Source organism: Erythrolamprus reginae, chromosome 2 (genome assembly GCF_031021105.1).
Source record: "Erythrolamprus reginae isolate rEryReg1 chromosome 2, rEryReg1.hap1, whole genome shotgun sequence".
NCBI classification, from domain to species: domain Eukaryota; kingdom Metazoa; phylum Chordata; class Lepidosauria; order Squamata; family Dipsadidae; genus Erythrolamprus; species Erythrolamprus reginae.
In genome coordinates this window covers 9,464,597-9,517,552 of record NC_091951.1, presented here as the reverse complement: position 1 = coordinate 9,517,552, position 52,956 = coordinate 9,464,597, and the positions used below count along the sequence as shown (strand labels likewise).

Sequence of the window (52,956 nt, the reverse complement as noted above, 5' to 3'; positions counted from 1 at the left end):
TAAAAGAAGATGAGAGGACATCATAAATTCTTTCAAAATAGTGTTTGTACATGCTGGAGAGGTCAAAACGTTTCTCTCTTCCTCTGATTTAAAAAAAACACAACAGGTTCTGTTTTAAGTGTCTAACATAGCTAGAAGAATATCAATATCAAGAATATAGAAACATAGAAACATAGAATACTGACGGCAGAAAAAGACCTCATGATCCATCTAGTCTGCCCTTATACTATTTCCTGTATTTTATCTTACAATGGATATATGTTTATCCCAGGCATGTTTAAATTCAGTTACTGTGGATTTACCAACCACGTCTGCTGGAAGTTTGTTCCAAGGATCTACTACTCTTTCAGTAAAATAATATTTTCTCATGTTGCCTTTGATCATTCCCCCAAAATAGGAATAATAATTTTGACCAAATATATCTGGACTTGTAGGAGATAGCTGCAACTTGAGGAGCCAAGCATGATGAAATAAAGTTGATAACTAAGCCTTTACCCTGAAATTGAGAGACAGTCTAACCACTAAGAGCACTAATAAGAATAAATAAATGTATTTTTCTTTAGACTGATTTGTTAAGAATGTGTTTCTAAGTAACATATATAGCTACTATAAGTATTATATATAAATAATTTTGAATAGGTAAATACAACAAAACAGTAACCATATCAAGTTAATAACCCAAATAAAAAAATATTGATAGAATTAAATAAATAAATACTTTACTGTCATTGTCACAGTATATCCATACAACAAAATTCACATAACATCTAAAGACCAGTCCCAATATACATAACAATCCCAAAAAAACATGCCCTGGCCACAAATTCCCCACCCTGAACCACCCAAACATCTACACAACAGACCAAGTAGTACTGTCCAACAGCTCACTGATGGTGACCCCTTAGTTCATTGTTAAGTGTGAGCATAGTTCTGGGATAAAAACTATTTATAAAATGTGTGGTCTGAGTTAATTGTTCTGTATCTTCAAAATGAGAAGAGTCTGAGAATGTTGTGCACCTTCCTAGAACAGCGAGATGCGAAGATATCATCTAGGGCTGGTAGCTGGAGCTCAATGATATTCTGGACATTAATTAATGATAGGCACAGTTCCTTTATGAAGAAAATTTTGTAATAAGATAACGATTGTTAATATATGAATATTTGAATTGCTGTTTGTAGAATTGGTAACAAGGAGAGAGTTGGGGTTATTGAATAGAAATACTTCTGTCATTCTATGTAATTTTATTTAATTTTACCACTAATTAATTTTAGAGCAATTAGATAGAAAAATTAGAAACCTCATATTTATACTATACATACTTGACTTATTAATTTGAGAAAAATTAGAATCAATTTGAATAACATACAGCACCTTCTTTTGGAAAAATAGCTATATTATTATATCCATAGAAATAACTCAAAATAAGTTAAGAGTATAAATTAAATTAAGTTAAGCTAAGAGACCTGAAATTAGAACATTAAAACATAAGAGAAAATACAGGAATCTAGTGTGGGGAATGGTAGAACTGAGAGACCTTGTTAAACTACTTAAGATGTCTACAACATCCGCCATTCAAAAGTTAGCAACCCACCCACATCAAATCTTACTTTGCCAGTGGCATCTCCTTAACCCAAAGATCCATTGAGAGCAAAAAGACCAGCAACCAGACACAAACAATGAAAATATCATACAAGAGACAATGCTAAAGATGCAACAAAAAATTGATAGAAATTATGAGAATATGAGAGAAGATATACAAAAGGTCAACAATAGATGGGCACCATCCAACAAATACTAGGGGGAAAATGAACAATGAATAACATTAGTTGAAAAATGAACAGGTCAAACAGAAAAAGGTTGAAACAGTTGACCAAAAACTAGTGATCATTAATAGGAAATTAGAGGAATAGATAATAAATTTGGAAATTGATAGAGCCACCTTCTATTTACGCTTTCAAAATGTAACAGCAAATAAGGATGAAAACTTCAGAGAGACAATAATAGAAATAATCTCAGGTATTTTACAAAAAGATAAAGAAGAAGTAGTGAATGGGTTGGATGATATCTATAGAGTGCATATTAATTATGCAAGGCAAAATAAATTGCCTAAAGAAGTGCATATTAGATGCACCAGGAAAGAGTTTAGAAGTGGAATACTTAAGGCAAAAAAGAGGAAACTATAATCCAGATTTTAAAGCAAATTCCAAAATGACTAAGAGACCATAGAAGTGGATACTGCACCTTGGCACTCTAGAAAATGTCCAGAGATATTTTACTAGAAGACCCCTCCACTCCTCTATTCGAAACAGAATAACCTAAACAACTAGACATACAATCCTAGGTTTAGAAAGCTTAGAACTATGTCACCTTAAACACGACCCAAGCAAAGCCCATAAAATCAGCTTCAACCACAACAGATACAAACTTAAAGTAAACCGCTCTAAACTCGACAGCAGGAAATATGATTTTAGTAACCAAGTGGTTGGTGCATGGAACTCACTATCAGGCTCTAGCATCATCACCTAACCCCCAAAACTTTACCCTTAGACCAGTGATGGGCTACCAAAATTTTTACTACTACACTGTGGGTTTGGCTTATGCATTTTGTTTCAACATCTTTCAGTGCAAATTGAGTGCTCTGAGATGGAGCTCCAAATTTTGCTACCAGAACTGTATTCCTGACCGTTCCCATAGGATCCCATCACTGCCTTAGACTATCCACTATTGACCCCTCACAATTTCTAAGAGGTCAGTAAGGGGCATGCATAAGTGCACTAGAATGCCTTCCATCCCCTGCCCTAATGTTTCTCTTTTACAAGTATCATGTATAGAAATGTTATTATATCTTTGTATACCGCCAATACGTACTTGACAAAACAAATAAATAAAATAAAAATAAATAGGGTTGCTCAACAAACAGAGGGTGCTTTTTAGATGGTTAGTCCTTGAGGGAAGTTTGATTTCCTGACAGGGAAAGATATTCAAAATAGAAAATGAAGACATGGCCCAAGAGTTTTATGAACAATTTATCGTGGAGGAAGGAGAAGATTTGAATGGTAGAAGCAAGAAGAACAGATTTCAGAAGAAACTGTGATAGAAAAAGAAAGAATCCCCAAAGAAAAAGAACAATAGAAGGAATAAGAATGACAGTGCAGAAGGAAAATAGAACGTATTATTATTATTATTATTATTATTATTATTATTATTATTATTTATCACAACAATGATAAAAACAACATGTAACAATCCAATACTAAAACAACTAAAAAACCCTTATTATAAAACCAAACATACATGCAAACTTATCATGCATAAATTGTAAGGCCTAGGGGGAAGGAATATCTCAGTTCCCCCATGCCTGACTGCAGAGGTGGGTTTTAAGGAGCTTACGAAAGGCGAGGAGGGTGGGGGCAATTCTAATCTCTGGGGAGAGCTGGTTCCAAAGGGCCGGGGCCACCACAGAAAAGGCTCTTCCCCTGGGTCCTGCCAAACAACATTGTTTAGTCGACGGGACCCGGAGAAGGCCCACTCTGTGGGACCTAACTGGTCGCTGGGATTCGTGCGGCAGAAGGCGGTCCCAGAGATAATCTGGTCCGGTGCCATGAAGGGCTTTATAGGTCATAATCTATAATAGGAGACAGACACACAAATAAAGAATGGAAAAACCCATAAATGGTTTGGTAAAAATATTTTCACCAAACTCCAAAAACAGAATATTACTATTGATATCATTTGTTTACAGGAAGTTCACATTCCCCAACAAAATGAAAAAGAGTTACAACAAGAAAAACTAGGTCAATTATTTACAGCACTAACTAAAAAGAAAAAGAAAGAAATGTATAGCTACCTATATTAAGAAAGAGTTAGAATCAAAAAAGATTTATTCAGATGAGAAAGGAAGGATATTAATGATATCAATAAGGATATACTATACACAGACACTATTAGTAATGTTGCTGTCCATCCCACATTTTTCTACTTTATCTAGTAGTAGGTTATGGTCCACTTTGTCAAATGCTTTACTGAAGTCCAAGTAAAACACATTGACAACATTCCCCTGGTCCACTAACTTTGTCAATTTGTCAAAGAATGCTATAAGATTAGTCTGGCATGATCCGTTTTTGACAAACCCATGTTAGCTTTTGGTTATTACTTTGTTTGCTTCTAGGTGTTTGTTTGTTGCTTGATTATCTTTTCCAAGTAACATCCAAACTAAATCAAAGTCCAAGTCAAACTACTTCTCAAAGTTCTAATTTATTTCTGGAGCCTTCCTGGCACCTACACTGTGAAACCTGAATCTGAGTTTCCCATTCAGTAGAAAGTTCACATTATTATTATTAGTATTATTATTATTATTGTTGTTGTTGTTGTTATTTAGATTTGTATGCCGCCCCTCTCCATAGACCCGGAGCGGCTCACAACAACAAAACACAGTACAAATCCAATGATTAAAAAACAGTTTAAAACCCTTAATATAAAAACAGTCAAACATCCCAGACAAACCATATATAAAACAGAAATGGCCTTGGGGAATCAATTGCCCCATGCCTGATGGCAGAGTTGGGTTTTAAGGAATTTGCAAAAGGCAAGGAGGGTGGGGGCAGTCCTGATCTCCGGGGGGAGTGTAATAAAAACAGCATATAACAATCCAATATTAAAACAGTTAAAACCCTTATTATAAAACCAAACATACATACAGACATACCATGCATAAAATTGTAAAGGCCTAGGGGGAAAGAGTATCTCAATTCCCCCATGCCTGGCGGCAGAGGTGGGTTTTAAGAAGCTTACAAAAGGCAAGGATGGTGGGGGAAATTCTAATCTCTGGGGGGAGTTGGTTCCAGAGGGCCGGGCAGCCACAGAGAAGGCTCTTCCCCTGGGTCCTGCCAAGCGACATTGTTTAGTTGACGGGACCCGGAGAAGACCCACTCTGTGGGACCTAACTGGTCGCTGGGATTCGTGCAGCAGAAGGCTGAGATAATAATTTATGCCCCAAATAAAAAAGAGGATTTTTTTTTACTAATTTGCGTTAAAAAATAACCAAGGCAGGCCTTGAAAATATATGTCTAGTGGGAGATTTTAATGGTATTGTCAACAATGATAGAGACTATAAAACTGATAATTAAAAAAAATACAAAAGAAGAGAAAAAATTTGCCAAAATCATTTCACGAAATGTGTTCTGATCTCAAGAGATTGCTGTAGACTAGAGAATGCAATTGTGAAGTGAGAGACTATACATTCTATTTGTACCCAAACAGATCGTGGCCTAGAATAGACATGGTCTGGCCATATAAAAAGATGGAAAATTTGACGAATTCAATAGAAATAGGGGTAAATGAAAGAGCTGACCACAATCCCCTAAAATAACTTGGAAAGATGAAAAAAAATAGGAGATGGATGTTAAATACAGAAATCGTAAAGGAACAGGAATATATAAAACATAAAAAAAGAAATGGAAATTTTTATCGAACACAACAAGAACCATGATACAACACTACAAAACCTATGGGACATGGCAAAAGCCTACCAAAGAGGGGTGACAATTGCTCATTTGGCCAGAAGAAATAAAGAGAAAGGGATACAGCAAAAGCAACTGTTTGATAATCTGAAACAATTCGAAAGAGATTAACAACAAGATCCTCAAAATTCAAAAATTGTAAAAGAAAAAACACTGATTATATACAAATTTCCAGGATCAAGAAGAGGTAGTAAGGAAAATTAAATTACTGAAACAAGGTCACTTTGAAAATGCCAATAAACCAGGCAGGTGGCTATCCTGTAGACTGAAAAAAGAAAGATAGAAAAAAAATGATACAACAATTAAAAGGCAAAGATGAAAAGATACAACACCAGCTAGAAAAGAAAAAAAGAAATAGCTCTAGATTACTTTAAAAGAACTTTCTGCAAAAGATAGAACAAAGAGATAGAAGCGATGGAAGAAGAGTAGGTCTGAATCTGATCGAACACTTGTAAGAGCTTTTATTAAGACTTACAAAGTGGTGCTCAAGGTGGCAAGATGCGCATACCATGCCGCCTTGATTGCATCAGCGGAATCCCGCCCGGCCGCTCTGTTTAGGGTGACCCACTCCCTTCTCAACCAGGGGGGAGTTGGGGAGCCCTTGCAGAGCAGTGCCGAAGATTTTAACACGTTTTTCGCTGATAAAATCGCTCAGATCCGGGCCGACCTCGACTCCAATTGGAAAACAGAGTTGACTGACAATGAATCAGTCGAGGTGACTGGGGCATGTACTTGTCCACCTGTCTGGGAAGAGTTTGATCTGGTGACACCTGATGAAGTGGACAAGGCCATTGGAGCTGTGAGTTCCGCCACCTGTTTACTGGATCCGTGTCCCTCCTGGCTGGTCTTGGCCAACAGGGAGGTGACAACTCTTCCTTGGGGACGGGAGTTTTTCCAACACTCTATAAAGAGGCGCTCGTGCGCCCCCTCCTCAAGAAGCCTTCCCTGGACCCAGCCGTACTTAATAACTATCGTCCAGTCTCCAACCTTCCCTTTATGGGGAAGGTTGTTGAGAAGGTGGTGGCACTCCAGCTCCAATGGTCCTTGGAAGAAGCCGATTATCTAGGTCCCCAGCAGTCGGGTTTCAGGCCCGGTTACAGCACGGAAACTGCTTTGGTCGCGTTGATGGATGATCTCTGGCTGGCCCGGGACAGGGGTTTATCCTCTGTCCTGGTGCTTCTTGACCTCCCAGCGGCTTTCGATACCATCGACCATGGTATCCTTCTGCACCGGCTGGAGGGGTTGGGGGTGGGAGGCACTGTTTTTCAGTGGTTCTCCTCCTACCTCTCCGGTCGGTTGCAGTCGGTGTTAGTGGGGGGTCAAAGGTCGACTCCGAGGTCTCTCCCTTGTGGGGTGCCTCAGGGGCCGGTCCTCTCCCCCCTGCTATTTAATATCTACATGAAACCGCTGGGTGAGATCATCCAAGGGCATGGGGTGAGGTATCATCAGTACGCTGATGATACCCAGCTTTACATCTCCACCCCATGTCCAGTCAACGAAGCAGTGGAAGTGATGTGCCGGTGTCTGGAGGCTGTTGGGGCCTGGATGGATGTCAACAGACTCAAACTCAACCCGGATAAGACGGAGTGGCTGTGGGTTTTGCCTCCCAAGGACAATCCCATCTGTCCGTCCATTACCCTGGGGGGGGATCATTGACCCCCTCGGAGAGGGTCCGCAACTTGGGCGTCCTCCTTGATCCACAGCTCACATTAGAGAAACATCTTTCAGCTGTGGCGAGGGGGGCGTTTGCCCAGGTTCGCCTGGTGCACCACTTGCGGCCCTATCTGGACCGGGACTCATTGCTCACAGTCACTCATGCCCTCATCACCTCGAGGTTCGACTACTGCAATGCTCTCTACATGGGGCTACCTTTGAAAAGTGTTCGGAAACTTCAGATCGTGCAGAATGCAGCTGCGAGAGTGGTCATGGGCTTACCTAGGTATGCCCATGTTTCACCATCACTCCGCAGTCTGCATTGGCTGCCGATCAATTTCCGGTTACAATTCAAAGTGTTGGTTATGACCTTTAAAGCCCTTCATGGCACTGGACCAGAATATCTCCGAGACCGCCTTCTGCCGCATGAATCCCAGCGACCGATTAGGTCCCACAGAGTGGGCCTTCTCCGGGTCCCGTCAACTAAACAATGTCGGTTGGCGGGCCCCAGGGGAAGAGCCTTCTCTGTGGCAGCCCCGACTCTCTGGAACCAACTCCCCCCAGAGATTAGAACTGCCCCTACTCTCCCTGCCTTCCGTAAACTCCTTAAAACCCACCTTTGTCGTCAGGCATGGGGGAACTGAAACACCTCCCCCGGGCATGTACAATTTATGTATGGTATGTTTGTGTGTGTGTTTGTTAGCAAAATGGGGTTCTTTTTTAAATATTTTAAATTATATTTGGATTTGTTATTAATTGTTGTGTCGTGCTGTGAGCCGCCCCGAGTCTGCGGAGAGGGGCGGCATACAAATCTAAATAATAAATAAATAAAAGAAAGAAAGAAAGAATGATGAAATAATAAACTTGGAAGGAAAAGACTTAAATTTAATAGACGAGGAAGACAATGAAATGGTAAATAGAAAGATAACTAAAGAAGAATTAAAACAAATTTGCTTGCTTCAAAAAATACAAATAAAAAAGGAAAACATTGCCCAAAGAAAGGGGGGGGATGAAAATGGAGGAAATGAAAGTTTGGAATTAACTTGAATTTTAGTTCCAGGATACTTTAATTTTTCAGAATAAGTAACCAAGGTACAAAACTGATTTCCATCTGCAGGAGAAACATGACTAATGGAAAAGAAATACCTGCCAAGCCTTCAATCTTGAAGCTTCTGCCTTTGTGCCCCTATTTCTCCCTGGTCCTTTGGATGTGGATATGTAAGCTGAATGTAAGACCCTTCCCACAGCCCAGATCGTGTTGTAAATGAGATAGCTGTCCAGAGTCAAGATCCGATCAATATCCTCCTTCCTCAGAGGCACTAGACCTTCTCTCTGTTTGCACTGTCTCCAGACTTTTACCGAAAAGGCATCCTTAGTGGATGAGCATGTAAAGATTTCCTTCCAAAATTTAAATATAGATTTGAGAAAGAGATTAAAAGCATCATAGTTTGCCCATTTCCTTTTCTGTATCGAAAAGGAAAAAATAGCACCACAGTATTTAAAGGAAAGGCTAGAAAACATTAAGTCAACAGTGAGATCCCAGTGAGCTGTGGTGATCCAGACCTTTTCCACAAATTGTTGCTGAACACCTTGAAGAATTTGTTCTACAATCAGCAGTCCTATCCTGAATGAACTAGTCTCCGAACCATAAACAAAGACATTGGCTTCATTCCATTTGTAATGTTCTTTAAAATGTAAAGCTATTTGATGCACATTTAGTGGAAAGCTTTGGTGTATAACTGCACAAATGCCATTCCTTAACATCAAAGAAGACATCGTCCTCATGAACCTCTCCCCCTGGTCAGTTTCTGGAGCAAGGAGACCAACCAAGGTCCATTGGAAGTAGAGGAGAAGCTGGACTATTCCTGGGTACTGGATTCCTTCAGCAGGGAGCATCGGGTAGAAGAAAGGAAACTGAGTTTTATCCCACAGGATCTGGGAAGCAAGACTGTAACTGATCTGAAAGGCAGAGGAGATGGTGGTATTTTACATTTAACAAGTAAATGCAATTTCATTCATTTCCATAAACAAACTCTATTTTTCATTTACAGGAGAGGATCTCTGATGGAAAGCTGCATGATTTAAAAGTGTCTCCTGAGAAAGACACACCTGAGGGGTCTTGTAGGTGCCCAACATGGTTGAAATCTGAATGGATATGCCAGTCTCAGACCCTTCCAGAACAGCCACCATGTTTCTCTGCCTTCCACACCTGTAGTTTGGTACATTGGCCTCCCCATCTGAAAGCAGCTCCATCAAAGGATCTGTAGTCATCTCTACCTTGAAGAAGTTCTCATAGATATTATAACCTAGGGTGATGTTAGATAAGAGGTGGCCCTTCTGGTTGATGTCCTCAATAGCAAAAAGGAAGGGCAGGATTTTCCAAACAAATTTGGATGATTTGCTGTGGGTATGAACATATCAATAAAAATGATACTTAATTTTTTTTCACAATAATATTTTAGTCAACACAATCACAATTATTTTTCCAGGTAGTTTCTAACATTCCAAAATATTACCATAGAAAAAAGAATAAGAACAATAGAAATGTTTAAATCATAAGGTACTTCAACATCATTCTCCTACCTGGAAATACTAACACTATTTCAATTTCATTTCAAACTTTTAATACCCTATTTGATTGTTTGTTTCCTTTCTGTTAATAACATTGAGATGGTTCAAAGAAACTATTGACTATTACTTCTTTTAAATTATATACATTTTTGGAGTTAGAATTCAGAACAACTGAAAAGGTATGCCACTCAGATGACAATCAGAAAAAGTTAAGTCTTTTGAGTGAAGACTTTGAGTGAAGGTTCCACAACTGTTGGATGGACCTTCGTTGGATGGTTTGTTCTTTCTTGGTTGTTTTCTTGCTTTCTTTTTTCTTTTAACTTGTTCTATACATTTAATGCATGGCAAATACATGGACTCAAGTGCCAATGTCCAGTCCAAGGACAGGGTGGTTCATGCTGAAAAAAACAGACATTGATCCGATGTTTCCAAATGTAAAATAATGCACTTGTGGAAAAGGAATCCTCAGTCTGAGTATTGTATTGGCAGTTCTGTGTTAGCAAAAACTTCAGAAGAGAAGGATTTAGGGGTAGTGATTTCTGACAGTCTCAAAATGGGTGAGCAGTGCAGTCAGGCGGTAGGGAAAGCAAGTAGGATGCTTGGCTGCATAGCTAGAGGTATAACAAGCAGGAAGAGGGAGATTATGATCCCGCTATGTAGAGTGCTGGTGAGACCACATTTGGAATACTGTGTTCAGTTCTGGAGACCTCACCTACAAAAAGATATTGACAAAATTGAACGGGTCCAAAGACGGGCTACAAGAATGGTGGAAGGTCTTAAGCATAAAACGTATCAGGAAAGACTTAATGAACTCAATCTGTATAGTCTGGAAGACAGAAGGAAAAGGGGGAACATGATCGAAACATTTAAATATGTTAAATGGTTAAATAAGGTCCAGGAGGGAAGTGTTTTTAATAGGAAAGTGAACACAAGAACAAGGGGACACAATCTGAAGTTAGTTGGGGGAAAGATCAAAAGCAACGTGAGAAAATATTATTTTACTGAAAGAGTAGTAGATCCTTGGAACAAACTTCCAGCAGACGTGGTTGGTAAATCCACAGTAACTGAATTTAAACATGCCTGGGATAAGCATATATCCATCCTAAGATAAAATACAGAAAGTAGTATAAGGGCAGACTAGATGGATCATTAGGTCTTTTTCTGCTGTCAGTCTTCTATGTTTCTATGTTTCTATGTCAGCTCTTGATGTTGTTTATCCGCTGCCATGTATTTAGAGAGCTAGGAATTCTACAAAGATGTCTGACTGCCAACTGTCATTAACTGCCAATTCTTCAATGTAGTCCAGCTGCCATTTGTTGCTAGTCATTTGGTTCATATTTCCATGCTACTGCAAGGTGCACCACAAAGAGGTAAACTAGCATCACACCTTATTTTTATTTGCAATTGAAAGGCAGTGTCACAAAGACAAGTTATACAAATGAATAAACTGTGAGGCAGCATGAAGATTTATTTATTTATTATTTTGTCAAGCATATACCATATATGATTGGTGACAAAATATAAACATGATTGTGAATATATAAAATGTGTAAGCATAGTTATGAGCACATGGGATGGTTACGTATACATTAGGACAGGGACAGTAGGCATTCTTTCGTAATTATGGACACTCCTTACAGTTCTCTTAGGAATGGAATGAGATCAATGGCAGACAGTCTACGGGTAAAGTTTCAGGGTTTGGGGGAAGAAACTACAGAGTCAGGTAAAGTGCCTTTTGGATGAACTTTTTCTATTGGGCTGTTTTTTAAAGAAAATCTTTACGTACTTCTGTTATTGTTTTTTATGTGTAATTGAAAAACATACAGTGTTATAAAACCAATGAATTGTACAAATAAATAAGTAAACCAAACAACTATTCTACCAATATAGTAAATATAATATTTTATTTTAAAAAAACAACAACAATATTTTTTAGCTCCATGGCATAAACGTGTGAATAAAAGCCAGAGAAAATTTCAAACTCCATGAATGCCTATACTCTCAACTGGGGCTCTTTCATCCTGGCAATAGTTTTTGGTGTGGTGAAAAAAAAATATGGTAGAATTATCTCATCTCCAATGCAGAAAGAAAATACAGCATCCCTCTTTGCTTGGACCAGGAGTTCATCCAGATCAGGAGTGAGGTGCAAGGAAGAGGTTTTTTATTTGTTTGTTTGTTTGTTTGTTTGTTTGTTTGTTTGTTTGTTTGTTTGTTTGTTTGTTTGTTTGTTTGTTTATTTATTTATTTATTTATTTATTTATTTATTTATTTATTTATTTATTGTTAGAGTTGGAAGGGACCATGCGGGTCATCAAGTCCAACCCCCTCCTAAGCAGGAACCCTATAGCCTCCCAGCCAAATGGCAGTCCAATTTCCTCTTTAAAATGTCCAGAGTATTGGAGTTCACAACGTCCGCTGGAAGATTGTTCCACTGGTTGATCGTTCTGACCATCAGGAAGTTCTTCCTTATTTCCAGGTTGAATCTCTCCTTGGTCAGCTTCCAGCCGTTGTTCCTCATCCGGCCCTCTGGTGCCCTGGAGAATAAAGTGATCCCCTCCTCTCTGTGACAATCCCTCTTATACCTGTAGGCTGCTATCATGTCTGCTCTGGCCCTCCTTTTCTCTAGGCTATCCATGCCCAGTTCCCACAGTCTCTCTTCGTAAGTCTTAGTTTCTAGACCCCTGATCATTTTGGTTGCTCTTTTCTGCACCTTCTCCAGAGTTTCAATGTCTTTTTTGAAGTGTGGTGACCAGAACTGAGCACAGTACTCCAGGTGTTGTCTGACCAGGGCATAGTAGAGTGGTATTAAGACTTCCCTGGTCTTGGAGTGTATTCCCCTGTTGATGCAGCTAGCTCTGCTCATTGAATAGGAAGGGAAGTGAACAGAGAAAGATATTTTGGTTTGGTTTTATACTTTAGAGTCCAAAATGAAATTTGTCATCTATGAGTGGGTAGCTAGGGGACCACAAGACAGATTTATACCTCCCAGAGACCAACAAGATCACACAGGGTTGGCCTTCTCTGTCTCCCATCAACTAAGCAATGCAGGTGGGGGAGGGCCTTCTCTGTGGCTGCCCCGGCTCTGTGGAACCAACTCCCCCCCATGTCTGTACTGCTCCCACCCTACTGGCCTTCCGAAAGGCTGTGAAGACCTGGCTTTGCCAGCAGACCTGGGGGTCATGAATATTTCCATCTGTCACAGCTGAATTGTAGTAGTATAATTGTAGCCGAAAGAGTAGTAGATCCTTGGAACAAACTTCCAGCAGACATGGTTGTTAAATCCACAGTAACTGAATTTAAACATGCCTGGGATAAACATAGATCCATCCTAAGATAAAATACAGGAAATAGTATAAGGGCACACTAGATGGACCATAAGGTCTTTTTCTGCCGTCAATCTTCTGTGTTTCTGTGTTTCTGTTTCTGAATTGTGTTGAGTGGTATATTCATACCACTCAACGCAATGCAATCAACCAATGTGTGTTAATTGGATTGTTTGTGCTGTGGGTTTTATATTGGGGTTTTATTGTCTTAATATTTATATTTGACTTCTGTTATCATTTTATTTATTTTATTTTATTTTTTATTTATTCATTTGTCCAATACACAAGTACATAGGGAGAAAAATAGACATGTAGTAATATATATATGGGTAAAGTGAACTTAGAGGAGAGGATATATGAAAGGTAGAAAATATATATGATAAGTGAGATAAAGGAAAGACAATTGGACAGGGAACGAAAGGCACACCATTGCACTTATGTACGCCCCTTACTGGCCTCTTAGGGACCTGGAGAGGTCAATCGTGGAGAGTCTAATGGAGAAATGTTGGGGGTTAGGGGCCGACACAATTGAGTCTGGTAATGAGTTCCACACTTTGATAACTCGATTGTTGAAATCATATTTTGTACAGTCAAGTTTGGAGCGGTTCGTATTAAGTTTGAATCTGTTGCGTGCTCTTGTGTTGTTGCAGTTGAATCTGAAGTAGTCATTGACCAGTAGGATGTTGCAGCATATGATCTTGTGGGCAATATTCAAATCGTGTTTTAGGCGCCGTAGTTCTAGGCTTTCTAGGCCCAGGATTGTTAGTCTATTTTCATAGGATATTCTGTTTCGAGTGGAGGAGTGAAGGGCTCTTCTGGTGAAATATCTTTGGACATTTTCAAGGGTGTTGATGTCTGAGATGTAGTATGGGCTCTAGACAGATGAGCAGTAGTCTAGGATGGGTCTGGCAAAAGTTTTGTAGGCTCTTGTGAGTAGTGTGAGATTGTCTGAGCAGAAGCTGCGTAGGATCAGGTTAACAACTCTAGAAGCTTTTTTGGCGACATTGTTGCAGTGGGCTTTAACACTTAGGTCATTTGAGCACTTAGGTCATTGTAATTTGTATTATATTGTTGTAAGCTACCCTGAGTCCCATTGGGATTGGGTGGCATTGAAGTCAAATAAATAAATCAATAAATAAATTTAGGTAGTAAATTTGCAAAAGGATTAGATTAAAAGGACAGCACCCTGATTTTTCAGAGGTCTGAAACCGTAAACATTAAAAATTAATTAATTAATTAAAATTAAGCAATTAAAATTAATTAATTTAATTAAAACTAATTTTGTGAAGCTTCGTCTCTGCTTATAGTGTACTTCTAACTAGGGCATACAAAACCTTTGGCAGAACAATCCTCAAATACAGCTCATCTGCATGGAATCTACAGTGTATATCGGACTTGAATACAATTGAGTGGATAAAAAAGTATTTCACAAGAAGAGTACTCCACTCCTCTGCTCACAATAGAATACCTTATGTCACCAGGCTTGAAATTTTGGGCTTGGACAACCTTGAACCTATCACCTATGGTCTGACTTTAGCATAGTACACAAAATTATCTGCTACAATGTCCTACTTGTTAACAATAACTTCAGCTTCAAATGCAATAATGTACAGGCAAACAATAGATGCAAACTCAAGGTAAATTGCTCCAAACTCAATTGCAAAAAATACAACTTCAGCAATAGAGTGGTCAATGCCTGGAATGCTCTACCTGACTCCATTGCTACTTCCTCAAACCCCCATAACTTATTTATTTTTTATTTATTTATTTATTTATTTATTTATTTTGTCCAATACACAATGAGGGTTTTAGTGGGTATATATCTATATACACATAGTAAAATACATGATGAAGGTTATAGAGGAGATACTCATAGTAAAATATATCTAAGAAAGAATAAAAAAGAAGGTATAGTAATAGAACATATCAGTGAAAGAATAGAAGAAGAGATATAGGAATAGAAGAAAGGTATAGGAGATATAGGAGAACAATAGGACAGGGGACGGAAGGCACTCTAGGTCACTTGTACTCACCCCTTACTGACCTCTTAGGAATCTGGATAGGTCAACCATAGATAATCTAAGGGTAAATTGTTGGAGGTTTGGGGATGACACTATGGAGCCCGGTAATGAGTTCTACGCTTCGACAACTCGGTTACTGAAGTCATATTTTTTACAGTCAAGTCTGGAGAAGTTAATATTAAGTTTAAATCTGTTGTGTGCTCTTGTGTTGTTGTGGTTGAAGCTGAAGTAGTCACCGACAGGCAGGACATTGCAGCATATGATCTTGTGGGCAATACTTAGATCTTGTTTAAGGCGTCTTAGTTCTAAACTTTCTAGGCCCAGGATTGAAAGTCTAGTCTCATAGGGTATTCTATTTCGAGTGGAGGAGTGAAGGGCTCTTCTGGTGAAGTATCTTTGGACATTTTCAAGGGTGTTAATGTCTGAGATGCGATATGGGTTCCAAACAGATGAGCTGTATTCGAGGATGGGTCTGGCAAAAGTTTTGTAAGCTTTGGTAAGTAGTGTGAGAAAACTTCACCCATAAACTGTCTACTGTGTAATTCACCCCATTCCTAAGAGGTCTGTAGTGGACGTGCATAAGCACACTAGCGTGCCTACCATCCCTGACCTCATTTATTCATACTCATTTCATGTGCTCATGTTTATACTTAAACCTGTTATCTAGTACATGTTTGACAAACTAACTAAATAAAAATAAATTAGAAATTCAGTGACTCTAATAAAGTACAGGAGGATTGACTTACGTGAAAAATTTTGTTGAAGGACTTCTGTTGAAGTTCAGTGATTGAAACCTAGCATCCTTTGCAGATACAATGCCACTAATGAAATAATATCCTGACTTGTAATGATGCTCTGGGTCTACTTCACTTTGCTCCAGAGTCAGAAGACATTTGGCTTTGCACATCCCACAAGCTTCTGGTAGCCACACAATCAGCACAAATAGAAGCATCAGCACCATGATTTGAGTTGCTGATTGAGCCTTCTCTGTGGCACCTTCATTTTAATGAAGAATGAAAAGATGATGTTGGTAGAAACCAAAGCCTCTTCCAGGACACAAGCAGGACAGAAATAATATCCCTGAAACCACTCCCAAATTTTCTTTCTACCTCCAGAGCCATCGATATATCCAGAATCTTCACTCAACTTTGCTTTTAAGTCTATATCAAATCATTTTCTTACATATTTCTATAACATCCTCAGAAAGGTTGCAAAAAGTTCTGCAGTAAACTAAAGTCAGCAAATAAATCAGTATGATTTAGATAATTGAAAGGAAGAGAAAAACATCAACTCCCTGAATCCCTTACCATGTCTTCAGGCTGGCGCCCGAAGGGAGAACTCACAGATGTGGTCCCAAGTTTTGAAGATAGGCCAGTGATAGAAAGTGGAGAATTTGGTACATTTCCCCCCAATAAAACACTTTTAGAGAACTGGAGATCAACCCATGATCAAGAAGGATCTAGCCATGAAAAGTTACATATTTAGTTAGGATTTTTTTTTCTAGTAGAACCTGTTCATTGGTCTGTAAGTAGTTGTTGATCTCATTCAGACAGGAAATTAGTCCCTGTTTAAAAACAGACAAATGGTGGGGCACCAGCAGTGTGGTGGGCTACTGCCTGGATGGGGGGGGGGGGATGCAGTGGGGTAGCAAAAATGGAACTCCACCCCAGAACATCCAATTTGCACTGAAAAATGTTGCTTCCTGCATAAGCCACACCCACAGTGTGGTAGTAAAAATTTTGGTAGTCCTTCACTGGGTACCAGTCAGTACAACACAACAAGACAGGCTGAGGTTTGGTGCTGATAAATGTTTAATAATAATAATAATAATAATAATAATAATAATAATAATAATACCATTTGAAAACCATCGGAATTGACAAAATCTCCATCTGTCAATTGCAAAAGGCGGCTTTACTGGGATTGGCAAGCATAATTCGCCGCTACATCACGCAGTCCTAGGTGCTTGGGAAGCGCCCGACGGGTGATGAAATACGAAATCCAGCATAGCGATCTCGTTTGCTGTGTTGTATTGACATAATAATAATAATAAGAATGATAATAATAATAATAATAATAAGAAGAAGAAGAAGAAGAAGAAGAAGAGGAAGAAGAAGAAGAAGAAGAACAACAACAACAACTATGATGATGATGATGTATTGGTAATGCATTTTTAAATGTACAGTTGGCTGAGTTTCATATTTAATAAATAAAAGAGATAACAACAACAATAACAACAACAGCAATAGCAATAGCAGCAGCAGCAGCAGCAGCAACAACAACAACTTCAATACTAAAAACATACAATTTAATTTCTAAAACCCCAATATATTTAAAAACCAATCATCCACATTCATCCTATCATTCACTTCATAGGCTGGGGTCAATGTTCCCTCTAATTTTTTTTCGGTGTTGGCGGAAAAGTATAGTGTCTGAGTGACAGTCCCTTTGGGATTGGGCGGCATAGAAGTATAAACAAATAAAAAAATAAACAAACAAACAAACAAATAAATAAATTTTAAAAATGCCCTTCTTTTTTATTAAAAGAAATTAATAATAAAATAAAACCAAAATCTATTACTATTATTACTATTTTCTTCTCTTTTTCCATCCCTGTCTCCTCCCCCCTTGTGTGTGTGTGTATGAACTCTTGAACCATTTCGAATAACAGGTGAGCTATTGGAAATGGTTCAAGAGTTCACACACACACACACACACACACACACACAAACAGCTGGGGTTTTTTTCTCTGTTATTATTTGGGTACTTTTTACCATATGCTTTAAATCAAGAGTCATTTCTCTCTCTTTCTCTCTCCCCCTCTTGCTCTCTCTCTCTCTTGCTTTCTTTCTCTCTCACTCTTTCTTTCTATCTCTCTTTCTTTCTTTCTCTTCTCTCTCTTGCTATCTCTCTCCACCCCTTTCGCTCGCTCTCTCTTTCTCACTTACTTTCTCTCCCCCTCTCTCTCTCTGTCAGCGAGGGGGCTGTGAGAGTGCTTTCTCCAAGTGCTTTGGGAACACCTGCCTTGACTTTACTGCAGCCCCCTTGCTGAAAAGTCCAGGACAAAAGAGCTTCCAGTGAAGGGGCTGTGAGAGGGGCGGGGCGGACATTCCCAAAGCCCGTGGAGAAAACCCTCTCTCGCAGCCCCCTGGCTGGGAGCGCAGATGAGGAGAAGAAGCCGCAGCCACTGGCCACAGGAGAAGTTGCGCCCCAAGGCAGGAGACGGCGGAGGAGCAGAGGGGGTGGATCGGGCAGGCGGGGGCAGGGCCGAGAGGCCAGGGGCGCGAGGGGGCCGGAGGCACCGTGGTGAGGCAGGGGTGGCCACGGCTCCTTTTCTTTCTACTGCCGGCGCCTCCCCGCCCCCGCCCCCCCATGGGCTGGCAGGGGGATGGGGAGCACGCGCCCGTGGAAAAGGGTCTGCGGAGGAGTATTTTGGGGCGCGCGCATGCGCACACGTGCAGCTTACAGGGGACGCTGGCCGGGGTAGATGTTAAAATTTCAATGGCCCCAAGCCTGCTGGCAGAGATGTCTATTTAAGGCCTTAAGAAACACTGGGAGGGTGGGGGCAGTACAAATCTCTGGGGGGGGAGTTGATTCCAAAGGGCCGGGGCTGCCACAGAGAAGGCTCTTCCCCTAGACCCCGCCAGACAGCATTGCCTGGTTGACAGGACATGGAGAAGGCCAACTCTGTGGGACCTGACTGGCCACTTGGGATACATGAGGCAGAAGACAGTTTGCTGACCAGATGCCCTTCCTGTTGCCAGTGCAGAGGGTTTTTTCAGCAGCTATATTCTCAATGTGCCCAAAGAGAGAAATATCTACCTCTACCAAGGATTGAACTCACAGCCTCCTAATTGTGAGGTGAGAGCTCCACCTCTAGGCCACCGCACCACTCTGTATAACTCTCCTATGTGGGGAGGCAAAACCTATTCAGTTTGGTCTAGTGGTTAAGACACCAGGCTAGAAAGTGGGAGACTTTCAATTCCTGTCTTAGCCATTGAAAGACAGCTGGGTGACTGTTCTGTTGAGCTCTCTGGTAGAATCCTCCCAGATACAATTTCAGACACACACACGTTTGAAAATTCAAAACAATGTTCTTTATACCGAAAATGCAAATAAACAGAGCACTCTTTTGGTATAGCAAAGAGCCCTTGTCTCCAAACAAATTGGTAATTTGTACAAGTCCCTTATCAGTTCTGTGATACTTAGCTTGCAGCTGTGAGGCAATTCACAGTCCTTCTTCTTTCACAAAGTGAAACACACTTTGCTCTGGGTTAGTTTCACAGCGGGGAAAAAGCAACACACAAAGATCAAAGTCAGCAAAGCAGTCATGAAACACAACGGTCAGATAATCCTCCACAATGGCCAAACCCACAGGCTGCTCTTTATAGCAGCCTCACTAATTACCACAGCCCCACCCAACCACAGGTGGCCTCATTTTCTTTGATAATAATCTCTCAGATGTTGTTGCCTATGCATCGCTCTCCACATGCGTGGCTGTATCATTAACTCTTGTTCTGAATCCAAGGAGGAGCTAGATAATTGATCTCCTTCTGAGCTGTCTGCCACACTCTCCTCCTCCCTGTCACTCATGTCTTCTTGGTCAGAGGAGCCTTCATCAGCAGATTCCACCGGGGGCAAAACAGGCCTGCAGCATGTGGATGTCTCCCCCACATCCACAGTCCTTGGGGCAGGAGCTGGGCCAGAGCTAACCACAACAGTGACAATGGGCTATTTTCTCTCAGCCCAACCCATCTTGCAAGGCTGCTTGCCATTTTGAGTTCTATATAAAAATAATAAGGGTGGATTGGAAATAAATAAATAAAAAGTAATTGCCCCATCCCCAGTGACTGAAGGGCCCAGTAGGACTCCAAAGAGAAATATGGGGTGTTCCTGGAGCACTGGTGCATGTTCCTGCTAAGGTCTTGGCCACTGCTTGGAATGAAGAGGTTGAAGGACAGTGATGGCGAACTTTTTTTTCTTCGGGTGCCGAAAGAGCATACATGCATGCTATCACATAATGCGTGAGTGCCCACACCCACACTCATGGCATTGGAGCAGAATACCTCCGGAACCGCCTTCTACCGCATGAATCCCAGCAGCCGATATGGTCCCACAGAGTTGGCCTTCTCCAGGTCCCGTTGACCAAACAATGTCATTTGGCAGGCCCCAGGGGAAGAGCCTTTTCTGTGGTGGCCCCGGCCCTCTTGATACTATTGTCAACTCCCCCCCGGAGATTAGAACGGCCCCCACCCTCCTTGTCTTTTGCAAGTTACTCAAGACCCACCTTTATCGCCAGGCATGGGGGAACTAAGACATCTCCCCACAGGCTTTCTTATATTTTATGTTTGGTATGTATGTGTTGTATGGTTTTTAATTGTTGGGGGGTTTTATGTAATTTTATTATTAGATTTGTTTCATTATTATACTGGGTTTTTTATTGCTGTTGTGAGCCGCCCAGAGTCTTCTGAGAGGGGCAGCATACAAATCTAAATAATAATAATAATAATAATAATAATAATAATAATAATAATAATAATAATAATTCAATGCCTGGGGAGGGCAAAAACAGCATTCCCCACTCCCTGGAGGTCCTCTGGAAGCCAGAAACGGCCTGTTTCCCAACTTCTGGTGGGCCCAGTAGGCTCATGTTTTGCCCGCCCCAAGCTCCAAAGGCTTCCCTGGAGCCGGAGGCGGGTAAAACGCCTTCCCCCACCCCCTATAGGATCCATGGGTGCCAAAAAAAATGCCCTCCCAGAGCAGCTGTGTGTATCATGCACAAACATGCATGTTGGAGCTGAGGTAGGGCAATGGCTCATGCCATAGGTTTGCCATCATTGTTGTAAGAGCTTGCCCTCAAAAGTTGTGGGAACTATATCACTTGAGACTTTCAAGAAGAAATTGGACTACCATTTACCATAAATGCTGTAGGGACTCCTGCTTAAGCAGGGAGTTGCACTTAATGACCTACAAGGTCCATTCCAATTCTGTTAATCTGTACATGATCGTGTCTGTCTATTGGCCTATCATTCCTGGCACTCCCATGGTTTGTGGAGATGTTCAGAAAGCTAAAAAGGAACAAGGGGTTTCTTGACCTTAGCAACTTTAAGATGTCTGGCTGGGGAATTCTGGGAATTAAAGTCCAGACATCTTTAAGTTGCCAAGGTTGAGAAACACTGGTTGCATGAGGATGCAAAGGAGCGACATACAGGAAGATTCAGCACCTTTATTTCTCCAAAGCTGAGTGCAGTACGAACTGTGGCAGGCTGCAGGGAAGCTGCCTTTAAGAGCTTCCCTGTTTACACTGGGTTTGACAGTGAAAGCTATAGACAGTGTTGGAGACACTTGGGTGTATCAAGGGGTGGGCAGCAGGCAGGATGTGGTGGAATGCAGTTCCATTGGCAGAAATGAAGCTGCATGCACCGCTCCAGCTGACCAACCACAGTCACTTCCGGGATTACAGGTCTCGGCCGGGCTCCACTTTTTCCCCCTGCTGCTGCTGCTATACGCTCCTCGCTGTTTTCCTCTTTCCTCCTTCCTGGCCTCAGACGAGCCACACTGTGCTGAAGCAGTCTGGGCCGTGGTCTTTTTCCACTCACGAAGCCGTCACTCTGCCCACAGATGAGATTTATTTGTTTGTTTGTTTGTTTGTTTGTTTGTTTGTTTGTTCGTTCGTTCGTTCGTTCGTTCGTTCGTTCGTTCATTCATTCATTCATTCATTCATTCATTCATTCATTCATTTATTTATTTATTTATTTAGACTTTTATGCCACCCAACCCTGAAGGACTCAGGGCAGCTTACAACAGCAATAAAAAGAAGTCAAGAAAGAAAACAATCAAAGTACTAACTGTGAATGACATAGGGGAAGGTTTGGTAGGGAAGGTTTGCCTATTTACCGATGACTCTAAAGTGTGCAATAGGGTTGATATTCCTGGAGGCATCTGTAGTATGGTAAATGATTTAGCTTTACTAGATAAATGGTCAAAGCAATGGAAACTGCAGCTTAATGTTTCCAAATGTAAAATAATGCACTTGGGGAAAAGGAATCCTCAATCTGAGTGTTGCATTGGCAGTTCCATGTTAGCAAAAACTTCAGAAGAGAAGGATTTAGGGGTAGTGATTTCTGACAGTCTCAAAATGGGTGAACAGTGCAGTCAGGTGGTAGGGAAAGCAAGTAGGATGCTTGGCTGCATAGCTAGAGGTATAACAAGCAGGAAGAGAGAGATTATGATCCCACTATATAGAGCGCTGGTGGGACCACATTTGGAATACTGTGTTCAGTTCTGGAGACCTCACCTACAAAAAGATATTGACTAAATTGAACGGGTCCAAAGACGGGCTACAAGAATGGTGGAAGGTCTTCAGCATAAAACGTATCAGGAAAGACTTCATGAACTCAATCTGTATAGTCTGGAGGCCAGAAGGGAAAGGGGAGACATGATCAAAACATTTAAATATGTTAAAGGATTAACTAAGGTCCAGGAGGGAAGTGTTTTTAATAGGAAAGTGAACACAAGAATAAGGGGACACAATCTGAAGTTAGTTGGGGGAAAGATCAAAAGCAACATGAGAAAATATTATTTGACTGAAAGAGTAGTAGATCCTTGGAACAAACTTCCAGCAGACGTGGTAGATAAATCCACAGTAACTGAATTTAAACATGCCTGGGATAAACATATATCCATCCTAAGATAAAATACAGAAAATAGTATAAGGGCAGACTAGATGGATCATGAGGTCTTTTCTGCCGTCAGTCTTCTATGTTTCTAAAACCTTAATTAAAACTTGTAGTAAAACAACTCAACAACACTCAAACATACCATTCATACAGATTCCTTCCTGTGGTCAAGGTAGTTGTTGGTTTAGGGCCCCCAGGCTTGCCGGCATAGCCAGGTCTTCGTAGCCTTATGAAAAGACAACAAGGTGGGGGCAAAATGGACATCAAGGGGGAGTTGATTCCATAGAACCAGGGCGGCAACAGAGAAGGCCCTCCCCCACAGTCCTGCCAATCTGCATTGCTTAGCTGACGTGACGTGTGTGGGGGGGAACTCTGTGTGCTCCAATTGGTCTCTGGGAGGTATGTGGCAAGAGATGGTCTCAAAAATAATCTGGCCCTAAGCCATATAGGGCTTTATAGGTAATAACCAATGCCTTGACTTGTACCTGGAGACTAATAAGAAGCCAATGCAGCTCACGGAGTATAGGTGCTATATGGATATACTGAGGTATACCCATGACAACTCACGCGGGTACATTCTGGACAATTTGGAGTCTCCAAACACTCCCCATGTAGAGCGTGTTGCAATAATCAAGGTGATGAGGGCCTGAGAGACTATGCATAGAGCCTCTTGGTCCAAATAGGGCCGCATAAATGCATACACAAATAAATGTACAGTGATACCTTGCCTTACAAACTTAATTGGTTCCGGGATGAGGTTCTTAAGGTGAAACATTTGTAAGACGAAACAATGTTTCCCGTAGGAATCAATGGAAAAGCGATTAATGCGTGCAAGCCCAAAATTCACCCCTTTTGCCAGTCGAAGTGTCCAATTTTTTGTGCTGCTGGGATTACCCTGAGGCTCCCCTCCATGGGAAACCCCACCTCCGGACTTCCATTGCCAGCGAAGCACCCATTTTGCACTGCTGGAATTCCCCTGCTGGGATTCCCCTGCAGCACCACAAAAACATGGAAGTCCAGAGGTGGGGTTTCCCATGGAGGTGAGCCTTAGGAGAATCCCAGCAGCGCAAAAACAGGTGCTTCACTAGCAACAGAAGTCCGGAGGCAGGGCATCCAAATGGCGGCGGTGAGTTTGCAAGGTGAAAATAGTTTGTAAGAAGAGGCAAAAAAATCTTAAACTCCGGGTTTGTATCTCGAAAAGTTTGCATCACAAGGTGTTTGTAAGACAAGGTATCACTGTATTATATTAGTTGCTTTTACAGCATGTTGTATGAATCGACTATGCTACATTGTAAACCATGGCTAAGAATATAGCCTGGTAGATAAAATCAGCCAATTGTGGCTCATGTAATGATGGTTCAATGGGACCATCCATTATGGGTATTTCATTGGATTTGTTATATGCTTAGTTGTGGTTCAGGTCACAGAACAGTGGCACCCTTTTGTGGGGGGAGGGACTGTGCAAGAACCAGACACCAATTTTGAATGTGCTTCAACATACATTTTCAAAGGAGGGTGGGCTTGTATCCTACTACTCTCTTAAAATCTTGTCCATTTGTATTTTCTTGTGAAAATCACTGACATAGAATATAGCAACTAATATTCTGGCTGGCTAAATTTTCATTGGATTAAGGGAACTCTGCTTAATATGATTACTTTATGGTTCAAGGCCCAAATGAAACATTCAAGAAGTACTGCAACATTTCCAAAATAGTTTTTCAGGGGATATTCTTATTTAGTACATAGAAAAGCATTCTTTAAAAGTCCCACAAAAGTCTGAATCTGGCAAGCTTCCAAGAAAGAGTAGAGAAACTATGTATTTGGAAATTAATATCTAGGTTCCTTCATAGCAGCAAAACCCATGGGGCATCTGACACATTAAAATGAACATTAAATCTCCCTTTAGAATGCTGCAAAACTTTTTAATTGTTCCTTTGACTTCTCTATCTTCTCCTATCAAAAAAGGCAGGCAAAACTCAACTTTTGCTGACCTTTTGCTGCTAAGCTATTAAATCCCTTTAGAGAATTACCATAAACATGTTTTTCTTAAGCTCTGCTCCTGTCCACCTGCGCCTTGCAGGTACTTCACCTCTCCTCCTTATAATTATCCAATTAAAACATTTGCTTTCCTTGTTTCCAAAGGTCAAACTGATTTCTACTGCTGACCCAGGAGGGCTGTAATTGAGGCCCTTAAACATTAGGAAGTCACAGCTGCATGTTCAAAATATTTTGAATGAAACTTGAAGAAGTTGGTGCAAAGTTATTACCAAAGTGACTTCTGAGCCTCTAAGGCCCAGAGCTGGGACTTAAAGCAACTGGGGAGCTGAGCAGAGAGTGAAGCTTTGCCAACTTCTCAAAGTTTACCTACAAGTGTAACTTCAGAGTCTATAGACTGAAGTTGATTCATATTACACATTCCCAGAGCCATATTTTTGGGAGATTTCAGAAGCTAGTAGCCCTGTGCAGCTTTGGCTAACCTTGTAAGTTCATCCCTACTGCCTCCTTATGGTTACACAGTTACTAATCACACAGTCAAGATCTACCTAAATGGTTTATACTGTTTATCTTCACATAAGATGTCAGACCAGAAAGAAATGCACATCACATTACATGATGCCCCCATGCACAAGACCTTTCAGCATCTACCTTCCTTTAACCTCTTAGAACGGAGAGGTTGCAGTGTATTATGCCCCTGTATATGGGATTTTACATTCTGATAGATCAATGATGGCAAACTTTTTTTGGTTCGTGTGCCAAAAAGAGGGTATATGCATGTGTTAGCAGGCATGCATTTGCACATACCCATTCCCTCCCCCCTGTGTATGCACCCCTCCCACTCTGCCCCTGTGTATGAGCGCAATCCTCATCCTCATCCCCGTGCATGTCCATAGGCCCAACATGCAAGCTAGAAGTTCAGAAAAACAGACTTCCGGTTTGTCCATTGTGCTGTTTTTCACACTCCAGAGCCTTCAGGGGAAACTTCCTGAAGTCCCAGAATGTGAAAAACAGCACAACCAGAAGTCTGTTTTCCTTTTTTAAAAAAATATTTTTTTATTTTACAAATCTGACATACAAGACAAAAGAAAAAACATACATAAAAACATATATATACAACATTTGGGAAATGAAAGTTTCCCCACTTTTTTTTTTGATATTTGATCAGAGAATTACACTTCTTTTACATAATATTAATTTTTGAATTCTTTTATTTGACGTGTTGCTTTGCATAAATTTTTATTTATTTATTTCTTTTAGCCAATCATAAAATTTTGCCCATATTTTATAGTAATCTGATTCTTCTTTTCCCTCTAATCTTTTGGATAGCCTGTCCATCTCCACACAGTCTAGTATTTTTTTAATTATGTTTTCTTCCGGTATTTTATCTGTTTTCCACTGTTGGGCATATACTATTCTGGCAGCTGTTAGTATATGTATAACTAGGTTTCTTACTTCTTTTTCTATTTTTTTTATTAAAAATACCCAATAAATATAATTCTGGGGTTTTTTTTCGATTTCTTCATTTGCTATTTCTTTTAACCAATTTGTTATTTTATTCCAAAACTTTTTTGCCTGTGTGCATGTCCACCATTGGTGGTAGAACGTGCCTCTTTCTTTTTTACACTTCCAACATATTGGAGAGGTTTTTGGGAACATTTTTGCAAGTCTTTCTGGCGATAGGTGCCACCTGTAGAACATTTTTAATTGGTTTTCCTTGAATGCGGTCGATCTTGTCATCTGCCAATTGTTAATCCATAATTTTTCCCATTTCTCTAGTTCGATTGTGTAGCCAAAATTCATTCCCCAGCTTATCATATTCTGTTTTACAATTTCCACTTCTGTCTCATAACGGATCAAAAATTTATATATTTTACTGATTAATTTTTCATCAACAATCCAATAATAAAACAACTAAAACCCCTTATTATAAAACCAAACATACACACAAACATACCATGCATAACTTGTAGTGGCCTAGGGGGAAGGAATATCTCAACTCCCCCATGCCTGGCGGTATAAGTGAATCTTGAGTAGTTTACGAAAGACAGGGAGGGTGGGGGCAGTTCTAATCTCCGGGGGGAGTTGGTTCCAGAGGGCCAGGACTGCCACAGAGAAGGCTCTTCCCCTGGGGCCCGCCAAACGACATTGTTTAGTCGACGAGACCCAGAGAAGGCCAACTCTGTGGGACCTTATTGGTCACTGGGATTCATGCGGTAGCAGGCAGTTCCGGAGGTAATCTGGTCCAATGCCCATTGGGTGGGGTTTTTTGCATTCTGAGGCTTCAGGGAAGCTTCCCTGAAGCCTTCGGAGGGCAAAACAGCCTCAGCCAAGGCCAAAAAACAGCTGGCTAGCACATGCATGCACGCTGGAGCTGACATAGGGCAATGAGTCATGTGCCCTCTGATGTGGCTCTGTGTGCCACTTGTAGCATGCGTGCTGTAGGTTCATCATCATGGCTATATATCCCTTCCTGCATCTCCACTGAGTGTCAGGAATTGGGTAGCTCCGAAAGCTAAAGTATTGTATGTATCTCTGGTGCAAAGGTTTGTGAGTATAATTCCAGACTGGAATTACATGAATACATCCATTCATCCATTCCCCAAATGGAGGCTTACAAGGTCCCCAAATTTGCAAGCCTCACTGATCTTGACCATGAGGTTTTGGCAGTGAACCTCATCTGGATTAGGTGCTCTTTAGAGCATAGTTCCCTCTAAGCTGAGCAGTGAGCAATCGCTCACTTAAAAATCATCATCAACTCAGAGTTTTCCAAACCTGCCCAGAAGCCGAGAGGGAAAGAGTGAGAGGGAAGGAGAGAGAGAGGAAGAGAGGAAGAGAGAGAAACAGATAGAAAAAAGAGAGGAAGGAAAAGAGAAAGAAAAAGAATGGGAGTAAGGAAGAGAGAAAGAAAATCAAAATCTAGTTTGAAACTAGCTCAACTATTTAAGTGGCATTTTGATATTGATAGAGTTGCCCTATTATGAGCTCACTGTTATAGACACACAGTACAGTATTTTATTTTGAAATTCTCTGAGGCAAAACAGGGTGGGTTGTTTGTTTGTTTGTTTGTTTGTTTGTTTGTTTGTTTGTTCGTTTGTTTGTTTTATTCATTCATTCATTCATTCATTCATTCATTTATTTATTTATTATTTCTGTGCCGCCCAGTTCCAAAGGGACTGCCACTCAGACACTATACTTTTCCGCCCACGCCCCAAAAAAGTTAGAGGGAACACTGCTTTAGAGTTTTCCTTGCAATATTTCGAATTTTCATCTTTAGGTTGCCCTTCATGGCACCGGACCACATTATCTCAGGAACCGCCTTCTGCCGCACGAATCCCAGCGGCCAGTTAGGTCCCACAGAGTGGGTCTTCTCCGGGTCCCGTCAACGAAACAATGCCACTTGGCGGGACCCAGGAGAAGAGCCTTCTCTGTGGCGGCCCCGGCCCTCTGGAACCAACTCCCCCCAGAGATTAGAACTGCCCCTACCCTCCTTGCCTTTCGTAAGCTACTTAAAACCCACCTCTGCCGCCAGGCATGGGGGAATTAAGACTTCTTCTCCCCCTAGGCTGATACAACTGTATGTATGGTATGTTTGTACGTATGCTGGTTTTATACATTAGGGGGTTTTAAGTTAGTTTTTAGTATTGGATTTTTACTGTACATTGTTCATGACTGTTGTTAGCCGCCCCGAGTTTTCGGAGAGGGGCGGCATATAAATCCAATAAATGAAATGAAATGAATGAAAATCTATCAGAGAGGTTTCTATTCATTCTTATATTTTGACATAGGACCCCCTGGTGATTGTGATTCATATCCCAGAAATTTGTGTCTTGACTATTGCAACAGGAGTCGGTGACGGAGACACTACCTTGGAAGTTGCAGCTTATATAGAATTTGATAGCAGGCTACTTCTTGGACAAAGCCATTACAATATAACAAGAGTACTATAAGTTCACTACCAATGTTCCCTCTATTTTTTTCCGGAGTGGGCGGAAAAGTATAGTGTCTGAGTGGCAGCCCCCTTGGGACTGGGTGGCATAGAAGTATAAATAAATAAATAAATAAATAAATATAAATAAATAAATAAATAAATAAATAAATATAAATAAATAAATAATAAATCCCTTCTTTTTTTATTAAAAGAAATTAATAATAAAACAAAACAAAACTCTATTACTATTAAAACTAAAACAACCAGCAAATCCAAAAACATAACTATTAATAAAAACAAGTGAGGGCTGGCGGTTTTTTTCTCTGTTATTATTTAAGTGCTTTTACCATATGCTTTAAATCAAGAGTCACTTCTCTCTCTGTTTCTCTCTCTTTCCTGTCATACTCTGCCTCAATCATTTTCTTATTTCTCTTTTTTTCCTCCCCTTTATTCTATCATTTCTCTCTATCTCTCTTTTCCTTCCACTCCTCTCTCTCTCTTGCTTTCTTCCTCTCTCTCACTCTCTTCCTTCCTCTCTCCTCTCTCCCACTCTTTCTTTCTTGCTCTCTCTCACTCTCTCTCTCTTCCTTCCTATCTTCTCTCTCTCCCCCTTCCTTTCCTGGCCTGCACAGGGCTTTCCCTCCGCTCCCCCCAAAAAACACAATGGAGGTCCAGGATGACAGGCAGGGCGAAGTGGGGTGGAGCAACGGGAGGCTCAAGCTGGTGGTGGCAGACCTCCGTTGTGTTTTTGGCTGGGGGGACAGGAGGACCTTCCTGACTCCCTCACTCAGTGCTTCGCCCAGGATGACAGGCAGGGCGAAGCTGTGTGGAGCAATGGGAGGCTCAAGCAGGCAGCCTCCTCACTTTTCTTTCGGTGGAAGAGGAGGAGAGGGGGTGGATCGGGCGGGCGGGAGGCAGCGCTGAGAGGCCAGGGGCGCAAGGGGGCTGGAGGCACGGTGGGGAGGCAGGGGCAGCCGCGGATCCCTTTCCTTCTACTGCCGGCGCCCCCCTGCCCCCCCCCACAGGCTGGCAGGGGGATGGGGAGTGCACGCCCATGGAAAAGGGTGTGCGGGTGGGTATTTTGGGAGGCGCACGTGCGCACACATGCAGCTTACAGTGAACACTGGTCACTACACCCATTTCCAGTAGATTTCTTGGTGTAATTCAAAGTGCTAGTTGTCATCTGGCAAAAGGATGTATCAGGGAATCCCTCACCCAGTATAATTTGATGTTTGTTGTATTTGAAACAGAGCCTGTTCCCCTTGCTGCTCACAGGAGGTTAACCTAGAGGTGGTTCCTGCCATTTTGGACAAGTTTTATAGAATCGGTAGTGGAAATTTTCCCCTGCTCATCAAACCCGCAATGATGGCCAGCTTGCCATGCCCCTGAGCTGGCTCTCTTGGCAGCTCCAAAGGCGCCACAATCTTGGTTTTCACTTCTGCACTCACAGAGAAGCTACTTTTTGTTTCTGTGCATGTGCAGAAGCTGGGTTTTCAGCACTGTGCATGTACATGTGCACACATGGTGCACCTACGTGACACATGAGGAAGTGAACCAGTGTCGAGGTAAGTTAGAACATGTTCTGTCCAGTCGGATCAATTATCAGAAATAAAGACCCCCACACACATTGTTTCAAACTTGACTGTAAAAAATATGACTTCAGTAACCAAGTTGTCGAAGCGTGGGACTCATTACCAGACTCCGTAGTGTCATCCCCAAACCCCCAATACTTTACCCTTAGATTATCTATGGTTGACCTCTCCAGATTTCTAAGAGGTGAGTAAGGGGCAAGTACAAGTGCACTAGAGTGCCTTCCGTCCCCTGTCCTATTCCTCTCCTATATCTCCTATACCTTTCTTCTATTCCTATATCTCTTCTTCTGTTTTTTCATTGATATGTTCTATTACTATACCTTCTTTTCTATTATTTCTTAGATATATTTTATGAGTATCTCCTGTATTGGACTAAATAGATAGATAGATAGATAGATAGATAGATAGATAGATAGATAGATAGATAGATAGATAGATAGATAGATGATAGATAGATAGATAAATAAATAAAATATGAAATGAAAGGAAAGGAAAGGAAAGGAAAGAAATAAAATAAAATACAATAAAATAAAATAAAATAAAATACAATAAAATACAATACAATACAATACAATACAATACAATACAATACAATAAAATAAAATAAAATAAAATAAAATAAAATAAAATAAAATAAAATAAAATAAAATAAAATAAAATAAAATAAAATAAAATAAAATAAAATAAAATAAAATAAAATAAAATAAAATAAAATAAAATAAAATAAAATAAAATAAAATAAAATAAAATAAAATAAAATAAAATAAAATAAAATAAAATAAAATAAAATAAAATAAAATAAAATAAAATAAAATAAAATAAAATAAAATAAAATAAAATAAAATAAAATAAAATAAAATAAAATAAAATAAAATAAAATAAAATAAAATAAAATAAAATAAAATAAAATAAAATAAAATAAAATAAAATAAAATAAAATAAAATAAAATAAAATAAAATAAAATAAAATAAAATAAAATAAAATAAAATAAAATAAAATAAAATAAAATAAAATAAAATAAAATAAAATAAAATAAAATAAAATAAAATAAAATAAAATAAAATAAAATAAAATAAAATAAAATAAAATAAAATAAAATAAAATAAAATAAAATAAAATAAAATAAAATAAAATAAAATAAAATAAAATAAAATAAAATAAAATAAAATAAAATAAAATAAAATAAAATAAAATAAAATAAAATAAAATAAAATAAAATAAAATAAAATAAAATAAAATAAAATAAAATAAAATAAAATAAAATAAAATAAAATAAAATAAAATAAAATAAAATAAAATAAAATAAAATAAAATAAAATAAAATAAAATAAAATAAAATAAAATAAAATAAAATAAAATAAAATAAAATAAAATAAAATAAAATAAAATAAAATAAAATAAAATAAAATAAAATAAAATAAAATAAAATAAAATAAAATAAAATAAAATAAAATAAAATAAAATAAAATAAAATAAAATAAAATAATAAAATAAAATAAAATAAAATAAAATAAAATAAAATAAAATAAAATAAAATAAAATAAAATAAAATAAAATAAAATAAAATAAAATAAAATAAAATAAAATAAAATAAAATAAAAATAAAAATAAAAAGTAAAATAAAATGCAGGCATCTCTCAGCACTGCGATGGTGCCCCGAGCAAGTTGTGGCCTTTGTCGCATGTACCAAGAAATGCCTGCAGCCCGGGAGGGTAGACAGCAGGCCACACAGCTGAAGCTCAGGCCTGCCACTGTTGCTGCTGGTCCCAATTCAATTCAATTCAATTTATTAGATTTGTATGCCACCCCTCTCCGAAGACTCGGGGCAGCTCACAACAACAATAAATACAATAAACAATAATACAAATCCAATTAATAAAAGTAGAATTAAAACCCCTTAATATTAAAAACAATCAAGGTGACACAGTCATACCATTCTCAAGTGCTATACTCAGAAGTTAGGGGAGGAGTTAATACTCCCATACCTGGCAGCATAGGTGAGTCTTTAACATCTTGCGGAAGATGGGGAGGGTGGGGACAATTAGAATCTCTGGGGGGAGTTGATTCCTGAGGGACAGGGCTGCCACAGAGAAGGCTATTCCCCTAGGTCCTGCCAGCTGACATTGACCCGGAGATGGCCAACTCTGTGAGACCTAATCGGCCGCTGCGATTCATGCAGCAGAAGGTGGTCCTGTAGGTATTCTGATCCGATGCCATGTAGGGCTTTATAGATCATTACCAACACTTTGAATTGTGACCAGAAACTGATCGCCAGTCAGTGCAAGCTGCAGAGTGTTGATGAAATATGGCCGTACCTAGGGAGGACCATGGTAGTTCGCGCAGCTGCATTCTGCATGATCTGAAGTTTCTTAACACTCTTCAAAGGTAGCCCCATGTAGAGACCATTGCAGTAGTCGAACCTCAAGGTGATGAGGGCATGAGTGACTGTGAGGAGTGACTCCCGGTCCAAATAGGGCTGCAACTGGTGCACCAGGCAAACCTGGGCAAACGTCCTCCTCACCACAGCCAAAAGATGGTTCTCTAATGTTAGCTGTGGATCAAGGAGGACACCAAAGTTGCAGGAACTCGCGGAGGGAGTCAATAACACCCCCCCCCAAGGTAATGGACGGACAGATGGAATTGTCCTTGGGAGGCAAAATCCACAGCCACTCTGTCTTGTCAGGGTTGAGTTTGAGCCTATTGACACCCATCCAGACCCTAACAGCCTCCAGGCACCAGCACATCACTTCCACTGCTTCGCAAACTGGATATGGGGTGGAGATGTACAGCTGGGTATCATCAGCGTACTGATGATAACTCACCCCATGCCCCTGGATGATCTCACCCAGCAGTTTCATGTAGATATTAAAGGGCTGATTGGCTGATCAGCTGGGATTTGGGAATGGCGGCTGTAAAAACAAAAACAAAAAACGACTGAGCCGCCAATTGCATTCTGTCCCTTACACTTACCCCAGACTGAGACTGAGATTAAGATAGTTTGTACGGACCTAAGATGCCAGGATGCTGAAGGGGGGGCACTGGATGTTGGAGGGACGTCGTTTCGCTATTGCGAAAAAGAGAAAATGGAGTGTCATCGAAATCGTGTAGTGTGGAGGTTACTAAAAGCGATTTGCGGCTGTGTAGGCTACGTGGAGCTATGAAGGGGTGATGGCGATGTTCCATAGTGGGACTGAGGACTACTGGAGATCGACTAGGGCATTTCACGAAAATTGGAGCCCCCATAGAGAAGGAACTTGGGACATTTACAATCGAGGTAAAGAGACAGAATTTTTACAGTACTGGTCCCTGATTTTGACCAGCACCAGAAAGACCAAACTGTACTTAAACTCTGAGATTCAGATACTGATATTCGGCTTTTCTAGAACTTTTTTGACTTTGAGAACTAACCAGCCTATCCAACTTGGAGTTTGGCGCCCTCTTGCTGCGACTTCTTTTGCTTTTTGCTTTTGCTTTTTACCCTTTTAAGAACTATCAGCAAATTAATGACTTCTATGCAATTTTTGTCCATGTGATATATGTTTTTATGTTTACTGTCTTTTAATTAATTTTAGGGGTTAAACTATTGGCGCTAGGAGTGAATGGGATAATATTATTAGTGCTTTTAATTAATTTATTTAAATTAATTATTAGGGTTTTTAAGAATGGTTTTTTATAATTACGGGAATGAAATGAATGGGGGTGGATGGGAGGGAGATGGTGAATGGAATGGGGTGGGTGGGTGGGATCATAGTATGTATGAAATGAATGGATATGATTTAAATGAAATTCTTGACACACCTGATGCTGGAGAGGCAGGAGGGGAGGGGGCACCTATCTCTGGGGTGGCAGAGGGTCAAAATATTACCGTCCTGCTGGGGAGAGGCAGATATGGCGGGGGCCATGGAGCTAGCCATTCCAGGGGAAGGAGGGATCGCTGCTTAATAGCGATTCCTTCTTCCAGCTCCATGAGCTCAATCCAAGGTACTGGTGATGAGTGTAATTCTGGCCCTGGGCTCAGGCTGCTGTTACACAATGCCAGGTTGGTGGTAAATAAAGCTCTCCTCATCCAGGATTTGATTTGATCCTGGAGGAGGAGGCCGACCTGGCTTGTGTGACCGAAACCTGGCTGGATCCGGAGGGAGCAGTTCCTGTCTCTGAAATTTGCCCAGCCAGGTTTCAGATATGGCAGCAACCTCGACCCCAGGGAAGGGGGGGGGAGTGGCTATTATAGCCAGGGAGAGCCTATGCCTGCGTAGACTCATTGCTCCAGAGATTGTGGGTTGCGAGTCCCTCCTGGTGAAGTTGGACTTAGGGGTTCAGGTGGGCTTGTTACTCACGTACCTGCCTCCGAGCTGCGTGTCAACAGCCCTGCCTGTGCTGCTCGAGGAGGTAGCCGGGCTGGCGGTGGGGTTCCCCAGACTTATTGTCTTGGGGGACTTTAACCTACTGTCGCTCGGTGGAGCCTCTGGACTGGCACAGGAATTCATGGCCACCATGACAACCATGGACCTGACTCAAGTAGTACAAGGTCTGCCTCACGAGGGGGGGCACGCACCCGACATTGTATTCCTCTCTGAGCAACTGAGTAATGATCTGAGACTAAGGGGCTTAGAAGAGTTGCCTTTGTCATGATCAGATCATTTTCTACTGCAGCTTAACTTCCTGGCTCCAATCCTTCCCCGCAGGGAGGCGGAACTGATTAAGAGGTTCCACCCCAGACGCCTGATGGATCCTGAAGGTTTTCAGAGGGTGTTTGGGGTTATCCCAGATACACTCGTCCACAGTTTGGCAGAGTCTCTTGCTGAGGCCTGGAACAAGGCTGCAGCGGAGGCTCTTGACCGGATTGCGCCATTTCGACCTCTCTGCGGCACTAGACCCCGTCGAGCTCCATAGGTCAATGAGGAGCTCCGGGAGTTGAAACGCCAGAAGAGACGTCTGGAGAAGCGGTGGAGGAAGAGTAAGTCTGAATCCGATCAAACACATGTAAGAGCTTTTATTAAAACTTACAAAGTGGCGCTCAAGGCGGCAAGATGTGCATATCATGCCGCCATGATTGCATCAGCGGAATCTCACCTGGCCGCTCTGTTTAGAGTGACCCACTCCCTTCTTAATCAGCGGGGAGTTGGGGAGCCCTTGCAGAGTAGTGCCAAGGAATTTAATACATTTTTCGCTGATAAAATCGCTTGGATCCAGGCGGACCTCGACTCCGATTGGATAACAGAGTCTACTGACAATGAGTCAGTCGATGTGACTGAGGCCCGTACTTGTCCACCTGTCTGGGAAGATCTGGTGACACCTGATGAAGTGGACAAGGCCATTGGAGCTGTGAGTTCCGACACCTGCCTACTGCATCCGTGTCCCTCCTGGCTGGTCTCGGCCAGCAGGGAGGTGACGTGGAGCTGGGTCCAGGAGATTATCAATGATTCTTTGGGGAGGGGGTCCTTCCCGGCTCCGTACAAGGAGGCACTTGTGCGCCCCCTCCTCAAGAAGCCTTCCCTGCACCCAGCCGTACTTAATAACTATCATCCAGTCTCCAACCTTCCCTTTATGGGGAAGGTTGTTGAGAAGGTGGTGGTGCTCCAGCTGCAGCGGTCCTTGGAAGAAGCCAATTATCTAGGTCCTCAGCAGTCGGGTTTCAGGCCTGGTTACAGCAAAGAAACTGCTTTGGTCGCGTTGATGGATGATCTCTGGCGGGCCCGGGACTGGGGTTTATCCTCTGTCCTGGTGCTTCTCGACCTCTCAGGAGCTTTTGATACCATTGACAATGGTATCCTTCTGTGCCGGCTGGAGGGGTTGGGAGTGGGAGGCACTGTTCTCCAGTGGTTCTCCTCCTACCTCGCTGGCCGGTCGTAGTCGGTGTTAGTGGGGGGTCAGAGGTCGACCTCGAGGTCTCTCTTTTGTGGGGTGCCTCAGGGGTCGGTCCTCTCCCCCCTGCTATTTAATAGCTACATGAAACCGCTGGGGGAGATCATCCAAGGGCATGGGGTGAGGTATCATCAGTACGCTGATTATACCCAGCTGTACATCTCCACCCCATGTCCATTCAATGAAGCAGTGGAAATGATGTGCTGGTGCCTGGAGGCTGTTGGGGCCTGGATGGGTGTCAACAGACTCAAACTCAACCCGGATAAGACGGAGTGGCTTTGGGTTTTGCCTCCCAAGGACAGCTCCATCTGTCCTTCCATTACCCTGGGCGGGGGAAGTATTGACCCCCTCAGAGAGGGTCCACAACTTGGGCATCCTCCTTGATCTAAAGCTCACATTAGAGAAACATCTTTCAGCTGTGGCGAGGGGGGCATTTGCCCAGGTTCGCCTCGTGCACCAGTTGTGGCCCTATCTGGATCGAGAGTCACTGCTCACAGTCACTCATGCACTCATCACCTCAAGACTCGACTACTGTAATTCTCTCTACATGGGGCTACCTTTGAAGAATGTTCGGAAACTTCAGATCGTGCAGAATGCAGCTGCGAGAGCAATCATGGGCTTCTCTAAGTATGCCCATGTTACTCCAACACTCCGCAGTCTGCACTGATTGCCAATCAGTTTCCGGTCACAATTCAAAGTGTTGGTTATGACCTATAAAGCCCTACATGGCATCAGACCAGAATATCTCCGGGACCGCCTTCTGCCGCACGAATCCCAGCGACCGGTTAGGTCCCACAGAGTGGGCCTTCTCTGGGTCCCGTCGACTAAACAATGTCGTCTGGCAGGACCCAGGGGAAGAGCCTTCTCTGTGGCGGCCCCGACCCACTGGAACCAGCTCCCCCCAGAGATTAGGATTGCCCCCACCCTCCTTGCCTTTCAGAAACTCCTTAAAACCCACCTCTGCCGTCAGGCATGGGGGAATTGAAACATCTCCCCCTTGCCCATGTAGTTTCTGTGTATGATTCGACTGTTTGCTTGTTTTTTATATATTGGGGTTTCTTTTGGATTTTTTAATTTAAAACTGTAATTTAGATTGCTAAATATTAGATTTTTTACTATGTATTGTTTACCATTGTTGTGAGCCGCCCAGAGTCTACAGAGAGGGGCGGCATATAAATCCAATAAATCTAATATAATCTAAATAGCATGGGGGAGAGGACCGACCCCTGTGGCACCCCACAAGAGAGAGACCTAGAGGTCGACCTCTGACCCCCCACTAACACCAACTAACCCAGCTGCTGCTCTAGGTGCTGCTATGAGATTCAGCTGCTGCACATGTGCAGCAACTGAAATCCCACCCGAACATCCTTCTGGCACTGAGATTTTGGCAAAAATCACAATTTCTTTGTTTCCGCACATGCGAAATCATGCCAGTTGGCATGCACGGTGCATGCATGATGCATGCATGGCCGGCGGTCCGCTACCAGAACAGAGGCCCCCCCTTTACTGGCTGATGCCCACCCCTGGTTCCATCCCTCTGCCTCCCCAGAGATAGCACCCATCCCTCTAGCCTCTCCATCACCCAGCAGGCTGACCTTTCCATTCAGACCACTCATCCAAATCACACTCCCCTTCTAATTTATTTATTTATTTATTTATTTATTAATCAGATTTGTATGCCGCCCCTCTCCGCAGACTCGGGGCGGCTCACAGCAACAACAATACAATGTAAACAAATCTAATATTTAAGTTAATTTTAAAAAACCCAGTTTAGAAACCAATCATACATACTAGCATATCATGCATACATTTTATAAGCCTAGGGTGAGGGAAAATGTCAATTCCCCCATGCCTGACGACAGAGGTGGGTTTTAAGGAGCTTACGAAAGGCTAGGAGGGTGGGGGCAACTCTGATATCTGGGGGGAGTTGGTTCCAAAGGGTCGGGGCCTCCACAGAGAAGGCTCTTCCCCTGGGTCCTGCCAAACGACATTGTTTAGTTGACAGGACCCGGAGAAGGCCAACTCTGTGGGACCTGACTGGTCGGTGGGATTTGTGCGGCAAAAGGTGGTCCCGGAGATATTCTGGTCCGGTGCCATGAAGGGCTTTATAGGTCATAACCAACATTTTGAATTGTGACCGGAAACTGATCAGCAACCAATGCAGACTGCGGAGTGTTGGTGTGACATGGGCATATTTAGGAAATCCCATGATACCTCTCGCAGCTGCATTCTGCATGATCTAATACATACATACTCCTGTCAGACCTCACTGTATACATTCAACTGCTATCCTTCCTTAAAATACCCCCCCGAAATAAATTTAAACAATTAAAAAACAGCTAGTTAAAACACAAGACCACATATATAAAATTATTTATTATTATTTATTTATTGGATTCGTATGCTGCCTCTCTCCGAGGGCACAGGGCAGCTCACAACATATCAAAACAAAATACAATATACATATCTAAAAAAATCCAATTAATATGGCTAAAAAACTTTAAAAACTCTAATAATATTTAAAATCATTCATTCCCATTCACACAGCAAGACATACTACACTTGTCGGCCAGGAGGCTAGGGCCTAAGGGTCCCAAGCTTGGCAGCACAGATAGGTCTTTCAACTTTAAGCAAGGAGGGTGGGGCAGTGTGAATCTCTGGGGGGAGCTGATTCCAAAGGGCCGGGGGCCCCAACAGAGAAGGCACATTTCCTAGGTCCCGCCAAAGGACATTTTCTAGTTGACAGAACCTGGAGAAGGCCAGATCGTGCAGAATGCAGCTGCGAGAACAATCATGGGCTTCCCCAAGTATGCCCATGTTACACCAACACTCCGCAGTCTGCATTGGTTGCCGATCAGTTTCTGGTCACAATTCAAAGTGTTGGTTATGACCTATAAAACCCTTCATGGCATCGGACCAGAATATCTCCGGGACCGTCTTCTGCCACAAGAATCCCAGCGACCAGTTAGGTCCCACAGAGTTGGCCTTTTCTGGGTCCCATTGACTAAACAATGTCATTTGGTGGGACCCAGGGGAAGAGCCTTCTCTGTTGCAGCCCCGACCCTCTGGAACCAGCTCCCCACAGATATCAGAGTTGCTCCCACCCTCCTTGCCTTTCGTAAGCTCTTTAAAACCCCCCTCTGTCATCAGGCATGGGGGAATTGAGATATTCCTTTTCCCCCAGGCCTATAGAAATTATGCATGGTATATTTGTGTATATGTTTGGGTTTTAATAAGGGTTTCTTAATTATTTTAATATTAGATTTGTCATATGCTGTTTTATTATTGTTAGCCGCCCCGAGTCTACGGAGAGGGGCAGCATACAAATCTAATAAATAAATTAATAAATGAATGAATGAATGAATAAATAAAGAAAGAAATAAAGAAATAAAGAAAGAAAGAAACAAACAAACAAACGCTGTTGGACCTAACTGATCGCTGGGACTCATGTGGCAGAAGGCAGTCCCGGAGTTAATCTGGTCCAATGCTATGTAGGGCTTAATAGATCAGAACCAACACTTTGATTTGCATCCGGAAACCAATTGGCAGCCAATGCAGTTCATGGAGTGCTAGAGAAATATGGGTATGCCTTGGAAGGCCCATAACCACTCACATGGCTACAATTCGAAGTTTCTGAACACTCTTCAAAGGTAGCCCCATGTAGAAAGCATTGCAGTAGTCAAACCTCAAGGTGATAAGGGCATGGTGACTGAGTAGAGAGTCCCTGTCCAGGTAGGGCCACAACTGGTGCAGCAGGCGAACATAGGCGACCGTCCCCCTCGACACAGCTGAAAGATGATGGTCCAATGTCAACTGTGGATCGAGGAGAATTCCCAAGTCTCCGCCCTCCAGGGTAATGGATGGACAGATGGAGGTGTCCCTGGGAGGCAGAACTCACAGCCACTCCATCTTGTCGGGATTGAGTTTGAGCCTGCTAGCACCCATCCAGACCCTAACAGTCTCCAGACACTGGCACATCACTTCCACTGCTTCACTGTTGACACCCCCCTTCATTAAATGAGGAGGCAATAGTTTTCTTAGGAAACATCTCTATGATATCAATAGTCCTGCATATGAAGGGAAAGATCAATTCTGGGTTGGTGCATGATATTCTGGGTATGATATTGTCCATATAATTTTTGTTGATATTTACTACAATGAGAATAAGGCAGTCAAAGTCTGAAATCCAAAGAGTCTGGGGGAAAAGGACACCAACATAGTGTTTGAGTCACGAGCATCCTCTGTTTGCAAGTACTAGTTAATGATGGCTTATATTAACCTACTCAAGTCGATTGGAGTCTTGCTCTTCCTTCCATGGGTGCTCCAAATAGTATATTAATCCCTGGCCTTTCTTGGCAATAAGTAATTTCTCCGAGTCTTCGAGAGGGGCGGCATACAAATCTAAACATATTTAATGGTTTACTTCTATTGGAATGTTAAAAAAACCCTCTCTTGAAAATAATTATTTGTATACCTGTACTTTGTTAGGAACATTAATGCAGCAAATTGGCGGGGCCACAGGGGAGAGCCTTCTCTGTGATGGCCCTGGCTCTCTGGAACCAACTACCCCGCAAGGTTCATACTGCCCCCACCCTACTGGCTTTCTGAAAAGCCTTGAAAACCTAGCTCTGCTGGCAGGCCTGGGGGCTGTGAATAATTTACTTCTGCTATAGTCGGTATTTAAAACCCTGCTGTTCTGTTCGGGTCTGTGAGACTCGAAATCAACGTTTGAGACCCTGTAAAAAAATTTCCCTGCATATCTGAAACTTGAAATTTCATGACTTGGCGTCATTTCAGGGATTTTCTCTATGAGAATTTTTGTGGGTGGGGTGGGGTTTCTTGCTGGAAAAAAAAATAATCCCTAGAGGTCTGTTCCCGGGTCACCCTGACCCGGATCGAAAATTCTTCATTTGAAGTGCTTATGTTTGGTCAATTTGAAACCTTTTTTCCCTTGGAAAGTAGTCTGAACATTTCTGCACACAATGATATGAAAACTGAACAGAAAAAATTATGCATATTGATTTATTTTGATTATAAAAGGCAGACCCCCCCTTTATTTATGAAGTTTTTTTTTCAATTTATGGATAGTTTAGCTTGCAAAATGTGTCCAATTTTACTAAAGTTGGTGTGGGATTGGTAGTTTGAACATTTCTGAACATAAGAAAAATATAAATGAACTGAAAGAAATGATGCTTATTGGTTTTTAAAAATAAGAAATAATGCCTCCCTCCCCCCCTGGCTGCTTGCAACCATTTTCACTTTATATTTTTTTAGGCTCCAAATCCGAAATATTTTTAATATCTTAGGCATTCATTTACTCAATTTAACATTGCTGATCATCATCAAAATATTTGTGGGGGTGGGGGCTAATTTTTTTCTGGGCAAAGAAAGAAATCACATTGAGTCTGTTTCGGGTCGTATACGACTTGGACCAAAATTATTTTTTTTAGGTACTTGAATTTGGTCTTTTTGAAAACATTTTTCACTGGGAAACATGTTTGAACATTTCTGAATGTAAGGATATGAAAATTGAACTGAAAACATTGAGGCTTATATTTTTATTTTGATCAAAATTCTCCCCCCCCCCAATTTTTTTCTGAAATTCGTGTAAATTTATATTTGTTTAGGCTACAAATCTCTAAGGAATTTTTCCCCAAAAGTTTTGATATACTAAATTGAACATTCCTGATCATATGAAAAATAGAAATGAACTGAAAAAAATGATTCTTATTTGTTTATTTTGGCCACAAAGGGGCCACCCCCTCCCTTGGCCTTGCTGTGTTATTTTCACTTTTTATATATATTTGTCTAGAAATATTTGGAATATCCTTTTGAAAAGCAAGCACATGATAGTCAGACAACTACTTTTATGAAAGAAATCCTTTTACTAAAAACAAGTATGTAAGTTTGAAATTAACAATAAATAAATTGAAATAATTGAACACAGGGGGGGAGACTTTTATGTGCAAAATAAACAAATATGCATCAATTTTTCCAGTTCAATTTTCATATCATTATGTTCAGAAATGTTCAAGCTACCAATCCCACGCCAACTTTAGTAAAATAGAATGCATTTTGCAAGCAAAACTATACATAAATTGAAATTTTTTTAACAAAAATGGGGGGGACACACATTTTATCAGCAAAATAAGCCAATAAGCACTGAAGAAAAAAGAAGCTTCGTTGGAATTTTGACTCTCCGCAGACTTTCCCCGCGTAAACTAGTCGCAGGGCCGAAGGGCGCGTGGTGTAAGCGAGGCTTTTCCTGCAGGAATGGGTGCAAAGTCGGCTGCCCGGAAAAGCAGCGTGCTTTTTAAACATGCGCTTTTCAAATGTGCTTTCCCGGGCAGCCGACTTTGTTGGCCAGAGAAGCGAGCGATCCGGGACTGCGTGGCTTTGCGCCACGACATTGACAACAATGGCGCCCTGGCGGCCTTCAAGCGCAGCCCTTCGCAGTGCCCCACCACCCGTTTCTGCAGGAAGAGCCTCACTTGCACCGCACGCCTCTCGGCTCTGCGACTAATTTATGCAGGGAAAGTCTGCGGAGAGCCAAAATCCCAACGAAGCTTCTTTTTTCTTCAGTAGTGGGTAAGGAGGCGAAGAAGAGGCCGAACTGGTTTTGCGAATTCGCGCTTATTATGGCTTTTCCCCTCATCCGCGCTGCATTCACAACAAGCCCGAGAGAGGGTCGCTCCTAAGTGGCAAACGACGTTCGGAAAGGGGTGTTGGAGGGGGAGAAAAAAAAGGCCCAGAAAGGAGTAGCTGCCTTTTCGCCAAGCAAACTTGCTGCGGCACGCTCAGTTCTGCCTTCCGCCAAGTTGAGCTTTGAAGACTTTTTTTCTTTCCCCTCTTCCCAGTCAGCAGGCACGCATGTAGATAAGTCCAACCACTTCCACCCCACCACCCGTTCCTGCAGGAAGAGGCCGGGTGTGCTACCGGGAGGCAGAGGCAGCATGGGGACGGGTGCTGGGCGCCATGGAGGGCAAAGGGGTGGACGTGGCTGCTGCCTCTTAGCTGGAGAGCCAGACGAGGGTGGAAGTGACAGCAAAGTCCGGTGCTCTCTGCTCTCTCTCTCTTTCTCTCTCAGCGCAGCTTAGAGGTAACAGTGCCCGGGGACAGCAGCGGAACTCAGGGGCTGCAGCAATGCAGCGCCAAGAAGGACCAGCTGTTGGTCCCTTGAAGCTGCCACCACCTCCATTCAGGCGAATTCAGGGGGTTAGCTGGAGAGCCAGATGGAGGTGGAGGCAACGGCGAAGTCCAGTGCTGGGGCCATGCGGAGCCACTCATTCAGGGGGCCGTGGACTGAAAAGCCGCCCTCTGCGCTCTCTCTCTTTCTCGCTCTGTTGCCAGTGTGGTGTATGAGAGAGAGAGAGAAAAAGGAGGGGAGAGAGAAAGAAATCAAGAGAGAGAGAAAGTGAGAGAGAAAGAAACCAAGAGAGAGAGAAAGAGGGAGAGATAGAGAGGGAAAGAAAGAGAGAGGGAGTGATAGAAATAGAGTGAGAGAGAGAGAGAAAGCAAAAGAGAGAGAGAAAGAGAGGGGGAGAGAGAAAGGAAGAGGGAGAGATAGAAAGGGAGAGAAAGAAAGAGGGAGATAGAGAGAGAGGGAGAGAGAGAAAGAGTAAGAGATACAAAGAGGGAGAGAGAAAGAGAATGAGTGAGAGACAGAAAGAAAGAGAGAGAAAGAGAGAGGGACAGAGAAAGAAAGAGAGAGAGAAAGAGGGAGAGATAGAGAGGAAGAGAGAAAGGGGGATAGATGAAAAGAATGAGAGAGAGAGAGAAAAAAAAGAAAAATGAGAAAATGATGGAGAGAAAACAAAGGAGAGGAAAATGAAACAAATAAGAGAGAAGGAAGAAAAGAGAGAGGGAAGAGAGAAGTGGAGAGGAAGGAGGGAGGGAGAGAGGGAAGGAAGGAAGGAGAAATGGAGGGAGTTTGTTGATTTAAGTTTAAATTTACTTGTTAATAAAGAAGTATAAATTAGTTTATTACTTAATTATTTAATTACTTCTTTATTTTAAATATTGTATTTGCTCCCATTTTGTTTTTTACTTTAAATACGATTTGTGCAGTGTGCATAGGGATTTGTTCATAGGTATTTTTTATAGTCCGGCCCTCCAACAGTCTGAGGGACAGTGAACTGGCCCCATGTGTAAAAGGTTTGGGGACCCCTGGTCTTAAGCATAAAACTACGGAGAGGGGCGGCATACAAATCTAATAAATAAATAAATAAATAAATAAATGGATGGATGGATGGATGAATAAATAAATAAATGTATCAGGAAAGACTTAATGAACTCAATCTGTATAGTCTGGAGGACAGAAGGAAAAGGGGGGACATGATCAAAATATTTAAATACGTTAAAGGGTTAAATAAGGTTCAGGAGAGAAGTGTTTTTAATAGGAAAGTGAACACAAGAACAAGGGGACACAATCTGAAGTTAGTTGGGGAAAAGATCAAAAGCAACATGAGAAAATATTATTTTACTGAAAGAGTAGTAGATCCTTGGAACAAACTTCCAGCAGACATGGTTGGTAAATCCACAGTAACTGAATTTAAACATGCCTGGGATAAACATATATCCATCCTAAGATAAAATACAGGAAATAGTATAAGGGCAGACTAGATGGACCATGAGGTCTTTTTCTGCCGTCAATCTTCTATGTTTCTATGTTTCTATGAGTGGCATACAAATGTATGTATTTATTTATTTATTAGATTTATTTATTGGATTTATATGCCGCCCCTCTCTGAGAATTGGGGCAGCTTACAACATATAAAAACAATGAAAACATCTTAAATCCAATTAACTATAAAATTAACTAATCTAAAACTCAAACTTATTACAAGTTTAATTAATAAATAAATAATAACTCTGTCATTTTTGAAAGATGTACTTAAAGTTAACTACCATTTTATTTTGATAACAAATGTTCTTTTGTATTCAGGTTTGGTCTTAAAAAAACAATGTAGCACTTAGGGATGAAGATGCAACATAGCAAACTAGAATCTGAGGCCAGGATGGAGAAGACCTGCACAACCACCATGTACTTCCCCTTGGTGCTCAGGTAGGTGGGTACAAATGAGATCTAGACACTGCAGAAGACCAGCATGCTGAAGGTGATGAGCTTGGCTTCATTGAAGGCCCCAGGGAGATTCCTGGCCAGAAAAGCCACCATGAAGCTGACGATAGCCAGGAAGCCCATGTAGCCAAGAGCAAGGTAGAACATCAAAACGGAGCCCTGATTGCATTGCAGGATGATCCCTGCAGATTGTGAGTACATGTCTGACTCAGGGAATGGGGGAGAAGTGCTCAACCAGATGCTGCAGAGGACTATTTGCACAACAGAACAAGAAATGATGATAGAGTTGGCTAGGCTCTTCTTTAGCCATCGCTGTACTTTATTCCCTGGTTTTGTGGCCAAGAATGCTAACACAACCATGATTGTTTTGGCTAAGACAGTTGAAATGGCAACTGAGAAGATAATGTTGAATGCTGCTTGTTGGAGAAGGCAAGTAGCAGTCCGTGGCTGGCCAAGAAATAGGAAGGTGGTCAAGAAGGAAAGCAGGAGGGAGATAAGGAGAATGTAGGAGAGATCCCGATTGTTGGCTTTGACTATAGGAGTTTCTTGGAATTTAATGAAGATTCCCAAAATTAAGCTGGTTACCAAAGACAGAAACATGGCAAGGGAAGCCAAGGTGATCCCTAAATTTTCTTGATAGGATAGGAAAATATCAATCTTAGGTATACAATCATCTTGGTTGATATTTGGATGCTGATCTGCTGGACATTTGGTGCATTTTTCAGCATCTGAAAAGAGTAAGATTAATATCTATTGTAAAATAAGATTTTCCATCCAATGCATAACTGGGGTGAAACTGGTGATATTCTGATCCAATATTGTGGAGAAAGGTAGCATGCAGCAATGGTTAAGAATGTTAAGTAGTAAAGTGTAGACAGATAAGTGCCAAAGGGAAATAAGAACCACTGCCACACTTCCAAGGATGAGCTGTATCTGTGTTTACAGTTTGCATGGTTTGTGATCCACGTACCATGAACCAGATTTTACAGAGGGAAAAAATCTAAAGTAGTCCACATCTCTCCAAGAACTTAAGAAAATATTGTCATTGTACTGTATAAGGGCATACTAGATGGATCATGAGGTCTTTTTCTGCCATCAGTCTTCTATGTTTCTATGTTTCTATTGTGATCTTCTATACTGGACTGTTTCAAACACAAGAAGGTTGAACTCAAGGCCTCAATGGATCCTTCAAGGAAGACATTTCTCCAACAAACTCAACTGCTGGACTTTATGAGTAAACTGACTGTTGAGGAACTCCTTTATTAAATTATCTTTGCAAATAGCAAGGATCTTCTCTAATTGAACCTAGGAGATGCTCATGTCCCCGGAGAGCAGCAGCATACAAGTAATAATTGTCTTCTAGGGAAAATCTTATATGTTTCACTTACCTAAAAAAAACCCTTCTTCTTTTCTTCTTTGAGGGAGGGAAGGAGGGAAGGAAGGAAGGAAGAAGGAAAAAAGAAAGAAAAAAAGAAGGAAGGAAGAGGGAGAGAGTCCTGTGGCAGACCTATAGTTGCATATCTTTTTTAAAAATCAGTCTTTATTAATGTATTAAGACAGGACAGGAAAGGAAAAGATCAACGCTTTGAAATGCCAAGACAAATTGACAGAGGTTGACCAGTAAAGAAGATGAAGTGCATGAAATGCCAGCCCCCTAGTAATGTCAAGCTTTATTGAGCAATTACCATTTATTAACATGCATCCAGTATAAATTCCAATATTATTTGTAAAACTCATTATGTAATAAATATTAAAATAGGGAGTTTTTTTTTTTAAAAAAAATCCAGGCTTTAAAATGTCAATCAAAGCATTCCCTACTAAAACAGTCAGGGTCTATGGTCTTTCTAGATATCAGACCTTCAATGGTGGAGATGGTTCCTTCTGCACAAGGAAGACAGTTGTAACAGCAGATGGGCCTCCCTTCCTGAGCCACTTTCATGAATCCAGGGTGACAGCTTTCCACACACCTGGAATGAGGCAGAGGCTGAAGAAAGAGGGAAAAAATACACAGAAAATGAAATTATTTTTTATAAAACTGGCAAGGGAAAAAAAGGTTGGTTATGTCCGGTGTGACTAATTAAAATCAGGCAAATCATTTGAGCAGCAAAAACATTTAAATGTATATTGCTTTTCTATTTCTCTTCCTTCCTCATGCTCTTTACATATTACATATTTATGTTTTCATTCTAAATTTAGATATTATATCCCTCAGGAAAATGTTGTTTGGACTCAGAGAGAAATATTGGATAGATATCTTTTGCTAAATGAATTACATTACCAACACTCCGCAGTCTGCATTGGTTGCTGATCAATTTCCGGTCACAATTCAAAGTGTTGGTTATGACCTACAAAGCCCTTCATGGCATCAGACCAGAATATCTCCAGGACCGCCTTCTGCCGCACGGATCCCAGCGACCGGTTAGGTCCCACAGAGTTGGCCTTCTCCGGGTCCTGTCAACTAAACAATGTCATTTGGCGGGACTCAGGAGAAGACCCTTCTCTGTGGTGGCCCCGACCCTCTGGAACCAGCTCCCCCCAGATATCAGAGTTGCCCCCACCCTCCTTGCCTTTCGCAAGCTCCTAAAAACCCACCACTGTCGTCAGGCATGGGCGAATTGAAATTTTCCCTTCCCCCTAGGCTTATAGAATTTATACATGGTATGCTTGTATGTATGATTGGTTCTTTAAATTGGGGTTTTTAAGATTATTTTTAATATTAGATTTGTTCACATTGTCTTTTTTATTGTTGTTAGCCGCCCCGAGTCTTCGGAGAGGGGCGGCATACAAATCTAATAAATGAATGAATGAATGAATGAATGAATGAATGAATGAATGAATAATCTACATGACTTGTTCAATCTACTTCTATTTCCTCAAACTCAACGAATAGTTAAATGAATATTGAAGACTATTTTTCACAGCTGCCTGAATAGCTGAAAAAGCTCCTTTAAGTTTTTATTGTCAAGGATCAGTTGAAATAAAAACCAAAAGACACATTGTCCCCAAATAACATCAAATCCTTGTTTTCACTACCTTCAGTAGAATAAAATAAATTTTATTCCCACCTTATTCAGCAATTCTATCTGTGGAATACTCTTCTGGTCAATGGTAAATTTCAAAATATGAGATGCCCTTTTTTCTAGACTCCCAAATTTCATACTCTTGATGGACCTATTAGGGAAAAGGACCCAGTTCACAATATCCAGATCAGCAGTAACATCTCCTTTCTTTTCAAAATGTACCCCATTGATGGAATTATTGTGAAACTGAGAGCTTTGAAGGAAGGAATGAAGCTGGAAAAAAATAATTATAAAGGACTTCAGACATTCTTTGAAAAGATCCTTCATCTGTGCTGGGAGAGGTAGAAATATAGAAAAAATTCTGTTGTGAGCCGCCCCGAGTCTGCGGAGAGGGGCGGCATACAAATCTAAATAATATTTTACTGAAAGAGTAGTAGATCCTTGGAACAAACTTCCAGCTGACATGGTTGGTAAATCCACAGTAACTGAATTTAAACATACCTGGGATAAACATATATCCATTGTAAGATAAAATACACGAAATAGTATAAGGGCAGACTAGATGGACCATGAGGTCTTTTTCTGCCGTCAGTCTTCTATGTTTCTATGTTTCTATAATTGGTTACAGGGAATTAATAGGAATAACAGTACAATCTACCCCAGAACTTTTTTATTAAGTGTCTATTAAGACAGTACAGAGATTGGTGATAAATTAATGGCTTGCCACACTATCTATAGAAGACCTGATATTTATGGGAACTTGGGAGGGGTTATTTTCAGGAGAGAACAAATGTAGCCACAAAACATTATTTTGAGTGGTTCAAGGACATCCTATGCCTACCCACCCTGGTGGAAGCAGAGGAAGGACTGGTCACACTGACACAATCTGAGTGGGCAATGTGACAAGTTTGTGGGTGGGGGACAAGGGACCGCCTTCTGCCACACGAATGCCAGCGACCGATTAGGTCCACAGAGTTGACCTTTTCCGTGTCCCGTCGATAAAACAATGTTGTCTGGCGGGACCCAGGAGAAGAGCCTTCTCTGTGGCAGCCCCAACCCTCTGGAATCAACTCCCCCAAGAGATCATGACTGCCCCCACTCTCCTTGCCTTTCGCAAACTCCTTAAAACCCACCTCTGCCGTCAGGCATGGGAAAATTGACTCCCCCAGGCCGTTTCCCTTTTATGTATGTTTGACTGTTTTTATAGTAAGGGTTTTAAACTGTTTTTTAATCATTGGATTTGTACTGTGTTTTGTTGTTGTGAGCCGCTCCGAGTCTTCAGAGAGGGGCGGCATACAAATCTAATAAATAATAATAATAATAATAATAATAATGTGAACTTTCAACTGAATGGGAAACTCAGATTCATGTTTCACAATGTAGGTGCCAGGAAGGCTCCAGAAATATATTGGAACTACAATTGACCTCTCCCCCTTTCTAAGAGGTCTGTAAGGGGCGTGCATAAGCACACCATTGTGTCTACCGTCCCTGTCCTATTGTCTTCTTTTGTTACTTTTTATCATTACTTATCTAATGTTTAATATGTACAAATTATCACCCTATAATTGTTTGACAAATAAGTAAATAAATAAATAAATAAATAAATATACTTTGAGAAGTAGTTTGACTTGGACTCTGATTCAGTTTGGATGTTACTTGGAAAAGATAATCAAGCAACAAACAAACACCTAGAAGCAAACAAAGTAATAACCAAAAGCTAACATGGGTTTGTCAAAAACGGATCATGCCAGACTAATCTTATAGCATTCTTTGACAAAGTGACAAAGTTAGTGGACCAGGGGAATGTTGTCAATGTGGTTTACTTGGACTTCAATAAAGCATTTGACAAAGTGGACCATAACCTACTACTAGATAAAGTAGAAAAATGTGGGATGGACAGCAACACCACCAGATGGATTCAAAACTAGCTAACCTACCACACTCAACATGTAGTGCTCAATGGAATTGCATCTATGTGGAGGGATGAATTCAGTGGAGTACCCCAAGGCTCCGTTTTAAGCCTGTTGTGCACATGCCATCCTAGCAGCTGTTGTGATGTGCAAAATCAGATAATGATGATGATGATGATGATGATGATGATAATGATAACGATAATGATAATGATAATGATAATGACAATGATAACAATAACAACAACAACAACAACAATAATAATTTATTAGATTTGTATGCCGCCCCTCTCCAAAGACTCAGAGTGGCTTGATAATTTAAGCCGCTATGAGTCCTTGGAGAGGGGTGGCATACAAATCTAATAAATTATTATTATTATTATTATTATTATTATTATTATTATTATTATTATTATGTCAATACAACACAGCAAACGATATCACTATGCTGGATTTCATATTTCATCACCAGTCGGGCGCTTCCCAAGCACCTAGGACTGCATGATGTAGCAGCGAATTATGTTTGCCGATCCCAGTAAAGCGGCCTTTTGCAATTGACAGATGGAGATTTTGTCAATTCCGATGGTTTTCAAATGTCCGCTGAGATCCTTTGGCACTGCGCCCAGCGTGCCAAGTACCACTGGGACCACTTTCACTGACTTATGCCAGAGTCGTTGAAGCTCAATTTTTAGATCTTCGTATTTCACTAATTTCTCTAGCTGCTTCTCCTCAATTCTGCTGTCTCCTGAGATTGCAATGTCGATGATCCATACTTTCCTTTTCTCCATGATCACAATGTCTGGTGTGTTATGCTTCAGAATTCGGTCAGTCTGAAGTCGGAAGTCCCACAGTAGTTTTGCTTGCTCATTTTCGACCACTTTTTCGGGCTTATGATCCCACCAGTTCTTTGCCACTGGTAAATGGTAGTTCCGGCACAAGTTCCATTGGAACAAGTTCCATCATCATGATCATGATGATGATGATGATGATGACGACGATTATTATTATTATTATTATTATTATTATTATTATTATTATTATTATTATCTGATTTTGCACATCATAACAGCTGCTAGAATTGCATGTGCACAATGCTGGTGGAACCCATATATACCCATCGAAAATTTGATAATCAAGAATAAATGCGATTGTGAAGAAATGGACAAATTAACCATAAAACCTAGAGGACAAAGGGACTCAAACTATTAAAAAGTATGGGCAAAGTAGTATAAATGGACTAATGATAGAAAATCAAAGAGAAAATATGGGATGAAGATGTAGAATTAGAAAATACTGTAAAATGATGTATAAATATAATAATAATATATATAAAAGGCTGTATATTTGTTTAGAAGAAATGCTATGATATGATTTGCTCAAAAGAAATGTGAAAAATCAATAAAACAGATTGAAAAAAATAGAAACTTATCTTATAGAAAAGAATTACCTGCCAAGCTTTCAGACTTGAAGCTTCCGTCTTCGTGCCCTTTTTGCACCCCGATCTCTTGGATGTGGATATGTAAGCTGAATTTAAGGCCCTTCCCACAGCCCAGATGGTGTTGTAAATGAGATAGCTGTCTAGAGCGAGGACCTGATCAATCTCCTCTTTCCTTAGAAACACTAGATCTTCTCTCTGTCTGCACCGTCTCCAGACTTTTATGGAAAAGGCATCCTTAGCAAATAAACATGTATAGGTGTTCTTCCAAAAATTTAATATAGATTTGAGAAAAAGATTAAAAGCATCATAGCTCACCCATTTCCTTCTTTGTATCATAAAGGAAAAAATGGCACCAATGTATTTAAAGGAAAGGTTGGCAAACATTAAGTCCACTGTGAGATCCCACTGAGTTCTGGTGATCCAGACTTTTTCTAAAAAATCTTGTTGAAAGCCTCGAATCACTGTTTCTATAATCAACATTCCAATCCAAAACAAACTCATTTCCGAACCGTAAACAAAGACATTGACTTGCCTCCATTTGTAATATTGTTCAAATATTAAAACTATGTGGTGCACACTTAGTGGGACACTTTGATATATAACTGTACAAATGCCATTCTTTAACATCAAAGAAGACATTGTCCTCCTGAACCTCTCGCCTTGGTCAGTTTCTGGAGCCACAAGACCAACCAAGGTCCACTTGAAATGGAGGAGAAGCTGGACTATTCCTGGATACTGTATTCCTTCAGCAGGGAGCATCGGGTAGAAGAAAGGAAACTGAGTTTTATCCCTCAGAATCTGGGAAGCAAGACTGTAACTGATCTGAAAGGGATGGGAGATGGTGGTATTTTCAATTAAATAAAATCCAATTGTTATTTCCACAATAAAATTCTCTTCTTCTTCTGACTTCAAATTGCATGAGTGAAAACTGTCTTCTGAGAAAAACACACCTGTGGGATTTTGTAGGTTCCCAACATGGTTGACATCTGGATGGAGATGCCAGTCTCAGCCCCTTCCATTACAGCCACTGTGTTTCTCTGCCTTCCACACCTGTAGTTGGGAACATTGGCCTCTCCATCAGAAAGAACGTCCAATAAAGGATCTGTAGTCATTTCTATCTTGAAGAAATTTTCATAGATGTTATAATCCAGGGTAATGTTAGGTAAGAAATCAGCTTTCTGGTTGACGTCCTTAGTAGCGAAAAGGAAGGGCAAAAATTTCCAAATATATTTATATCCCTTTCTGCAGATATGAATATATAAATGAAAATAACATTTAACTTTTCTACCAGAAGGATCAATCATAATTATCCTTCCAAAAAGTTTGTAACATTCCAAATTGCTACCATAAAAAAAGAA

The 52,956-nt window shown here is 41.1% G+C and overlaps 1 protein-coding gene and 1 pseudogene across 1 annotated transcript in view; both read right to left on the bottom strand.

The window, feature by feature from the left end:
* The window catches only part of LOC139159117 (vomeronasal type-2 receptor 26-like), a 20,425-nt gene extending 4,376 nt beyond the window's left edge, over positions 1 to 16,049 (bottom strand). Inside the window, exons 1-3 of the mRNA XM_070736477.1 lie at positions 15,835 to 16,049; positions 9,283 to 9,574; positions 8,320 to 9,132 (exon numbers count right to left, since the gene is read on the bottom strand). Coding sequence (XP_070592578.1) covers positions 8,320 to 9,132; positions 9,283 to 9,574; positions 15,835 to 16,049 — 1,320 coding nt within the window. The remainder of the gene's footprint in view (positions 1 to 8,319; positions 9,133 to 9,282; positions 9,575 to 15,834) is intronic.
* A 29,013-nt stretch (positions 16,050 to 45,062) lies between these two features.
* On the bottom strand, positions 45,063 to 52,710 carry LOC139163267 (vomeronasal type-2 receptor 26-like; annotated as a pseudogene).
* Positions 52,711 to 52,956: the final 246 nt, after the last annotated feature.